The sequence below is a fragment of the Carya illinoinensis genome, chromosome 3 (assembly GCF_018687715.1).
Source record: "Carya illinoinensis cultivar Pawnee chromosome 3, C.illinoinensisPawnee_v1, whole genome shotgun sequence".
Taxonomy (NCBI): Eukaryota; Viridiplantae; Streptophyta; class Magnoliopsida; order Fagales; family Juglandaceae; genus Carya; species Carya illinoinensis.
The window spans coordinates 45676079-45746478 of record NC_056754.1 but is presented as its reverse complement, the minus strand read 5'-3'; the positions used below and the strand labels follow the sequence as shown (position 1 = coordinate 45746478).

General features: G+C 37.1%; 6 protein-coding genes and 2 long non-coding RNA genes across 9 annotated transcripts; 4 read left to right on the top strand and 4 right to left on the bottom strand.

Moving 5' to 3' along the window:
- Positions 1–952: 952 nt before the first annotated feature.
- On the bottom strand, positions 953–1796 carry LOC122302906. Its single transcript, XR_006240542.1, has 2 exons — positions 1443–1796; positions 953–1350 (listed from the first exon to the last, which is right to left on the bottom strand). It is a non-coding gene; the product is annotated as an uncharacterized LOC122302906 (long non-coding RNA).
- A 3955-nt stretch (positions 1797–5751) lies between these two features.
- LOC122305698 (1-aminocyclopropane-1-carboxylate synthase 7-like) lies at positions 5752–7772 on the bottom strand. The gene is made up of 3 exons (XM_043118261.1): positions 7381–7772; positions 6974–7263; positions 5752–6854 (listed from the first exon to the last, which is right to left on the bottom strand). Exons 1-3 carry the CDS (start codon positions 7552–7554, stop codon positions 5972–5974), a joined length of 1347 nt encoding a protein of 448 aa, XP_042974195.1. The 5' UTR covers positions 7555–7772; the 3' UTR covers positions 5752–5971.
- Positions 7773–18384: 10612 nt separating this feature from the next.
- LOC122304392 (probable protein arginine N-methyltransferase 1) lies at positions 18385–29321 on the top strand. The gene is made up of 9 exons (XM_043116647.1): positions 18385–18795; positions 19827–19837; positions 19939–20094; positions 20240–20303; positions 20405–20547; positions 27237–27324; positions 27522–27637; positions 27801–27951; positions 28831–29321. Exons 1-9 carry the CDS (start codon positions 18531–18533, stop codon positions 29034–29036), a joined length of 1200 nt encoding a protein of 399 aa, XP_042972581.1. The 5' UTR covers positions 18385–18530; the 3' UTR covers positions 29037–29321.
- Positions 29322–30132: 811 nt separating this feature from the next.
- On the bottom strand, positions 30133–33372 carry LOC122304391. Its single transcript, XM_043116646.1, has 7 exons — positions 32984–33372; positions 32746–32856; positions 32406–32474; positions 31791–31922; positions 30902–30979; positions 30694–30819; positions 30133–30607 (listed from the first exon to the last, which is right to left on the bottom strand). Exons 1-7 carry the CDS (start codon positions 33188–33190, stop codon positions 30422–30424), a joined length of 909 nt encoding a protein of 302 aa, XP_042972580.1. The 5' UTR covers positions 33191–33372; the 3' UTR covers positions 30133–30421.
- Positions 33373–37938: 4566 nt separating this feature from the next.
- On the top strand, positions 37939–40055 carry LOC122302256. The gene is made up of 3 exons (XR_006240424.1): positions 37939–38189; positions 39619–39660; positions 39885–40055. It is a non-coding gene; the product is annotated as an uncharacterized LOC122302256 (long non-coding RNA).
- Positions 40056–44760: 4705 nt separating this feature from the next.
- LOC122304390 (protein NDL1-like) lies at positions 44761–48812 on the top strand. 2 transcript variants are annotated; one of them, XM_043116644.1, is made up of 11 exons: positions 44761–44945; positions 46010–46109; positions 46345–46442; positions 46571–46659; positions 46883–46943; positions 47170–47256; positions 47343–47420; positions 47512–47571; positions 47714–47769; positions 47887–48022; positions 48214–48812. In XM_043116644.1, the coding sequence occupies exons 1-11, from the start codon at positions 44886–44888 to the stop codon at positions 48433–48435; spliced, it is 1047 nt and encodes a 348-aa protein (XP_042972578.1). In that variant the 5' UTR covers positions 44761–44885; the 3' UTR covers positions 48436–48812. The 2 variants fall into 2 exon arrangements, with proteins under 2 accessions (XP_042972578.1, XP_042972579.1); XM_043116645.1 differs by having other exon boundaries at positions 44762–44945; positions 47515–47571.
- A 2480-nt stretch (positions 48813–51292) lies between these two features.
- On the top strand, positions 51293–56734 carry LOC122304389 (mitochondrial carrier protein CoAc2). Its single transcript, XM_043116643.1, has 8 exons — positions 51293–51676; positions 54279–54364; positions 54455–54662; positions 54793–54919; positions 55031–55215; positions 55294–55416; positions 55491–55580; positions 56263–56734. The coding sequence occupies exons 1-8, from the start codon at positions 51515–51517 to the stop codon at positions 56311–56313; spliced, it is 1032 nt and encodes a 343-aa protein (XP_042972577.1). The 5' UTR covers positions 51293–51514; the 3' UTR covers positions 56314–56734.
- LOC122304388 (pentatricopeptide repeat-containing protein At2g15690, mitochondrial-like) lies at positions 56621–58413 on the bottom strand. The gene has a single exon (XM_043116641.1). The coding sequence runs from the start codon at positions 58285–58287 to the stop codon at positions 56818–56820; it is 1470 nt and encodes a 489-aa protein (XP_042972575.1). The 5' UTR covers positions 58288–58413; the 3' UTR covers positions 56621–56817.
- Between the last annotated feature and the right edge of the window lie 11987 nt (positions 58414–70400).

Here is a 70400-nt window from a genome sequence, read left to right as displayed (position 1 = left end):
TGGAGCTATGCGAAGGCTTTTTGTACTGTGTGATGCATTTTTTGTACCTTGAAGAGACTTGGCTAGGGCGCAAAGGTATGGCATGTTTCCTTGTACTTTTTATAGGAGATGCAGCTTTTGGTTCTCTAATCATAGTTTATGGTTTTTGCTTTCGGTAAATATGGTAGTTATATAGGCATGTGTATGTTGGCATTGGCCTGTGTATATTGGCAGTAATTAATTTATAGTGGAAAAATAATGGAAATTTTCTAGAAAATAATTCCATGTTAGGTTGGTAAGATATACTCCATATTCACCAAGTAGTAGCTATTTTCCAAGTGTTATTTACAAGTTTGTATTTACAAGTTGGTAAGAAAGTAATGAAAATTTTCGTTGTGTATAATGGTTGTAGAAAGTATGAAAAAAACGTTTTACAAGTGTATTTATGTATTCAATGTGGTGGTTGCAGGAAAATTTCAAACGGGTAACAGTAATAACAGTGCAGTTTTCAGACATTTTTTATGAGATCCTGCAGATTTTCCATATGCTAACCAAGATGGTTTGAATCCAGTCACAGTTTGTAGGGTTGAAGATGTCATGGTTGTAATTTATGCACTTTAAATCATATGTACATAATGTAAATCAGATGTAAATAGGCATTACTGATTGACTCACAATCTAATTAGTAAATGGAACATTTATTTTTCGATTGCCATTGTGTTGGATCAGTTGGGAATCAAGCAGGTTGATGTTTCTCATCTTCTAAACAGGAAACATATATTTCGGGACCTATAAAGAAAACAACAATAATGTTTACCAAAAATAAAACAGCATATATTGGATTAGTTGGGTTAAGGCAGGTTGATGTTTACCAATAATGTTTGTTGCCAACTCATGAACCAGCATGCAATCCCCTCATAACCATAAATGTCCACAAAATAGGAAAGGGAAAAATAAATTGGAATAACAAGACTTAACTTAACATCCATTTTGTACATCATGGAAAAACATAGTTGGGGTACAAAACGCTGCACACATCTCAGTTTTTAACATAGTTGGAGTACTCCTTTGCATCAAAAGAGCAATAAACTCAATACAATGTTATGAGATTTATTTACATACACTTTATCCAAACCAAGCCAAAATAATTACAAAAATAACAACCCAATACAGACATAATAATTTATGTTTTTCCCTATGAAGAGTAGTCTCTTGCTCTTGTACTTTATCTTCCAGATTACGAACTTCATTCTCGTACGCCAATACACCATCTCACATCTTTCAAACTTTACTCTCTCTCACACGAATGTTTTCCTCTAGCAAGTAAAGTATATCTGTCTAAACAAAAAATTCACATTTCCTCGTTTCTCCCTGCACACAATAAGAACATTTAATTAAGATGATAAAGCATACAATGAAAAATAAAAGTCAACATGATAAATTAACATGATAAATTCCTTTACCATTTTATAGTTTGGTCAAACGAAAAATTTCCTTCCTGAATTTTTCATTGTGTGCGACGTCTTTAGTGGTGCTTTCGAACCACAACAACAACTTGGTGTTTCAAACACAAAATCATCACGTGCAGACGATGATGATTGTGTAGATGCTATTCGTGATTCTGCAATCACTGCACACAAGTTCAGATTAGTCATTATGAAACAAGGTTGACAAAACAAGGGAAGAAAGGCTAAATGAGATAAAGTCAAATGCGTATCTAATAGTTCAATCAACAGAAAAATTTTCAATATTGCAGTGCCACCAATAGCATCTCTCAAATTGCTAAGATCAAGACTAACTCAGTGCTTTCGTCGATGGTACCATGGAAGACAACCATTCTGAAAATTTACACAATAAAGTTTCTGAGTGAAAATGTAGTTGATTTGAAATTTCAAGTAATAAGGAAATCATGATACAGACTGCTTGAATTAACTCCATTTATTGAAATAGAAAGTCTAAGAGGTAATTAAGAATTAACTCTATTAACTACTTGAATTAAGTAAGAAGTATTCATGCTACCTTTCCTAAGATGTGTAACCAATCTCAAAAATCTAGAAGATGAAAAATATATAGCTATAGTCAATAATTAGACAACAATACATGCCATTCATGTATGTTCACACCAAAAATCCCAGCTTGTATTTCAATTAAATGGGACCCCAGGGGTGGGAAGCATCATGTGACCAAGATACTAAGAGGAGTTTGGGACTCAAATAGCTAAAAAACAAACGCGAAACAATTACTTACTATTTTACTTGGTATTAATGGAAAGATCATGAAACAGAACACCATTTCAGCATCAAGTAGTAGATATGGTTGTTCATATGCAGAATTCATCCTTCTCGATTTCTTGATGGAAATGAAACAGATATTTTACTTGGTCATTAATGGAAAGATCATGAAACAGAATACCATTTCAGTATCAAGCAGTAGATATGATTTTACTTGGTCATTAATGGAAAGATCATGAAACAGAACATCATTTCAGTATCAAGCAGTAGATATGATTGCTCATATGCAGAAGAAACTCATCTTAATTTCTTGATGGAAATGAAACAGAAAAACAAAATATGATTTAATTTGCTGATTTCAGCTCAAACAATAGGTATTTCAAATGCAAATTAATCTTGAAGGGTTGACATAAATATTTTATACATTTATGCACACATGTTAAATATTTTATATATTTTTTATTTCTTTATTGAACAGTATGAATGCATCATCTAGGGTTTCTGCTAGGTAGCATACTAGTCAAACATTTTTCTTACAAATTTCGGTCTATTAGGTTTCCAAATGTAGTTCACTATACAGAGAGAAAAAGAGATTGAGTAAAACAGAGGGAAAAAAAATCCTAAACCCTAGAATACGGATTACCCTCCCGCAAATCTACGGGCTTCAGTGGACTGAGGCATCGGTGGACTAAGGGCCAAGCATCGGTGGAATGACCAAGATCGAAAAATAGTGGTTCTGTGTTGGTGGTTTGAACAGAAGTCAGGAGTTACACTGATGCCGCGATGATCTCCTCGGGAGGGTGAAGGCAGATGTCGGTGGCTATGGGGAATGGAGCATGGGTTTAGAAGACGAAAGGGGGGATGGAATGTTCCATTTTGCGAGGGCTGTAAGGTGTCGGGGGAAGACTTAAGGCTGAGAGAGATGAAGGGCTGAAGGCTTTGAGATGAGAGACTAGTGAGTGAACCGATTCGATGTGTTTTAGTGAACCCGGCCTACACATCATGCGTGCAACGGCTTCAACCAAACAGTGGCTTCTGCGTAGATTATTTCTTTTATTATACCCCATCAAAATGATCATATTTCAAGTTGCACATAAAACTACCAAAATGAACAATTTAGTATTCAAAATTATCAATTATTTGAATTTACTACCTGATCTGTCCATGTTTGCCCCTTGTGAGCCAAGGTGGGTGACTGCAGGGACGTACGTACGGATGTGATTTGCCGATTTGCTTTATTTGGTTGGACATCGAAGTGTCCTTAATTAACCCTTATCCTTTTTTTTTTCCTTTTTTTTCTTTTTTGTATATATTATGAATTATATTTTTCTCAGCTCTTTAATATTAAGACAAAACAAGTGATACCTAAGGTCGTAAAACAAGGTCAATAATGCAAATAAATTAGATTTTTTTGGGGGTGTAAGTGAACCATATAATTAAAATGGCATCATTTTATATAAATCATAGAGATCAGATCGAGGGCTTTAAACGAATATTCCCCAAAAATAATTTTTATTTAATAATAGTTGAAAGTCTGATTTCGACGGCCTTCTTGCATTTAAACCCAAAATTAAGCAATTTGGATTAAGCTAAATGAAAAATTATTGACTTCTACTACCGTACTATATATATACACATAATGGGAAACTAATTAAATTTAATTAAAAAATATATAATTAATATGTTTGACATGGAATTAAGTCTTTTAATTAGGTGATTATAACATACTTAATTGAATTAACACAGATGAGCAAGAACGCTTTCGTGTTGCCAAACGTTGCTTTGAGAGATGATAAAAGCAACTGAATCCTTAAATTAATGTATCAGAAAATGATCGCGCGTTAACAATTATAACTCGTTGAATTTATAAAAAAAAAAACACTACAAGAAAACGGGCAATTGCAACCAATTTATAGCAACGAAAAGAGTATTAGCAACCATATAAAAAAATATGTTCCAAACTCCAAAGTGAGATACCATCAAAGAGACCATCAAAAATATTTTGAAAAATGTTCCATATATATTATTGGTAAGTTTTAATTACCATAATTCTCTTATCATCTCAAATAATGGACGTGTGCATTAGTAAAAATAACAAATAATTATCTCCACATATAAGATATATAAGAATATGATTATGATTAAGCTTATAATTTACAGTACCCTTGGTTGAAGGATTATTAAATATTATGATAAGATCATCTTCATGTTATATATATATTTATATATATATATATATATATACTGAAAACACTATAGATACAAAATGATCATATAAAAGAATCACACACATTGATGTGGTATGCTACTAATATGCTACTTATACTTTTTTCCTCTTTCTTTTTTTTCTCCCTTCTCCTATTTTCTCCTTCTCCTTAACATCTAGCTCTTCCTTTATTTTTTTTTTTTTTTACCCTCCCCCATGTTGCCACCTGTGCCCTCTCTTGTGCCAGCCATAGTGGTCGAGGACCACCTTATGGTGAGTAGAAAACGTCGGCAGTCCAAGTGGCACCGCTGGCATGGAGCGCCGATAAGGAGGTTACCGAGAGAGGGAGGCGCTGCTTGGGGAGAAGGGAGAAAGAGAAGGGCTCCAGTGGCTGGGGGAGAAGCTTACGTCGACGAGGGGCAGGGTGTGGTGGCGTAGTTGGGCTGTGATGACAGGGTTGGCAGTGGTGAGAGGGAGAAACCATGTGAGAAGGAGCTCTATTTTGAGAGGAGGAGAGGGAGGGGCTGCACTGTGGGGGGCTAGGTCCGGTAAGAGGTTATTGGTGAGGAGGAACAGCAGCTGATGGTGGCGGTGATGAGTTGCAACAGTGCTGCTATGGTTGGGAGAGAGAGTCGGGGTGAGGGGAGGGGGCAGACCAAAAGAGGAGAGAGAGAAAGTGGGGGGCTAGGAAAAATGAACATGTGACACATTGATAATATGCCACATCTGTGTATGGGATCCTCTTGTGTCTCTAGTAGCTCCATATATATATGTATGTTCCTTAAGTATTTAATTTTAGCGGCCAAATCTGTTTGCTGCCTCTTGTTTAAGCTTAATCAGATTTGGTTACTGATCATTTCTCATGCATTTTAATTAATTGATCATGATCTGATGCACTAATTTCGAACGATATGATCACGTGGTTGACCATTGTTTGGTGTAAAGCATCATTGTTTAAGGAAAGCAAAGCATGTTATAAATATCTAATCACATCTTAATCGAGCAAGATTAGGTAAGCCTGACATGACCATGACAAGTTGATCATCAGCGCCTGCCTACACATGAATTGTCAAAGCTGGTAAGAATTAGTTAATTCCGATGATCTCCGGCCAGTACTATGTTTAACTGCAAACCTTGAAACAAAATGTATCTGCATAAAGATATCATCATTTGTTGTAGTAGTATTTATTACAGTTGTAAAAATAAAAAAAAATTAAAATTAATAGTATTTTTATTTATACTAATTGATATACCATTGATTTCAAAATATAAAAAATATGTGCGGGATGTATCAAGAAATTCTTCATAAAATACTTGTATTTGAGAGAGAAAAAGTTCAGCATGCAGTGGTACTTTTTACTTCTGATCAATATACAAATGGAACTTCTGGGAACTTGCTTTTGGCAAAGCAAGAAAACAATAATACTTTGGAGTTCATTCTGTTGTACGAGTATAATCGTTAATCACGAGACAATCCCAAATGTTGAAATGGGTTTTATCATCCAAAGAATCAAAATGGGTAGAACCACTTTTTTTTTTTTTAAATAAATGAAGATCACTCAGAAGAGATTACTAGATTTCCATCTCTTTCTCTAATTTGTTCCATGAAATTGTGAATTCTTTCCATTGCAACTTGTAATGTTTGCTCGCTCATGTTGGCAAAGCACACCCTGAACCAACCTGGTTCAGAACAATGGCAAGAAGATCCTGGAGATATATTTAGTTTCACTTCATGCAGCATAGAGTTCCAAAGAGCCAATTCACCTTCCCTAGTTTGGTTCTGCAACAATGGGCTTAGATTCATCCAGCAAAACAACCCTGCATTTCCTTTCAAACACTCAATCCCAGAGCTCCTTAGGCCTTCAATGATCATTTCAAACCTCTTCCTTAGTCTCTCTCGGTTTGTCTTTATGTAATTCTCTGTGAACTTCTTGTCAGACAACATGGAGGCCAGGAGATGTTGTGTTTGAGAAGAAATTAAGGTGAAGCTCGACATCCTCCTTGCTGTAGTCACAACCTTGTCGTTGTAGGAATATATTGTCCCAACTCTAAAACCTGGAAGGCCGAGGTCTTTGGAAAGACTATAAACAATGTGTACTCTCTCTGAATCCTTGTATTGACGGGCTTCAAGGACTTCAGCAACGCTTATGAATTCAGACGACGAGAAAACGGATCCTGAGTAGATTTCATCAGAGACAAGATGGATGTTCTTGCGAGTGACAAAGTCAAGAATCTCTTCAAGAGTTGACCGTTGGATTGTTGCTCCTAATGGGTTTGACGGGTTTGTGATTAGCACCCCTCTCACTTTGATGTTCATGGCTTCTGCATCATTATATGCAGCTTCTAAAGCTTGTGGAGTGATCTGAAAATTGTTTGAGCTGTGGCAGTGGATTGGAACAATTTTTACACCTGTCCTCCACCTTAAATCTCTATCAAACCTGGAATGATAGAATCATAAATTGACATTAGTTCAACAAAATGGACATGATAACACGTGATGATCGGATGAACTTGAAAGTGATCAGAAGTTTCATGAGGCAGGATAACTTTTTCTTACCCTGGATAGTATGGGGTTGGAACAAGCAAAGCATCTCCAGGATCTGCCAGAATGAAGGTCAACAGCTCATTAGCAGCAGTCGCACCTGCAGTCAGGACTACTCTCTCAGGGTCGAATTTTGCTCTCCCCCCTCTTATTTGTTCCATAAAACTTCCCATTGCCTTTCTGAATGATTGAAGTCCATGGTAATCTTGAAACAAAGCATTCTCTCTAAAGCCAGATACACCTTTTCCCAAGCTAGAGGCTTCTGCATACTTTTCTAGGTACTCTTCCAACAAGTCGAATGAAACCTGTTTAAGAAACAACAAAGATAGTTACATGCAAATTCTTTGAAGTGAGGAAGTGAAATCAACAAATTTTCTAATTTTGCTTCTGCACTTTTTATGAAAGCTCTTGCAGATACTTACTTGATTTTCTGCCAGCCCCATCTGTATGACACCCGATGGATTACTGAGTTCGTCATAAGGGTTTTCATCGTATGCTTTCCAGCCGGCAAAATACGGGGAGTCTTCCCCATGAGTGTCAGAAACTGCAACTTTTGATAGCCCCACTGCAGAAGGTTGCTCGATCTGTATAGCCATAACTAGCTAGCTTGTCTTGTAAATAATGAAGCCTCCTTTTCTTCAAAGAAAGCTGCTATGGCTATGTTGAGAGATAAGAGATAAGAGAAGTGCTGAAAGCGCTGCTGAATGAAACTTCAGTCAAAGACACCCTTATATATAGAAAGCCTATGACATAAAAAGGTCCTTCCAGCCCAGAAAAACAAAATATTAAAGAGAGAGAGAGAGAGAGAGAGAGAGAGAGAGAGAGAGAGAGAGAGAGAGAGAATTAATATCAATCATTGATTCTGTAGTGTAAGCAAGATCAAACTTTTTTACAGATATACTTTTTATGTATATATGTGACAACTGTTAGCTTGTGTCATCTTGTCAAGGCTTTCTTTGTCCAATCTCCATGAGATCCATACGAATAATGGTGGTTGATGAGGAGTGGGTGTTATATATTCTGTCTAGTCTCTATTTTTCCTCTCCCGTTTCTTTTGTCAGAAAACACTCGGGTGGTTCCTTTTCTTTTCCTGTATTGTGAACAATTTTCATATAATTACCTTCTTTTTTTTTAAAAAAAAAATATGGTGGTTGTGTTTTCCCTACATATTCCCACGTCCAAACCTATGACTGATGAAACTTTTACCCAAACAAACTGATCTTAAATTCCCTGCTGAAAACAAAATCTTGCATTATGAGAAGATTTTACATACAAATTATTGGAAGAGATCTAAGAGTAGTTAAGTTCTGATCATGACCTGACAAAGATACCAATTAATTTACGCAAGATTAAGATTCCGATTTGCTAACAAAATTGTGACAAAGTATAAGCTTCGGGAAGATCTGATGGCCCCACACATGTATTAATTCCAAACAACAAAATTTATAACCTCAATCGGGTTTTGAGGAATATTGCAGACCGGCCTGCGTTCTCGTGATCTAGAATCGTTTACAAGATTTGCTTTGTTCTTGATCAGTTGCAGTACTTTCTTATAATGTTCTAATCATATACAAGATTATAGATCATCCATAAATATTCCTCGTTAATAAATGAACATTCATGCTATAAACATGGCTTAAATAAGTTACACATAATATATTACGTACATTTTATGTTGAAGATCGACTGTAATGCTGTGTGCATGCAATATATAGCCTATACAAGAGTTTAGATATTTGTCAAGATTGTGTCGTTTTTGTGGATTTCAACTAACTGGCCTTGAGAATATTAAACAACATTCAGAACCCCAAAAAAGAATGCATTGTGATAAACTAATAATGAGGAGAATATGCTGCAATATTAGATCGATCAACGACGTGGGGCTCAAGATATATCATGGATATCCATGTGCAAGTACTCAACGGCATGAGATTTGCATCAATATTGATAGATATTGAATCCAATCCTAGTGCGAGAAAGAGAACGTGAATGGATTGATTATGACGACTGTTCGGCGACTTTCGGCCTGTAAGGGAGGGACAAGTATCAATCAAAGGTCTTCACCAGATATGCGATTTCAATATTATATCATTTTTCTTATGATCACTTTTTTTTTTAAATTTTCAAAACGGCAGCATTGTCATGGGCACGAAATTACAGTACTATATATTTATCTTTTCTTACTGGAAAGCCCTTTTTTAACTCTCGTCAAAATTAAAGAAACCCAAATCATTGGTCAGAAAGCCTGTAGTTGTTGGAATATTAAAATATAACCTCATGATGCTTCTTGAGCTACGGCTTATGACTAACTAAAGCATTATTGTAGACTAATATAGTAATATGTCTCAGAAAACTGGGGGAAGGACTGTTTTGAAGTTGTCTTTCACGAAATATTAAAATAAGACTTGGATTGGCAAAAGGATAATCAAGCAGTTCTATGCACAGTTTCTTTCATCTATAGTCAATCATGATGTGGGGGAGTGGGGGATCACCAAATTAAACTGGCCGGCTTTTTTCAGCCATCAAAAGCTCTAAAATATATATAATCATAAAGAATATGTTAAGTGTGTTAGGTAGATAGGGAAAGCAATCTCATTACGCAAATTAAGCTCATTGCCGAGAAATTCAGGTCATGTTTGTGTCCAAACTCCAAGTGGATTCCAACTGCGTAGCTGCTAGGGAGAATGTCAGGGGAAGCACCCTTGACGTTAAGACTTGCACATATAGATGAATATGACAGGCCAATTGCATGGCTTAATTTATAGGGATCTAGCTGCTAACACGTGTACTTCAGGAATGTGTCTTTTTCCCAACATAAAGTACTATTTTAAACCAAAACCAGAAAAAGAAGTCACGGGGCTTACAAAAGGTTATATAAGATGTGAGCATTTTATTTATTGTCAACACCCAGCTCACCAATGTCAACTTGTTGGAAAGTACTTCCGGCCGGGCCAAGATTTATGTCACTTCCTGTTGTTCAAATGGACTACAAGCAAAAAGAATGTGTTTTTCTTGTCTTAATTTGCATACGCATATATATTGCCAACTGCGTGCAGAATTGCCATGGAAGAATATGCAGTAGTACTGCAATATTTACATGATTTGATCACAAGTACTCATCCATGCAATGAATTAGCTAGGCTCACCATATTCTGGTATATATCCATTTGGATCTTCACAATACAGTTTGAAATTAGTAGCACGTACTAATGTGCATGACTCATGCATGATAAAATGAGGGAAGATAATGTAGTGGGGTAGTACGTACTTCCCTATAATATTTTGCAGGCAAACTGGCATATTGTTTGTTTCCGAATGTGTAACGAGCATGAATCTGGTGGGAAAGATATAATACCAATTGCAAGATGCTACGTGGAAATTAAAGATTATATTGATCATGCTAGGATCATGCCAATGAGATAGAACTTCAGAATATTGGGTAGGTCAGATGTTATTGTACTAGCAGCTTGGTCTAGGGGCCATAGGTATATATGAGGTTTGTAATGCAATTTGCCTTCTCTCCCACCCGCTCCCCATCTTTCATGAGCTTCTTTAATATATTATTCAACGCGGCATACATGCATATACATATACATATATATATTTGCTGAAAGTTGATATATTTATACTGATGATTCTTAGCGTGTTTGTAGAAACACGTTTTGAGAATCCCCCAGTGACCCTTGAGGCAGGCAGTACTGCCTGCTGGTGTTCAAAGATGCCTTAGCAGAAACTCCCCAATAATTGTCTTTATATTAGAAATTTCACGCAGCTCTTCCAAAATGTCATGCACTATGCCCTATACTATGCTTGATCTGCATATATATATACACATATATATACGTGGTACCCAAAATTAAAGATGTGTTTGTCCTTAATTTCTTAATATTGATGCTGCAGTTGTAAAGCATTATATAAGTGTGATCCACCGGCTTCCACATAAGCTTTGACTACCAACTACAGATTGTGACCATTCAAAATCAATTTATATTTCCTTTCTGCATTTATATATTTTGTAGCTTTTTTTCTCATCCACTTGCCCTTTTTGATTCCTTGGTTTTTTAATTGTCAGTGAGCTTTTAAAACCAGTGTTTCTATGTATGCGTCAAGAATCACCTTTTTGTGGAGAAGTGTCTGCTTCTATACCAAACCATGCATGTGCCTCTTCCCCTCCCCGGCCTCACCACCACTCAAAACCTCTCCCTCATAAATATGAGTGTACATATATTTGCATTATTGGTTGAATAAGTTTTCATGACTGATTGATATTTCGCGAAGCCGATGGATCTGGATCATCCAATCGGATCTTCTATTATAAGAAGGGCGATGCTACGTCCACGAGAAGGGTTACTGATCTCTTTTAGTGATAGTCTAGTTTGCACTTTACCTTTTATTTTCAAGACTCTTTTTTTGTTTAATTCATTTAAACATTTTTAAAAAAAATTACAAACTCATTAAAAAACAATATATATTTCCTTAACCAAGTAAAAAAAAAAAAAAAAAAAAAACTAAAAAACACAATTGGGTAGAAATTCTTGGTACACATCCTCGATCAATAGGTTTATCATTTTCCTTATAAGAGTCGTCGTCTTCACTACGTGCTGATCTTATCCAAGGTTGTGAAGTATGAGAATTTCTCGACCGCTACAAGTAGTAGTACTTATTCATAATCTGTACAGCGGGCAGCCATCACTCGCATGTATTAGTAGAAACCTTGGAGAGTCTCTCGGGAGACTGTCAGTTCAAACAGCCATTTGATTTAATTTGTTTGGCATAAAGATGAAATGAAATAAAAGTTAAATAAAATATTATTAAAATATAATTTTTATTTTATAATTTAAAAATATTGAATAAATATTTATTAATGTATTTTTATATGTTAGAGTTTAAAAAATTTAAAATAATAAGATGAGATGAAATTATATACAGAACATATATATATATATATGATCCCGATACTACTGATCTAGTAGTTTTAGTTTATAACTTCTCCCTCCCAATCTTTTCTTTTTACATTAATTTTAGATCATTCAACACTTATATAGGATCTGAATGCGTTTGAGTGATTGAAAGAGAGCCTCAACTCCAATATATATTTATATATATATATATATATATACCTAATTTGTACGTACCTGGAAGATTGTAATAAAGTAATTAATTATTTTCCTTTAGGAAAGATGACCAATTAATTTAACATCATACATAAAATAAGCTTTTTACTCCCTAAATTTCTGATCCAAGAACATCCGCACAGGCCAAGAGATGGGATTAATCCTTAATTTTAATTATGAAAGATAAGGGCGTGGCATGCATGGTTTCAATTTGATCCAAAATCATTCTATTTCTTTACCCATGCATGCAATTTATAATATCATCCTGTTTGGAATTATTTCATTTTCTAATTGACCTTTTTAATTATATATAGATTTTAGTGTAATCCAGCTCCTCGCCAACCAGGCTTATGACATGATAGCTAGCTTGGCACTACGCTAGCTAGCTCAGTTTTCCAATCATTTAAGATAGCTTAAGTACGTGGGAACTCATGAATTACTGTTATATATATATATATATATATATATATATATATATATATTTATATAATATGCAGTACTACCTTGTTTAGCAATAAGACCTCATGAGACAAATTATCAGACCTCGTAAATTCAAACACATGATGCACATGGTGCCTGCATACATCATGTACGTCTTAAAACGAAAAGGAAAATATATACAACAAAAATGATGACTTTTTCTAGTATTGTGCAAGGAAGTACTACTAATTCATGCATGATCTCACCACCATCATCATCTTCCACGGCTGCAAAACCTGATTGGACAAAAGGCCATAGTTCTTCGTAGATCAGCACTTGGATTAATCTTCGAGTGACACCTCAAATTGCTTTGGAGGTAATTAATTGTATAGATTCCTTTCTTGCTTGCTGGGTAGGGAAGCAAAAGACTTAGATGGAGACCCAAAATCAATCAATAACATATATAGAATTAATTCAGAGAACCAACGTCACATTAACATAAAAATTAACTTACACATAGTAATTTTGTTAAGATATTCAAGAACTCATGATTTTTGTATTCAATTTACTCTGCTATTTATTACCCATTACTTAAGTTGCAGTCCTGCAAATGATCAATATATAATCCTGCCCCTAATTACAAAATCTCCTTAATTTAATTGAAGAAATCACTCTATCATTTCCATGTTAACTTAATTACTATCATTTCCATGTTAACTTAATTACTCCATCTACATCTATTTACTTGAATTAAACCTATAACACTATCAATTAAAATATTGTGGTGATCATATGCATGCGTGCTTCTACATGCTTCTACCCAGTTGGGTTTCTTTTTTTCTTTCTATTTTTAACAATTTGTTTTTTATTTTTGCAGTTTGCTTTTTATTTTTGGTTATGGCTTCCACGGGTTAAGGGTTTCATGCACATATAGCAATATGCACTCTAATGTCATGCTTTTGTCTGGCTGAAAAAATTTCACAGACTATTTTAGAATATGTAACAAGATTACTATCACAAATTGACTCCATAATTTTGTTTAATGTTTAGATAGAATTTGTCTTGATCTGTTTACCTCCATTAATCTAATAATTCATATACTCTCTTCTTTTTTCTATACACATTCAATTCTTAATCCAAGGTAAGGTATGGTGCAATTTCAGAGTTCTTTTGGAACTATTTCCTTATATATGCACATACAATTCTAATCCTTCACCAATTCTCTCTTTGGAAAGGAAAAAAAAATTGGCAACTATAAATTGAACATGTGAAAGTATATATTTTTAAAATTTAATTAAAAGATTGCAAGAAAAAGATGTTTTATGGATTATTAATAATATTTTAAAAAAAAAAAAAACATGGGTGATCACTTGCCCATAGTAATGATTACATTTCTTCTTAATTTTCTCTCGTTACTATTCTAGATCGATGCACCAACTCTACCCACTCCTAGCCTTGAAAGCTGAGATTGATCACATTTTTCATGCTCCCACCCATGATCACACCAAATCAGTTAGCAACTTTTGCCGGCCATATAACTCCAACATTCCCATTACAATTCTGTAAAGTCTTGACGACCAAAGTAGTTGAAAGCGAGGTAAAAAGTTAGACCCTCCGGTCATGACTTTCTTTTCTTTTCTAATCTAGAGATTTTACTGCTTCTTTGGAATTTGAATCTCTCTTTTAAAGCCATATTTTCTACAAGCGTAGATTCTCCCATTTTTGCCTTTTTAATTTAGCAATATACAAGTAACAAAGAGAGAGAGAGAGAGAGAGAGAGAGAGAGAGAGAGAGAGAGAGAGAGAGAGGCTGCTGCAAAATCTAGGCCTTTTCACTGGGAGTGAGAGATGGAGCTTGAACATTTGATCCATGAAGTTAAGAAAAAGGATAGCGCTAAGGTTTTTTGTAAAGCCTGCAGGAAATGAATATGGGATTTCCAATTCCATTACAATGTGAGGGGTGCAACTTCTACTTTCATAAATCATGTGCCGAACAATCCCTCAAGTTGAAGCAACCACTACACCCTAAGAATCATTTTAATCTCTTCCCAGTTAAGTGGTTGTTGGGCAAATGTGGTGGCTGCAGTGGAGAGTTATGGGGCTATAATTACTATTGCTCTCTGTGACTTCAAGCTTCATCTTAAGTGTGCTGCTTTGCCACTCAGCATTGAATTTAAAATTCTTGACTATCCATTGAATCTCGTGTAGAGAGAAGTCTTGTTCAATTGCAATGCTTGTCACAAAGAAGGTGTGGGTATATTTTACTTATGTACAGTTTGCTCATTCTTAGTTCATCTCGATTGTGCGTTTTTACCATTGATGGTCAAACATATACGACACAAGCACCTTTTCAGCCTCACCTACTCTGTTCAATTCAATCAGTTTGACCACAATCAAATTTGCCTACTTTGTATTGAAAAGGTCAACACAGATTACAAGGTATATTGTTGCTTGAATTGTGATTTTGTTGCACACCTTAATTGCGCTACTTACGAGTGAAATAGGGATGAAACATTTAAGTGGGAGTTGCAAAATAAGGATCCTTTTGAATCAACGATTATATGCCAAAGTACAAATATGGATGAATACACTGATACATTGCCTTATTTTGTCAAGAAGATAAAGTTGGAGAGGATAAAATAGAAATAGTTGTAGAAACTAAACATTTTAGCCATGAACATGACTTAGAGATTACTGAGGAGTTTGAGACTAACGAAAAATGTGATGCGTGTGTAAGGCATATCTTCTCTCCATTTTATAGTTGTGCTTAATGTAGATTCTTTCTTCACAAATCTTGTATTGAATTATCCTGAAAAAAGTAACACTTACTTCACCAGCACCCTCTCATCCTCCTCCTATAGGCATCTTATAGTGGTGGTTTCTTTCAATGTCTTGCCTACAATACTCATTGCAATGGCTTCACCTATTATTGTAGCAGATGCAGGTTCAACCTTGATGTCAAATGTGGTTCTTTCTCAGACATCTTCATCCATGATGGTCACAAGTACCGACTTATTTTATCTAGTGGATATGCTTATTGTAGTTCCTATGGTTATTGGGGAAACATCTTTCATTGTGCTAATTGTGAACTTGCTCTAGATTAGTCGCTTCAAGAATTCCTAAAATATGGCATGAATCATTGATGTTTTGGGGTGGAGAGGAAAAGGAGGAGGGTAGAATGGTGGACTTGTAGATAGAGAAAGAAGAGAGGAGACGAGACGAGTGAAGACAATAGAGGGAGGGAGGGGAAGGAGAGAGAGAGATGAGAAGTAAGCTGGGAGCTAAGTTTTTTCTATATACTAATTCTTAAGTATAAAATATGCATATATATATATATATATACACACACACACAAGAATTAGTTTATTTATATAATTATATATATAATAATTGGGTTGGATTGAGGCGATAATAGTGAGGGCAGGCCTGGGGTTAGCCCACCCTTCACTCTTGCTGCTTCAAATGTTGCACCCCAAATGGTGCCAGCTGGGTAGTCCACACCACCCAAGCAAGGTCTTGGAGGGCAGAGTGGCAAGGGCCAGTTCCCTACTGCCTAATCCTAGTCCAAAGTTTGAGTGGAAAGAACTTACTTGGCTTATAAAATGTTGAGAGCTTCACAATGTCTTACTCTAGGCCTACAAGAAAAATGGGTATTTGTGACCAATATTTTACAACCAAAAGATTATTTACAATGAAAACAGACTCATTTTAGTTAGAAATAATCATTTTACTAGAAATAACTAATCGCAAATAAATAGTTTTTGATCGAGCGCACACCATTTTTTGAAGTAATTAATTAATGACATCCTGAATTGACAAGGAATATATTGGTTTATACATGTTCATAGTATACCAATTAACAGATAATACCAAGAGATCCTAACATAACTCAAAAGTCTAATTTATAGTGTCATTAAGCTTTAAATAGATTATTGGGTGTTCGTAAAAGAGGAGTTTGGACGCTAGAGAAACTCCAAAAAGGTTGACCATTAACCCATTATTCTAAACGATGCCGATCCTGTCCATCTTCTTGCACCAAAATGCTAGATGAGCCAAGTGAATCACATATATGATTCACATGTCAACTTATGCCACACAATTTTATGCAGCTAATTAGAAAGAGTGAAAAAGTGCCTCTTATTTTTCTTTTTCTTGGTATATCAACTTTGTCAACATCCAATTATCTCAGAGGATAGAATCTGTGAGAAAGAATCAATCATGAGTGACAGGTTTTGCCGTTCTTCACTTAAAATTTTGTCATCCCAAATCACACTTTCTAATGTAGCACATCTCAAAATGGTTAAGAAGCCATTTAAAACCACTAGGAGCGTTTCATGTAGCATAAAATATAATTACAAATGACAAAACTTTATAATAAAGACGGAGAAAATGTACTAAAGAGAATGTGTGAGCACGTACGTGTACAATAAGCTCCTTTCAAAAACAGAATGCACACTTTTGCAGTTCAAGGTTCAAAGGGTATAAAAGAGTTGACATCTCTTAAATCTTAAGACACAAGTTTTAAAACAAGTCACTAATTATTTAAGCATCGATTCAATAGAAGTAGTAGGATCAAGATTCCACCAGTGTAAACCTATTTATACAGCATTCTATCAAAACAAACATTTACAGCCCAATCAACCACTTATTACAACACAGGCCAATCAAGTAAGCAGGCCCATGTACATATAGGATTTTGACCCATAAAAGTCAGAAGACCCAAGCCCTTACACTATCTTATACAAAGGGAATATAGTTGCGCCATGTCAATATTACATTCCCTAAGGTTAGAAACGACTCAACAAGCTAGATTATAAGCGACATAGTAGACACATAATGGTAAAAACATTGCATATTAGTACAAGAGAATTGGTTGTATTTCTAATATTGGATACAATGGCTGCTACAAGAAACCTCTACTTTGTAAGGAAGACATGTTTTGTAAGGAAGTTATACTAAAAAGGAGTCCAAGTCTAATCAACTTTAAACTTTTAGCTAAGGCCGTCTTGGGTTTTTCTTTGAGATCTAGAATATGAGATAGGAAAATATATGATGAGTAAGCAAGAAGAAAGTAATATTGTGTTTCGACGATCATTAACTCATAGTTTTCAACTCTACAAGATTGTAATTATGACACTAAAGTGTTCATATTCCATTTTGTTTGTCAAAAGGGTAATGAAGGGGATATTTGGTACTCACTTACTAATAAGCCCATTAAATGTCGAGAAAGCCCCAAGAATAGGTCTTATGGATATATATATTGTGAATAACAGATAATACTTCTGACAAATCAGAAATGCGATCACTCTAATTAATACGGAGAGTCTTCAAGATATATTTTGAAGGTTAGTCCTTTTTATCTCGTCCCGTCTCTATTAATAATAACTAAAGGTAACACATTTATATGCATTCATCCATATATTTACTGGAGTTTACTTCTCTAACTTAGACATCAGAGCTTTTTTAAGCACCTCGTGCCGTCCTCTTACTTCATTGCAGGTATTCATATAATTGGTAGTATGAATCACGTTCTTAACAGATAACATACTAAATAAAATATTGTATCATATAATAAAAATATCTCTATACAATATCAAGAATTATATACACACGATGATTCTTGGATCCATACATCTCAATCGAAAAGTAATAAATAGAATTGAAAGACAAAAATCAATTATATAATATTTATTGAAGAGTAATGTTAAGTGTAAGCTCCGAGCTTGCAAACCTGGATGCTTTAAAAAAAAACAAATGCTACCAAAAAAAAAAAAAAAATTCTGGTTATTTGTCCATCTATGTGAGGCCATAAAATTCATAGAACAAACTTTGAGATTTCTTCATCAAAAACTACCTTACCCACCCACAGCTGCTTTTTAACCAGAGTTAAGGAACAGAAGCGTTCGAATTGAGAGTGACGTGGTACGCCATGTTTATGTATATTATATATAAATTTGAAGGCTCGGCTGCGGAAGCAAAGCATCCTGTACTGTGAAGTGTAAACCCTACAGAAAAACCCTAATTTTTGGTCGCAATCAAATGGTTCGCCGAAAGGGCAGCAAATCCGACGCGAATCAGAGCTCGAGCAGCTTCGGCAGCTTGCATCAGCTCCACAACACTAAGATTCGCTTCGAAGACCCCGAGGACACCACCGAGAGCTCCAACCTCGACGACTCTATGTCCGACCCCGACGGCCACGATAAATCCATTGATGACCCCGCCTTCGACCCTGACGACGTTTCTATTGTCCAAGACGATGATAAAACCAGTGCCGACTATTACTTCGATTCCTACTCTCACTTCGGTAAGTCTCCAGTACGGTCTTTCGGTTTTGTTTCCTAGAAAACTGGGGAAAAAGAAAACTGAGAAAAATGAAGATTTTGAATCTTTCGTATCACATTTTTTGGTTCGTTTATTCCTGTTTTCTTTGTGTAGGAAGGATTAGGGAAGATAACTGTGATTTTGGGCTGTCTTGCTTCTCTGAGGCAACTCACGGAGACAGTGCTTTTGTTGTATTTGAGTCGAAGCTTTTGTTTTATTCACAACAAGTAGTGAAGCATAACATATGTTTCTCTTTTCTTAACTGACTTTCCCCCCCCAACATTGATGGCTTATCATTTCTTTTAATCTAAAATATGATGAAATTTATTCCATTGCTTGCTTCCATAGTATCTATTGAGATATGCACGAATAAGCCCTTCTTTTAATTAGAATGCATAGAGCCTAACCATATTCCGAGTCTTATGTACGTCTTGGAGGGATGTTTTTTATATCTTTCTAGATCCACCCGACAATGTTGGAAGCAGATTCAGAGTTGTTCTGTCTTGTTTTACCTCTTCTTCCTCTGCTACAGGTATTTTCTCCCCCTTATGCGTAGGGGGACTGCCTTCCTTCGGATTCAAAGTACCCAAGTGGTGCTTCACCTCGGTCAATAGTACTTCAACAGATCTAATATGTACACTCTAATGCGAGTTTGAATGGCTATGCCAGGAGCAGCCCCAAGCAAGTAATGGCTGCAGCCCCTTAAAAAAAAAACTCTTTAAATATGTCTTGCTGTTATGAGCTAAACAAGCTCTAAGTCTCCATGTAAGAGCTGATACAATAGTTGTAGCTCCTTAATGCACTACCCTGACTTGGAAGTTAATAACCTACCTACGTTGGGTTTATCTTAGTTTCTGAATTGTATATGCGAGAGTGGTATTTGTAGTTGCTTGTAGTAATATTGCATATGGATGATTAGGTTCGAGAATGGATTCAGGTTGTCTTTTGTTCTGTTCCCTTCGCATTAGTTTATGTCTTGTAAAAGCTTATTTTGGTTTTTATGTGTTTTTGCAGGTATTCATGAGGTAAGTTCACAGGATCTGGATTCAGGGTGGTGTTAGATTTCATTGTTGTGGCTTCCTACTGCTAATACTCTGATTTTATTTTAACCATCCTTAAATTGCAGGAGATGTTAAAGGATGTTGTGAGAACTAAGACATATCAAAACGTCATTTATCAAAATAAATTTCTATTCAAGAATAAAGTTGTTCTTGATGTGGGAGCTGGGACAGGGATTTTGTCCTTGTTTTGTGCAAAAGCTGGCGCAGAACATGTTTATGCGGTATTTTTTTCAGGGTTTTCTTGCTTAAGTTTATTTGTACATTTTGTTTAATAAATCTGTAAAATATGTTGTCTGTGTTTATTTCATTATGTAATTTGGTCACCTCTGCTAAAATTGTACAACTTTACAATTTTTTCATTTTCAGGTTGAGTGCTCCCAAATGGCTGACATGGCAAAAGAGATTGTTGAAGCTAATGGATATTCTAATGGTGATGTTATTTGTGTTGATTTTTTGGTTTTCTTGATCTCTTTCGGTATTTTTTGGAGTAGCAGCTTTATGCATTTACTCATTCCTCGTTTCTTGTTTCAGTTATAACAGTTTTGAAGGGAAAAGTCGAAGAAATTGAGCTCCCAGTCTCTAAAGTGGATATAATTATTTCAGAATGGATGGGTTACTTTTTACTGTTTGAGAATATGTTAAACACTGTCCTCTATGCTCGTGATAAATGGCTGGTAAGTTGTGGCTATATTTTAAATTCCAAATTTTCTGCATCCAATAGATCTAAAAATAGCTGATATTATGCTAGTGGCTTCATCAATTCCAATCATGTCTGTGTCACACTAAAGATATTTTGTAATTATTCTAATATTTGAATTCAGAAAAATTTCACCAATGATTCTAAATTTTGCTTAGGGTTATAGCATAACTTTCTTCACAAACTCGAGTAATAAAGGGAAAGTTGTTTCCTGCGAACCTTTCAACCTTGCGGTTCACACACACAGCCTATAATATGCATGTTACAATGAAGTATATGTTGTCTGTATGAGGTTTTAGTGACCTTAGACTTTGAAGTTTTGTTGAAACGTGTGGAATTTGGGCTCATATAGATTGACATTATTCATTAAGGTTCTGCTTGGCCACTGAGAATTCTCAGATGAGAATTTTGAGTTTTAAGATTAAATATTAAAATATTATATTTTAATATTATTATTATTTTAGAATTTGAAAAAGTAGGAAAAAAGTTAAATTATTTATTATATTTTGTATGGAGATTTGAGAAAATTGTAATGATGAGATGAGAATTTTATGTTTAAGATAAAAATTTTGTGTGGCCAAACAGTACCGTAGTTGTGGACAGGAAACTATGGTGGTGAGAGTTATGAGAGGCATTATCTCTTGGTTTCATATTCTTACAGGCGAACTTCCAAATACTTCATTCATTTGATAACTAAGGTTTCCAAGATCGCAGACTGTTGCAGATGGAGACAAAGAAGTAAACGGTGCCATGCACCGTTTACTATTTTGGCATGTTAGGCACCGAAGGCACCGTTCGGTGCTTTTGTTAGGCACCTCCCCACCTCCCTAAAATCATGCAGCAAATTGCTGCATAGTACTGATTTGCTCTCCTATAAATAGGAGAGCTTAAGCAAGCAGAGAGTAGCGAAGAGTAGTGTGCAGCGAAAGTGCAGCGTTCAGACAGAGAGTGGGAGAGACAGAAGAGAGAAACAGAGAGTGGGTGAGAGAGAGTTTCTGTAAAAATATTTTCATAGTGAAATTACAGCTTCTGTGGACGTAGGCAGTTGCCGAACCACGTTAAATTTCGTCCTTCCTTTATTTATATTCGTTTCTGGGCCAAAACAGCTCCCAACAACTGGTATCAGAGCACCGGTTCGAGCTGTCCGAAAATTTAAGTTGTTCAAAATCAATTTTTGACAACTCCACGGTGTTCCTCGCGTCGAGACGAATCCGTTGCCGCAAACGGAATTGAAAACGGAGGTCGGACGAGGCTACACGCGCCCCTAGAAGCTAGGCGCGTGCATCTGCTGCAAATCCACGCGCCCCACGCGCTCCAGAGGTTGAAGACGCGTGCTCCACACGCGCTCACGCGCCCCCACGCGCGCCAAAGGTTGAAGACGCGTGAAAGACGCGCCCACGCGCCCCCACGCGCCCTAGAGAGGTTCAGCGCGTGTAACACACGCGCCTCACTCTCCCCACGCGCACAGTACTGTAGGCGCGTGTATATCACGCGCCACGCGCTTGCCCACGCGCACTGTACAGCGCGTGTATCTCACGCGCCAGACAGATCAGAACCGTCGGTTTTTTCAGATCTGTTTTTGGCTAGATCTAAGCCATTCGGAGTCCAATTTTGACGATCAAATAGTGCTTTCCAACTATTCGGATCATTCCGGACTCATCTGTACGGTCGAAATTTTGATATTCGGCGTCAGTATATTGGATCTGAACCATCCACGTGTTTCAGATCATTTTGGGCTAGATCACGCCAGTTGGAGTTCCATCGCGACGATCAAATAGTGCTGACAAACTATTTGGATCATTCCGGACTCGTTTCCAGCTAATTCGAGTGTTTCGGACGCAGCGGTGATCTTTGTTTAAATTTGAACTCATGGCTGGAGAAGAAGCTAAGGGTGCTGGTATCGAGAAATTTGACGGTACAGACTTTGGCTACTGGAGAATGCAGATAGAAGATTATCTCTATGGGAAGAAACTACATCTTCCACTCCTAGGAAGAAAGCCAGATGACATGAGCAATGAAGATTGGAGTCTCCTTGATAGACAAGTGTTGGGAGTCATTAGACTAACACTGTCAAGATCAGTTGCACACAATGTGGGAAAGGAGAAGACCACAGCGGATTTGATGAAAGCTCTATCGGATATGTACGAGCAGCCATCAGCCAATAACAAAGTGCATTTGATGTACAAGCTATTCTACTTGAGAATGGCAGAAGGAACTCCGGTTATTCAGCATCTGAATGAGTTCAACACCATCATCAATCAATTAGCTTCAGTGGGGATTGAATTTGATGATGAAGTACGTGCACTGATTGCTCTGGCTCAATTGCCAAAAAGCTGGGAGGCCATGAGAACAGCTATTAGCAATTCTTATGGCAAAACAAAGATGAAGTATCAAGAAATTCGGGACCATATTCTTAGCGAGGAAGTTCGCAGAAGAGATACAGGAGAAGCATCAACTTCCAGTTCTGCCTTAAACCTCGAGACGAGAGGTAGAGGAGCTAGTAGAAGTTCAAATCGGGGCAGATCGAAATCCCGAAGAGGCAGAAGTAAATCAAGGTCCGGAAAACAAGTACAGTGCTGGAATTGTGGCAAGATTGGCCACTTCAAAAATAATTGCAAAGAAGCAAAGAAGAAGAATGAGCATGATTCTGTTAATGCCACAACAGAAGATCTCCAAGATGCCTTACTTCTTTCAGTCGACAACCAAATTGAATCTTGGGTGTTAGATTCAGGAGCCTCGTTCCACACTACGGCACACCGAGAAATCATGCAGAATTATGTCACTGGTGATTTCGGGAAGGTGTACTTAGCAGATGGAGAAGCGTTGGAAATCGAAGGCATGGGAGATGTACCAATCAATCTGCCCAATGGAAGTGCATGGTTGCTACAGAAGGTGCGACATGTTCCTAAGCTCATGAGGAACCTGATTTCTGTAGGACAACTTGATGCTGATGGGCATTCGGTACTATTTACCGGTGGCACGTGGAAGATAACAAAAGGAGTTATAGTAGTAGCTCGAGGCACAAAAACAGGTACTCTATACATGACTTCAAGTATTAGAGATACTATTGCAATTGCTGATGCAAATGCCAACCTATGGCATCAAAGGCTTGGTCACATGAGTGAGAAAGGAATGAAAATACTATTATCCAAGGGAAAGTTACCAAAGTTGGAATCAACTGATTTCGACATGTGTGAAGGTTGCATTTTTGGGAAACAGAAAAAAGTTAGTTTCCTGAAAAATGGTAGAACTCCAAAATCTACAAAATTGGAGTTGGTGCACACAGATTTGTGGGGGCCATCCCCAGTCGCTTCTCTTGGAGGATCGCGGTACTATGTTTCATTTATTGATGACTCAAGCAGGAAAGTATGGGTTTATTTTTTGAAAAATAAATCTGACACATTTGATACTTTCAAGAAGTGGAAAGCCATGGTTGAAAATGAAACAGACTTGAAGTTAAAATGTTTGAGGTCAGACAATGGAGGAGAGTACATCGACGGAGGGTTCAAAGAATTCTGTGCTGCAAATGGGATTAGATTTCAGAAGACTATTCCCGGGACGCCGCAGCAGAATGGCGTAGCTGAATGCATGAATAGAACTCTCAACGAACGTGCCAGAAGCATGAGGCTGAATTCAGGATTGCCTGAATGTTTTTGGGCTGATGCAGTTAACACTGCAGCCTATTTGATTAATCGGGGACCTTCAGTTCCCTTAAAGTTTGATCTACCAGAGGAAGTCTGGAGCGGAAAGAAGGTAAATCTTTCCCATTTGAAAGTTTTTGGCTGTGTATCATATGTTCACATAGATTCTGCTGATCGTAACAAGTTAGAAGCCAAATCTAGAAAATGTTTTTTCATCGGTTATGGTGATGAAGAATTTGGCTATCGATTTTGGGATGATAAAAATCACAAAATCATCAGAAGTAGAAATGTGATTTTCAATGAGCAGATTCTGTACAAAGCTAGGTCACAAGCTGAACCTGAGGAGCAGCCAAAGAAACCTGAGGTTGTTGACTTTGATGTTACTCGAGTCAACACTGATCAGAACGAGGATCAAGAGAATGATGATCCACAGATCGAACAACGTACACCACTCACTGTTATTCGAAGATCTTCAAGGACAATCAGGCCACCATAGCGGTTCTCACCATCTCTATACTACATCTTGCTAACAGATAGTGGTGAACCGGAAAGTTATGATGAAGCTCTACAAATTGAAGATTCGATCAAGTGGGAGAAAGCCATGCAAGATGAGATGGAGTCACTGATGTCAAATCAGACATGGGAGCTAACTAAGCTTCCAAAAGGCAAGAAGGCTTTGCACAACAAATGGGTGTACAGAATTAAGGAAGAGCACAATGGTAGCAAGCGCTACAAAGCCAGAATGGTGGTAAAGGGGTTTCAACAAAAGGAAGGTGTCGACTACACAGACATTTTCTCCCCAGTTGTAAAATTGACTACGATCAGGCTAGTGTTGGCAATTGTGGCTGCAGAGAATCTACATCTTGAGCAGTTAGATGTGAAGACTGCATTCCTTCATGGTGATTTGGAGGAAGACATTTATATGCACCAGCCACAAGGATTCTCAGTGAAGGGAAAAGAGAATCTAGTTTGCAAACTGAAGAAGAGCTTGTATGGCCTAAAACAAGCTCCACGACAATGGTACCGGAAGTTTGACAACTTCATGTGCAGTAATGGATTTACAAGACTGCAGGCTGACCATTGTTGCTATATGAAGAACTTTGACAACTCTTATATTATCCTACTGTTGTATGTGGATGATATGCTCGTTGCAGGGTCAAGCATCGAGGAGATCAATAAACTGAAGAAGCAGTTGTCAAAGCAATTTGAGATGAAGGATTTGGGTGCTGTAAAACAAATCCTTGGTATGAGAATTATTAGAGACAGGTCTAATGATACTCTCAAGCTCTCGCAGGAGGAGTATGTGAAGAAGGTGCTCAAAAGGTTTAACATGGACAAGGCGAAACCAGTGAGCACACCCTTAGCTAGTCACTTTCGACTAACTAAGGATCAGTCGCCAAAGACGGAGGAAGAGCAAGAATGCATGAACAGAATACCCTATGCATCTGCTATTGGTAGTCTTATGTACGCCATGGTCTGTACAAGGCCAGATATTGCACAAGCAGTGGGAGCTGTGAGCAGGTACATGAGTAATCCAGGAAAGCAGCATTGGGAAGCAGTTAAGTGGATTTTAAGATATCTACAAGGCTCTTCAGATACGTCACTATGCTTTACAAAAGCAGGTTTAAAACTACAGGGATATGTAGATGCTGATTTAGCAGGTGACGTTGACAGCAGAAAAAGTACTACTGGATTTGTGTATACGCTGGGTGGTACAGCTGTATCGTGGGCTTCTAAGTTACAGAAGATTGTTGCTCTCTCAACTACAGAAGCTGAATACGTTGCTATAACTGAAGCAGGGAAGGAAATGGTTTGGTTGCAGTCATTCTTGGAGGAATTGGGAAAGAAGAATGAAAAAGGCATTCTGCACAGTGATAGTCAGAGTGCTATTTTTCTTGCAAAGAATCCAGCCTTTCATTCCAGAACAAAACACATACAGTTGCGATACCATTTTATCCGATCTCTTCTCGATAGTGGACAGCTGATACTTGAGAAGATTCGAGGAGCAGAAAACCCAGCAGACATGTTTACAAAAGTAGTTACTGCTGACAAACTGAAGTTGTGTATAGCTTCAGTTGGCCTCCGTACTTAAAGGCATGATTTGAAGTTGCTGTGATAATTGCTATGAAGATATGTAGACTCATTTGTCTCCAAGTGGGAGATTGTTGCAGATGGAGACAAAGAAGTAAACGGTGCCATGCACCGTTTACTATTTTGGCATGTTAGGCACCGAAGGCACCGTTCGGTGCTTTTGTTAGGCACCTCCCCACCTCCCTAAAATCATGCAGCAAATTGCTGCATAGTACTGATTTGCTCTCTTATAAATAGGAGAGCTTAAGCAAGCAGAGAGTAGCGAAGAGTAGTGTGCAGCGAAAGTGCAGCTTGCAGACAGAGAGTGGGAGAGACAGAAGAGAGAAACAGAGAGTGGGTGAGAGAGAGTTTCTGTAAAAATATTTTCATAGTGAAATTACAGCTTCTGTGGACGTAGGTAGTTGCCGAACCACGTTAAATTTCGTCCTTCCTTTATTTATATTCGTTTCTGGGCCAAAACAGCTCCCAACACAGACTTCATCTTGCATTGTCATGCTTGGCTTGGTGTACTTCGCTGAAACATGTCTTACTAATGCATGCTGTACCATAGTTTCCATTAAGTCTAGGTATAATTTATGAGAACTGATTTAGTTCCCCTTAGTGTGTTGGAAAAATCTTGATGACATTTGCTCATGCCCTCAGTCCTCTTCTGCATGTTCTAGCCGTCACATGGAGGACTGTAAACATACCATAATTAATCAATATCACTTTTACTTATAGAAAAGATTGATTAATATCACTTCAGTTCCTTGTATTGCTGGTATTTGTGTCCACATGCTCACCTCCGTGGTTGTCTTTTGTTATCTGGAAATTATGTATATAAGGATTTTTTTCAATCTTCAAAGTGGGGTGGTTTGTGTTATTCAACCATGCTATAGTTTGTCTATGTTGGTAAGGTGAATTTTATTTATTTTAATTCTTTACATCCATCCAGGTTGAGGACGGAGTTGTGCTACCTGACAAAACTTCTCTGTATCTGACAGCCATTGAGGATGCAGAGTACAAAGATGACAAGATTGAATGTGAGACTATTGGCAGTTTGCAAATATAAAGTGGATAGTATAGGATCCATTTTTTATGTCTGAATAGTACAGGAACCTGTTGATTCTCATCTATGGTGTTGTGAAAAATTTAATGCTGCGTCTTTTACTACCATAACAGATGGTGCAGTGTAATTTCTTTATCCTTAACTTATCCCCTTACCAATTTCATTCTGCAGTTTGGAATAATGTATATGGCTTCGATATGAGCTGCATCAAGAAGCAAGCCTTGATGGAACCCCTTGTTGACACAGTTGATCAAAATCAAATTGTTACTAACTGCCAGCTACTTAAGGTGGGATCACAGGAACATGCTCAGCCACAAACATATAAAACACTATTAGATTTTTTGGGCAGTGTATTTAGTTTGCTTTTTCTTGATGCTTTCTCACTGGGTCCTCTGAAGCGGTTACTTTGTTTTTTGGCTGATGTAAGTTAATTTACTTCCATTTGTTCAGACAATGGATATCTCCAAGATGGCTCCTGGGGATGCATCCTTCTCGGCTCCCTTCAAGCTTGTAGCAGAACGTGATGATTACATCCATGCTCTTGTGGCATATTTTGATGTATCATTTACCAAGTGCCATAAGTTGACAGGCTTCTCTACAGGTTACTTTTATGTTCTTTACCGGTTTTCTTTTGTTAATTTTAGATTCTTTATATATATTTTTAGCATGTGGTGATTATGCTCTTTATGCCTTCAAAATAAAAATCGTTTCTTTATGCCTGAGAGTTGGCATGTTCCATTATGCATTTGCTAATGCCCCTAGTATAATAGGTTTTATAAATTCATCTGACTATGTGTCATACCAAATTTTTATTTTTTGATGAGTTGTGTCATACCAAATTGCTGAAGCATTGAGTAGATCGAATTTGTATTCATGATACCAATAAGACTTTTTTTCTAGATTGTACGGTCAGCAGCACACTTGTGGTGATGTTAGTTTAACGAGCGTGTCTCTGGACTGTGCTGTTGTCATCATATGGCATCTTATAATGCTGCTCTGACAATCTGACCTTCATGCTTGAAAGGCTGAAACCAAGTGACCAAAACTTGTGGTTAACTTATTGGGGCTTCGTGTCTGCATTGCTCGTTTGTGTTTGTTTATTATGTGATTACATATGGTAGGGATTTGGATTAAGCCAAGTCTGTCCAGGTTTCAGTAATACAAGCTTTGGAAACAATTATTTAAGGACAAAGATACACCACCAACCACATTACAACCCATTTACCACTTATGTGCATTTTAAATTTTTTTATTTTTATTTCATTTTCTTTTAAGTATTTTTTTAAAATCCTTAATCATTAAGAAAAAATTTTAAAAAAATATAATTTTATTAATACCCACTTCCTTAATCATTAAGTAAAATAAAAAATTAAAAAAAAAATCAAATACAAAAAAAGTTGTAGATAAGTTGTAATTGAGTAGTAATAATATCATTTTCCATTATTTAATATGTTTCTAATAACTCTGGAATATGACGCAGGGCCAAGATCAAGGGCAACTCATTGGAAGCAAACAGTCCTGTACCTGGACGATGTGCTGACCATCTGTGAAGGTGAAACATTAGTTGGGAACATGACTGTTGCTCAAAACAAGAAAAATCCTCGCGACGTTGACATAATGCTCAAGTATTCCTTGAATGGTCGGCGTTGCGTGGTGTCGAGAATTCAACATTATAAGATGCGCTAGGATTTGGGTTGCCAATTCTTTCCGTTATAGAAGAACTTGAGAAAGTGTTGGGTTAGAGATCGTTGCACTTCCACTACTAACGGTTCAACAGTGGGGCTCGTTTTCATCAGGAAGAGCAACTTCTCTGTAATTTCAGATTCCAAAGGATAATAGTGTGATCCATAACGCTAAAAAGTTTTGGAATTTCAATTGTATTCACTTCTGCTCAATTAATTTGTAACTTTTCCGTGTGATTGAGGAAAGTTATACGGATCTGGAGGTTAATTGGATAAAAAATATTGTGTTTGCACGGTGTTTAAAATCTTTAAATTGAAGTTTTTAAATTCGTTCCGTACCAGTGTGGTTGGAATTTATCATTTCAGTGTTGTGTCCGATATATTGTATCACCTAATTTCGTTTTGTTCTAAATTTTGGTCCTTTTGGTCAAATTTCAATCATTCTGCTGAAATTGGTATTTTGGTTTCTATTTCGTTTTGGATTATTTTTGTAATCTTTTTATATTTGAATGGTATTTTTATAAATTTTAAATCTAGATTGTACTTAATTAATTCTAAAATGTAAAATATATTTATATTATTTTAATTTTTTTGTAAATTTAAATGTACCCTCACTCTTTTTTTTTTTATATATTTTTAAATATCATTATTTTTAATTATTTATCAATTCTTTATATTTTTTTCTTTGTTTTTGTGTTTCAACTCAAGTTTGTATTTTTTTAAAATTTATTTTATAAATTTTCAATTCTTTCATATATATATATATACACACACACACACATACACATACATGATATACACACACATATATATATATTTATTTTATTAGTTGTTAGTTTATATATACATAAATATTTATATATAATATATAATTAATCCTAAAACAGTATATCAAAATGAGATCAATAGTAAAATATTTTATTATAGTACTTTAATCAAAACGGCTACCTGAAGTATTAAAAACTTTGCTTTAAATTCCCCGTCAACAAATTTTTTTTCATTATTTGGTCTAGGAGTGCACTGCATCAATGTGACGCTTCGTCATCATTTATAGGCTGTACAACAGAATTATTTTTCTTAATTTTTTTCAGAAACAGAAAAGCACTTAATTTCGCTCCGGTGATCATTACAATGACATAATTCTGTGTTGTGGTACAAATTAACAAGCCTAATTTCAAAAAGGTTGCCCCTTCAGCGAGAAATTAACTAACAGATTGATGATATAAAGGGAAAGGTTCCATAATATGAGCTTTAATCTGATCTCAAATTCCTACCCAAACGTCACATTTTCTGTATTACTCAAAAAAAAAGAAAAAGAAAAAAAACACTAGACGAACAAAATCGTGCAGATCCTTGCTTTTTCTGTAATGGTGTGTGATTAGGAGGGAGCTAAAGATCTGATTTGCTGGACTTTGAATTCTTTGAACCTGCTGTTTTCATTTCTCTCCACCACTTCCTTACTCGGTTGTTGACTTTGTATGCATGTTTCTTTAATGAGTCCCTTGCGTCTGTGATTCCTTTGGTGATCTTTTGTCTCCAATCAACCTTTGCATTCTTCTCCCTCAGAACTTTTCCCTGTTTAAAAGGATTGTTTTAACTTTTAGTGAAAAGATATAACGTATTCTCACAAACCAGAATCAAAGGTGTGACTTTCATATTACCAATTTTGAGGGGAAGTTTTCGTCATCATCATCGTCCTCGTCCTCGTCATCTTCCCCACCAAAATTTTTCATGTTCATCAACTCATCCCTTGAGTACATTTTCATTCCAGGTGCTCCTGGCATACCCTGAAGCACATAGAAGCAGAATAAAGGCCAAATCCAGCTTATAAAGAAGGCAGATGTTATAGAGCAATGACGAAATGATCACCTCCATAGATTTCATTATCTTTTCCATTTCTGCCTCTTTGGATGACTTGGGCACAAAAGGTTCTCCTGGAGTCCTATCCTGTACAACAGTAAGAAGATAATTTAGTGCTATACTGAATTTAAGCTTTAATCAAATGTATAAAACCAATCTTCTCGCTAACAATCTCACACTTCTTGATAGCCAACTAGTTGAATTATCTAATGATGGGACGTGTTTCTTCACGTCCATTCCAAGACATACTACTTACCAAGTAATAGGAACTTTGGGCAGAATGAACTTGTTCAGACATGATACAAAAATGTTTGGCCGCATGTTAATGCAAAGCTATTCAGGGCTTTATTGCCAATCAGAACGAAGACAAAATGTTCAGAGATTTGACTTCTAAGCAAACGATATGCTCCATCTATGAAGGACTTCATTAGGACTTCCTTACTCTCTGTTTGGAGGTACAAAAGCATCATCTCTGGAAACCATTGTCACTAAAAGGTATTCCTCTTTTTCATAACAGTACTTATGAGGTGCATAGGCCACATATTTAGTGCTAAGGGTGAAAATACATCTAGGAGTTGATAGCAGTGCTGTTGCTACTGCAGTTTATGTGCATGTATATGTAAAGAGTCATGCAGAGCAGCTTGCTTAAGACCGGAATCATCCAGACTTAATTGATGTATACAATCTATTCCAAGACAACCAGTTTTTGTTTTTGGCTCCAAAAGCTCTAAATCATTGCATATTGAGGATGTAAATCATGAAAGCAATCAAATAATCATGGGATTGAAAGGAAAGAAAGCACCAAGATTGAGCCATTTCACATGATTTAGTGAATAAGGGATGAAAGGTGGTCTACATAAACAAGTTGCCTACAAGATCAATTACAGATTGCAGTTACCTTAGGAACTGGAGGTGGCTTGGTACTGCATGCTTTAGTAAGGTCTTTACATAAAAAGTTAACCAACGAATCAAGTTGTGGCTTGGAGCTATATAGATATTCAGCAACATCAGTATCAGAATATTCCATGACCTGGAAAATCCACAAACAGGTGATTTGATCATAATGTGAAGTGTGGCATCCAAAATAATGTAAAAAGAGCCAAAAACCAAACAGAATCTTCTGGACAGTGACACAATCCACATGAATGCCACAATTTAGAAGATTTTAAACATCCCCTTTAGCTTTTACTTGGCAGTATCTTAACCTGCGACCTCACCCAAACACAACATCAAACTCAAGTCCACCTTTGTACCACCTGAGCAAGATTCAGGGGCAGACAACTTGGTACCAAGAATTCCATTAGATTGTAACATGGGACCTCTCTCTCATACCATTCAAAACTCTACCCATTTAAATGGTAAACCAAATAAAAAAAAAAAAAAAAATTAGCCAGTTTTTCCCATATTATAGCTACTTACTTCAAAGAAAAAGAACTTCGTTGCCAATATAGAGTTATATTATAATTAGCAGACCAAGACAAAAAATAATGCATATCAAGTGGCAAAATCTCACCTCTTGGCAAGCCCGCTCAATTGTTTTGCACTCTGAATTGCATTGTCCTTCAGAGTCTTGTTCCACCAGCTGAAAACAGACGAAAATATAACGAGTAGCCAATTCAAGGCATTGAAAGTCAAAATTATGTTTTAGGTTGCCCAGAAAAGTAGAAATACAAAAATACAAACTGGACTTATCATAAAGAAATTGTAAACTCATTTACGATCCTACCAAACACCAACCCCATAACTTCTATGAACAATAATAATAGACAAAACCTAACTAAAAATACAAAATTCCAAATATGCAATTCATCAAACAGCCCCAAAAACAAACCCAGATACTAAATTCTTCTTACCTCCAACTTATTTCCTTGTTCCACAATATCTATCTGTAAAATCCAATCCGCTTCAGCTTTCTTCAGATTACAAACATTCTCCGCTATCTCAATTATTTGATACTCTGAGATCTGATGACAGATACACAAGATACAACAAAACCAGAGTGTGAAATTCAATGAAGGATTACCCACTTCTAGAATAAGCATATCGAAGGGAATACGAGGAAAACCCAGATGACAAAAACAATAAAGGTACCTTCTTGGGAGCGATCTCAGCTTGCTTCTTCTGGACCTGGTGGTACAACTGCGCTGCGAGCTTTTCACAGACCTGGCATCTGATGTAAGGAATGTCTTCCTTCCTAGCAACCGTCGCTGGTTTCTTGGAACAATGAGAGACAGGAATCCATGCTGAGATTAGCAGAACATAGACTCCAACGAAAAGCAGAGACTTCAAATTCGCCATCACAGACGATCTCCCTCTTCAGAATCCGAAGAGAACAAGATACGCAACGAACAGTTAGCGGGAAAATTTTGTCAAATCTGCCAATTTGAGATCTTTAAAGAACAAATTTCACAAGTTTACAAATTTTTTTGTTTCTCTGCCTCCTTCAGTTTCACCGTGTCTCTCTCGCTGTGTGTCCCCCAGCTTACGTTTGGCTACGTGGACTGGAAAACAACACTCGTTTTGCTGTTTACTCGTTTCCCATTGGCTCCCTAGAGCCACGTAAGGTAGCTTCTACCAATAGAGTGCCAGATACACGTGTTCCGTCTTGTTTGATACAGTAGAATTTAAACTTATTTTATAAATTTATTTAATTACTATAACACTTCTAAAAATAATATTAAACTATAAATAAATAAATAAAAAAGGATGAAAACTCAAATTATATGAAAGAGCCTATAAACCGTGCAGCCTAATGGTTATTTAAGCAGGAATTTATAGATCTATATCTAAATAAATAATATTTGAATATTTTTTTTATACCATATACTATTTATATAATTTAATTTAATTTGTAAGATTTAAATTTTTAAAATTTATATTTTAAATTAAAAGACCTTCAACTAGAATTATGGTATTTAAATATAAACTATACATAATTACTATTACACTATTTAAAATTAATAATTATAATAATTAGTCAATATATAAATGTTAAAAAAAAATGCATGTCTATTTAAAATAAAGCATGCATATATTGTATTTAAAGTTTTGAGTGAATAAGCAGGAATGTGAGTAAATTGTTAAACAATGCATAAACACTTTACAACATTTCAGTAGAGAAAATGATAGTTTGATTATTAAATGTATACATCAAATATGTCGATTCATATATTTTTATTTTTATTTTTTTTTAATAATTAAGGAAGTTATTATTAGTGAATTTATATATATTTTTTATTTTTTTCTTAATAGTCAAGGATGTTTAAAAAATACCTAAAAAAGAAAATAAAAATACAAAAACTCATTTGCACTAGTGTGCACATTTAGTAGACACATTTGGTAGGCACCTTAGTATTGTCATTTTAATAGTTATCTACATCTATCATAAAAAGCATTTATCCATTTATGAACAGTTATTTATGTTAGTCAAAATTATGTCGAAGTGTAGAAACTCCATTATTGTCAAACTTGAAAATGAAATAAACCAAATTTAACATTACAATCAATTAGCATGATTAATTTCCCTCAAACCCCATTCTAAGTGACGCACTAATTGATATGTTCTTCTCGGCAAATTCTATATCAAAAAACATGCAAACATTTTGGAAATATTTATTTGAGTTATTTCATCAAATAGATTGTAATCAATTATTCACAATCTATGGAAAGAGCTCATATATATATATATATATCATCACGTTCCACTCATATTGACTAAAGGGGTAGTAAAAATAATTTTATATCTGTTTGACTCATTAATCTAGATCTACCGAAATTTGGACAGTTAAATTTGAAAAAATTATTATATTACGCAACTTATAAATCAAGTAATTTTTGTTAGAAAAAAGATATCTAATTCATTTTAAGATTTTGTTAAGGGTTTATAATTAATAACTAAAAGGGATGTTCCTTTCTTAATTTCTGCATTTTTCTAAATATAAAAAACAACACAAGACATTTATGTACGTGTGTGTATATATATATATGAGTTTATTCTCAATTTCATAACCAATTTAGTACTCCAATATTGCAACCGCACTCTTTTAAAATCTCTATAAGAATGAAGACATTGAAATGTATTAATTCCGAAATGCATACTCCCATGCATGGTGAAGACAAAAGATGCATTTTCCTTTTCAACGGTATTGAAAACCAAATTATCATTAAAACCAAACCATCAATCTAAATAAACAATCTAAACATTATTAAAACATAATTTCCATTTTCGTTTGTATAATTAATAAACAAACAAAACATTGTGTATCTACCCAAGATGATGTTGGTCTTCAATCAATCTTTATCATGGCAACCATACTATTATAATTAAAAACTGATTTTATATTTGAAAAGCCAGAAATTTTTTAAAAAAATGTTGGGGATGCAGCCATCGCGGATTCATAAATTCTAAAACCAAGTACCTCGTACCACAAAATATGACTAAAAATTTGTTTACTTTTATTGAAAATCATAAATAAATATATAAGCGCCAGCTTTTTAAGGCCCACCAAACCCATGCGAATTGAACTAGAAATTTATTTAACAATGACCGATCGAGCAATACCTTTGCTTAATGCTTAGTACTTTAGCCACGATGATTCCATGATCTCCTGCGTTAATCTTTGTGTTGGCGTTAGCTTCAGGGTCAAGCTTTATTTTTTTTAAGAGGGATTTGAATTTGTCCGAGTTCTAAGACGTAAGAGTGAGATAAAGATACACATAAAGGAGATATCAAAACATTTAATACTGTCCAAAATATTTACTCACGTGTAATCGATTTTCTCTCCCGTTAAGAGTTTTATAAAATCCAGATCTAACTGTACATTTGATCCTTTTGGTACCTCAAAATGTTGTTACACAAAACATCATAGATGTTTAACTACTACACATGTGGTCTAGATGTGAAACCCTGTCTTAACAGCAAGCTTTCAAACTGTACACATTGACATAGCCATCTCTCCCTCAACCCCCACTGCTCAAACTTCTTCCTTCCCCTAATAAATATAGTCAACAATCATTCTTATATGCTGAATATTGCATAAATCTCGAGAAATATTATTAAATTAAATAGTATCGTTTTAACTGAATGAATGATGAATGAATGATGCCTTTTTTTTTTTTTTTTATTGGGAGGTGGGGGGAAGATTAAAAAGTTATGATGTCTCGAAATTTGGTATTCATGCATAATATGAAGTGATTCGATTTAAATTATGTGGTCTTTACAGCTATATATATATATATATATATATATACGAAGGTGGTGGGTGAAGTCCTCTTCTTTCAGTATCTCAAGAATTGCTTCACAAGCATTGTCGCAATTAATCTTGCTGCCCAAATGATTCCTCTCTCTCTCTCTCGATCTTGTCGAGAATTCCGCGTATTTTAAGGGAGTTCAACGCTATGCTGGCATATATACTTCACTCGGTAAATCTTATCTCTAGGATTTTCAATTGCAATTAATTCAATTTCCCCAACATGCAAGATTTATTAAAAGTAAAAGATTTAACGTTTGTGCTTTCTTAGGAATTTTTTTTTTCCAAATTGAATAACCTATTTCTTTTTTAAAGGGAAAATGTCAATGTGTCATCGTTAATTTATATGATAAACTTACATCCATAACTAGATATATTTTAAAATGTCCATATATCAAACATGACATCATAAACCAAAATAAAATATTTGGAGCTCTACCAGTACACTATTTACTTTTGTTACCAGTACATTATTTACTTTTGTGACAGGTCTACTCTTAACTATTGCTGATACTCTCTATAGACAAACGTCCAAGAGATACTACTTTCTACCTAAACAGAAACTCAATCTCACACTTTATAAAAAGAGATGACTCAACCTCTACAGACAAACACTCGAGAGACGATTTTTAAATTTTTTTTTTAATTAACAATAAAGAAACTAAAAAGGAAAGCAGTAAGATAGATGAGAAAAAAGATATATTACAATTTGGACCAATTTCGGTAGACTTCGAAATCTGTGATGGCCAGTGAAGGCAACAACTTATCTTTTTTTAGCCAAAATGTCATATCTGAAAAGTCTGGTGATGGTGAATTCGATGATTTTTGACGTGTATGTTAAGAAGAGCTGTTGGAATGAGTGGCATGTGAGAACCACGTGCAGATGTAGGTGACGCGTGAGAACTATGCGCATTGATGTTTGCAAAACCACCACTTTCCTCTTAAAAAATCTTGACCTATGAATCTGCTTATGTCACACGTGTCTTTCAAGAGTTGCTGGAAAGCTATATTTCTATCTTTTTCTATTTTGAAAAAAGTAAAATAAAACTAAGCAAAAGAACTCTTGATAGATAAGATGGGTGAATGCAGGAAGGAGGGAATGAGAGGGAGGAGGAGGCTTTGGCAAAAATTAGATCTAGAACCCTTGATTTTTTGAGAGAGAGAGAGAGAGAGAGAGAGGTACCTAGGTTTTTTCTTTCTCAACATACTACGAAATTGATTGCTATCTAAATAACCTAATTTAGAGATAGAAATGAATGATAGCCTTAAAATTCAGAATATTAAATATAGTAATGAGAAACATAATGATTTTTTTAACCGTGTTTCAAAATTGTGTTTCAAAATACCACTAAGGATTCTATGTTCAAGGCACGTATGTTTGGTTGAAAATGATATTACATTTTATCGAGATGAAATGAACATAAAATTTGAAATTATGGAACACGTAACAAATCAAAATGTTATTACTCATTATATTAAAGTCATGATAGGTCATCATTGCTCCACTTGTTATAAAATCAAGTAGATATGTACAAATTAATAATAGCAATTTTCTTATATATAAAATTAAAATAAATACATTACAAGTAGATTAACCTGAAATACGTTATCATAGAAGATAAAATAGTGGATATGATAAATTAAAAACCAACCATGAATTAATGTCCAAATTGAAATCTGAAAATAAGAATTGTACTTCGTGAAATAATAACTAGGGGTGTGCAGATATATTTACAAACCGATTGATCCAATTGACCCGATCAGATCCACCCGATAAAAGCCGGGTTAAAATTTAAGCGGGTCGTCTGAAGAATTATGCGGGCGAAACCGCAGCTAAAGAACCAACCCGTATCCCATCTATCCCAACTCCCTCCGTCTTCAACCTAGCCCCCTCCCTCTCTCTCTCGAGCTCTCTCTCACCACCGTGGGTCTCTATTTCTCTCGCTCTCTCTCTCTCTCTCTCACACAGACGGTGGCGTGGGTTTCTCTCTCTTCGGCCGCAGCTCCAAGATCAGCTTCGGCGTGGGTCTCGACTCTCCAGGACGGAGGTATGTTCCTTTTCATAAAACCCTTCAGATCAACACATAATTTCTGCACAAGGCCATACCCGTGCATCATGATTCATAACCCCAGTACAGACCTACACAGAAATTAATAATCTCATTCGCTAGCAAATAACCTTCTTTTGTGTGTATTTTTATATTCGGATTTGTTGGGCTGTAATTGCGATGGTGATAAGAAATGCTGAGCCACTGGGGTGGAGAACTGGGCATGTTTCTAGTTTCAGTCGACCTATCTCAATCTTAATCATTTTCTTTGATAATGTTTCGTAAAAATGGAAAATCTGTAACTGAGGAGGCCCAAGTTTTATCGATTTTTCTCTTCAGCCTTTCTATTATGCCCTGAGATATTATTATTAGTATAAGAATTGGTTAAAAAGGATGTTGGGTTTTTTCTTTTTGGAGGGTTGCTGAATTTTCGCCATTATTGGTTAAGATTAATGTGAAGTGTTTTTGGAAAGTATCGTCCTTTTTATTTTTCCGGGGGAATTTTTCCCCATTGATTTGTTTTATACATTCTTTTGGTTAATGGCTGGAATATTCCTGGCAGAGGGAATAATTTAAGGCCAATTTGCAGTATTAAATTTAGAGATCTAAATGGATGTGGGGGGTTTTTTTTCTTATAGGATGTAATTGCACAAAGATTTGGGTGAATGATTTCTTGAATTGAAGGGTTCTTGCTGCTTACTTCATACTCTAGAAATGACATTCTTAGAATCCATACCAGCTCATTTTAGTTTTTGTAGCATGACATGAAGTATAAACAAATTTGAGCTTGCCCTGTATTTACCACCCATTTTGTTTTATGCATCGTTTGTCCTTTGGGATACGTATATATGCATATAAATGCCTATATGGTCCGAACCCAGTAGTAGTGATAGCACTTTCTTTGTATTTTTTCAATTTTTGTAAGTAAATGTTGGTGTGAATTCAGGGAAGTGGGCATAACTTACAGTAAAAGCTTAAAAAGTAGAGGGTCTTTTTCCTAAGGGAAGCAAGGCGAGAAAAGTGATGGGCATTTAGTTGTGAAAGCAAAGGATAATTACCGTACCCATAAAAAGGGTTTTGGAATGTTTGACACTGCTTCCTTAACAAAATAAAAGAGAGAAAGTGTAAGTTTGGGAGGGTCGGCTTTTCTATAGAAGCTGTGACCTCTTCAGAAACTGCAGTTACTCCGAGACACAGAGAGAGAGAGAATACTTGCATTGTTTTTCATCAAAAGCTCAAACTACTACTTTATTTAGTTGCAGTGAAATTTAAACATATTTATGGCCATCAAATGAACAGTAAAAAATTAGTCCTAGAAGGCAAAGAAAGACACGTTAAAATACCAAATCAAATGCATTAAGATGGTGATGGCTTGGCTTGGCTTTCTTTTTACTAATTCTTTTCATTTTTATTTTCTATCTTGGTTCAGGAGTGAAATCCCAATTAGATTACCTTCAGCAGGGCTTGCCAGGTAATTTATTTTCTCGTCTCAGGAGTTAATTATTATAAAACTTATGAACTTAGGTTTATAGTCAAAGAAGTTGGCTTTAAATATTTTTTCTGATAGTAAGGAATAAAGACAGATTTTGTACTTGTATTACTTAGATACATTCATCGCTTGTGTATCTCCTGCATTTATTCTTATATAATGTTTATTTTTATATAATTTAATAATCTTTTTTTCTTTTTTTTTAGAATTTGATCCCCAATCAAGCTTTATTTATGTTGATGATGAGTGACTCAAGGCTTATGGTCTACACATTCTATATTGTTTATTGTTTATGTTATGGATGGCCTATGGGATGTAATGTAGTGGATAGATGAATGGATTTGTGAGAACGGCTGGATGTTATATTCATGTTTATTTTTAGATCATGAATTTCTTTAAAAGCGCTGGATTATTTTCTATGGATCATAATATATATATATGGACATTATATTCATGTTTCTTTTTGAAAACGGGATTTAAAAAAAAAAAAAAAAAAAAACGGGATTTAAAAAAAAAACAAAAAACAAAAACAAAACAAAACAAAAACTAAAACTGCAGATTTAACCCGACCCGAATGGTTCGGGTCGGATCGGGTCATTCTGTGCTGCCCTGGGTTGCGGGCCACAACGGGTCGGGCCAAATTTTGATTGGGCGGGCTGTTGTTCAGGCCTAATAATAACAATATTTGTCCAATGACTATTATTCGTATTTATGAATTATTGTGCAAAATAAGATGAAGATAATTGCTATTTTTTTCAAATAATATTATATAGGAATAATAAAATATTTTTAAATCTAAAAATAAATATAAAAAATATTTTTATAAATTATTGTGTATGAAGTGTTTGCACAAGGGTGAGCAAGATGAATTTGCTAGGACCAAAAAAACATTGTGCTTACAAATCAAGTCTCAAGATAGGCACCTTCAAGAGTAATTGTGGTTGCCTCAAGATGGGCACTGCAGGAGAAGTATAAAGTTTACCCCTAAGTGAGCAGAGAGTAAAGGGAAAGTGTTTGCCCATGAGAGAGAAAAAATATGTCCAAGGCAACCATAGATGTTGGCACCCGAAACGAGCAAAGAAGGCTTGCCCTTGGTGACCAGAGAGTAAAGGAAAAGTACTCTCCTCTAAGAAAGGAGGAATATGCCTAAGACGAGTATAAGTGTTGGCACCCAAAGCGAGCAAATAGTGCACTCCCTTGGTCAAGCAACAACAACTTGCACTGGGCGAACATCTAACACTGGGTAAGCTAATAGTGCTCGTAATTATGGGAGAGCACCTTGAAGAGCAACAATGCTTGGCCAAAGCTAACCACTGTGGGAGGAATGTGAAGCTCACCCTTGGGCAAATAGAGTGGAAACGGAGAGTGCTAGGTTGTGGGAGAGAAGAAATTCACACTTGAGATGAGTATAAGCGGTGGCAATCAGAGTGAGCAAAGAGTGCTTGCCTCGAGGTGAGCAACATCATCTTGCATCTAAGCACGCAAAGAGTGCTCACAACCTTGGGTGAGCACCCTGAAAGGTAAAAGTAGTTGCCCAAAGGTGAACGTTGTGGGAGGAGTGTGAAGCTTGCCCAAGGGGTGAGCATAGTGGAAAGGGAAAGTGCTCGAACTTGGGAGAGCCTAAATTCATGGTTGAGCATAAGTGATGATACCAAAAATGAGCAATAGTAGCTCGCATTAGGGTGAGTAACAACATCTTAAACTGGGGTGGAGAAATAATAGCTTGCACTAGGCAAGCGTGCTCACATCCCGCAGTGAGAACCTTGAAAAGAAGCAATGCTAGACCCAAGGCAAGCACCTGTCAAACACACATGTCAACCCAACCACAATCCAATGATAGAGATTTCAATGGCTTTTTAATCACTGGAGTCACTCATTTGATATTGCCTTGAGTTTTGGAGTTTGAGAAGTAGATGAAATTAGACTTGGTGGTATTCATGTTGGAGATGTAGTGTTATGACCGTCCATGAGGACCAAGAAACTCACACTCATAAAGAAACGAAATGAGAGGAAAAGTAAACGATGACTTTGTTTCGAACAAGAAGATCCCTCTCACAGTGGTCTCTTAGCCATTCAAAAAATAGAAAAACTTGGAGTAAAAGAGCTAGGCTTTGGATTTTTTTGTGTGAGAACAATTTGAGATCATGTGGAGAGGAAGCGTCTCATAGTTGAAAGAGTTGAGATTTTTACGGAACGAAAATAAAAAGGGAAAGAAGAGAACGATGAGAAAGAGAATAGTCGAAGAGATGATTTTGGAAGGAAAAGTAAAAAACAATGTAAAGAAGGCACCAATATCCTTGAACAGAGGGCAAGCAAAAGTACAAAAAAGGGCATCAAAGGGCACATCTCCTGTGCACAATCAGAGATATTTTAGGTAGAAGCCACACGTGTTTTCACATCCGATAGAGATAATCACGCTATTTCAAATAGGCTACTACCGTCAATCATATGGATATCGTCACTCAAAGCAAAACAGACATGCATTAATTATAGGGATACCAACGTTTTTTCCCAAAACACAACCTAAACGCAAATGACAATGATCGAGTTCTAAAGAATGTCGGGGATAATTTAAACTGGACAATCAAATGACGAAAAATATAGCTGAGAGAAATTAATTTCCCATGCCATACAAGCTATACAGCCTAACACATCATAAAGGCCAAGAGTAAAAATGTAATGTAGCTATGGAACACAAATCACAATTTGTAGGCGATAGCCACTTTTATTGTAAAATAGATAAAAGTAAATATATTTTTATACTTATTGTATAAGTTATTAGGTTATCTTATAAGCTATTTCATAAAAAATGCATTTAATTTAAAATATAGTTGTAAAAGAGGATGATGTGTTGATCGGTTTGTTTAACCAACAAGTATTTTCAATCTACTAAAAAAACAGAAAATATCTCTTCAAGCTTAGACAGAAAAATAAGACACATGAAATAAATTTATAATATTTCTTAAGAATTTTTGCATTATATGTATTACTCAAAAATTTTATTAGAAAAAATTCGAGAGAATGTTGATAAATCAAAGAAATAACTAACAAAAAAGTGAAATTATGGTAAGAAATTCGACGTGCACAAGTCAATTTCCAGCCATCCGAGGCCGGACTAATTTAATTAAAGTAGGCCATGTGAACTTTCCGGTTGGCTGTGAATGAATGGAAAACAGAATAAAAGGAATTCGTAGCTGGCATTGTAACAAGTAGGCCAACCCACTCTCTTTGTTTTTATGTTAAAACAGTTTTTTATAAAAATAAATTTTTTAAATTGATGTAATTTTCAATGATATATTAGATTTATTTTTTAATAAAAATAATTTTATAATTTAATATACTATATAAAATTATGTCAATTTATAAATTTATTTTATTGGAGAATCGAAGACAACTCATATATCTCTTCATTATTAGTTTATTTAAAGAAGATTTTCCAGCATCTTATCCATATATGTATGTATTATATAAACCAATTAAGGTCTTTTAAAAATTTTTATATCAAATTTTTAGGGTTTAGAGTCGGGAAAAGATATATAAATCGGATTGGATTTTACGGCGTTTAAAATTTTTCGTATGAAGTGCTCGAGTAATATTAAATATTGAATAAATGTTATAGAGCCCACTTTATGTGTTTATCTCATTCTCACTGTAAGCTCAACTTCATGTTACAGTTGTTATAAATTATAACAACTGTAAGCTTAAATCAATAAAGATGAAGCTAAATAAGTAGAAACGAGTTCTTTAAAAACCACATGATCTTGATATCTCCAATCTCCATAAAACATCCTCTCTTATTCCAAACAGCTCATCGAAGAGGAGGGAGAAGTATGGGCTCCTCGCTCCCTAAGCAGTCTCCAATGTCTTTGTTTCCTTCGAACAAGGATCCGAAGTTAGTGAAATTCACTTGAAAAACTTTAAGAAAAGCACCAAAAGTCATAAACTCCAATGCCCTAAACTGTCTCGTTTTAGTGATCTCCTCAGTTTTTCTAACCAAAAACAGTCCTAACCTTAATTCTTTTACCCGCCTTTTATTTTGTTTTAAATCAGATCATGTTGAGAAAAAAAATCTCTTGTTCAGCTTTTTTATTAAAATTAATTAACGAGATTTGCATATATTAAAATTTTACTACTCAAATTCTAAATGAATTTAATTATATATATGTATATATATTTATACCTAATGCACTGTTTTCAAGTCTGCATGCATCATCAAAAGGACGAAAGAGTTGATTGGTCTCATGGATGCATCACATGAGTCAAGAAATGCACTTGATTTTAGGAGTGAAAATTGGAACAAAGTTGCATAATATTTTCAATAAGAACATGATATTAATTTGGCAGTGAAATTAAGCAAGTATTGCAAGATTTGGTCATATAAATTAGACTCATTAAACACTTGATCTCAAAATCTCCCACATAATAAAGCTAATTTTTCTAGAATTAAAAATAATAATTATTACCCTATAGAATAAATCCAATGAAAATCTTCATTTTTGTACCATAAGGGGAGGGGAGGAGGGGTTACATTGGTAGTTGGTGAAGATGTGAGGGGTGAACACAAAAGAGAAAAGATCCAAAATTGAGATGAACATAATATCTCTTAAGTGATCAGGATGGTATGCACATTTATTATGTTTATTTAAATGTGGTTAATCATTGAGTCAAATCAAAGGCAAGCAACCCACAACTTATAATTTTATATAGCTTGAAAGTCCAAAAATGAAAGATTTTGGGCCCACAAAAAATATTTGAATGAGGTGTACAAAAGGCAAAAAATTAGACACACTCATAGTCAAAAACCATAATGATTGGGCCACGTCACCCCCACCGCTCCCCGTTTGGTCAGGTTGAAAGTCAATAACAGCCTAGCTAGGTGATATTTTTTTTTTTTTGAGATAAAAAAACTGACCATCATCCCGGGGAAAAAAATGAAAAATAAAAAGAAATTCAGTTGGTACGGAAGGTCTAAACGCGTCGGTGGTGGTTAACCGTAGGTTGTTTTTTATTAGAGAGAGAGTGTCGTAAATTCACGAGAATCGCTTGGTATATAAGCCAAGGTGGGCTATATTTCGATAGAGAGCACGAGACAGATATATATAGAGAGAGAGAGAGAGAGAGAGAGAGAGAGAGAGAGATAGAGAGAGAGAGAGTCCTGGAGAGGGAGAAAGGCTGTGCGGGGCTTTGAGACACAGAGAACTGCGGCCATGGCGGATTCCAATGATTCAGTTGCTGTCGATATGGAGGAGATCTATCTCGGCGGGAAGGTTTGTATTTTATTTTATTTTTTTTAAGCTTTGCTGACGGTGGGTCAATTTCCAACTTTTTTCTTCTTTTCTTTGTTCCGATGGCTGGTTTTTAACCTCCGCGAGATTCTTTTTTTTTCCTGGTATTTTGAATGAATCGGCGGTGTTTAATTTATAAAAAAAATATAAAAACTCTATTCATCATAAAGGGTATTCTTTAATCTTTAATTTTATTCACTTTTTCGCCTTCTCTTGTAAACGTATTAAAATTTAAATAAGTGGTAGAATTAGATGGTTTTGGAATAATATTTTCTAAACTTTCCTTCGATTAATTTGGTATTCGATTTGAGTTGGGTTCTGGGGATTTTATATTTTCTCGTTATTCACTGTCATTGTTTGTAGTTCTTTGTTTCTTGGGCGGGCGCGGGGATGAGATTCCTTTTTTCTCGCATGATGCCTTTTAGCATAAGAGTAAACGCTTCCTTTAAGGAGTGATTTCCTTTGATCAAATCGTGTTGCATAGAAGAAAATTGAGCTATATACTCTTATTTTCTTTTTTCTTGTTATTATATGGAAAATTCTAGCTGTTGCTTTGTGTTTCGGTTTCTTTCCCAGTTTTTCATGGTTTGATTGGTCTAAAGTCGATGTCTTCTCTAGGCCTAAGAATATGAGATTCTGTGCCTTTCTTTTAAACTGTCATTCTTTTTTTTTCCTTGAAAAGTAACGAATTAAATGATTGAATCAGAATCGGATGTTTGTTTTACCTATATCTTTTTGGAAAGTTAGATCGATATGATGTGGTCTGAAAAGGTGTAAATACACATGGGGAAGTTTGTTTTGGGAATTGAATTCTCTAGATAAACTGGCGTTTTCCCCTTGACATGTACTCAACAACCGATTCCTATTTCTTAACTGAAGGCCATCTCTTTTCACAAATGCCTACACAGGTCGAGGATTTTATGATGACGAAACTGCTTTACAGTTCATCTCTTTGAATTTTAGTTTTATATGGTTATTTGCTTCTATGTTGTAGTAATGGGCTTATTTCTCTGTTCATAACACATATTATGATTTGTCATCTGCAGGAACATCTTGTACAAACTGGCCGTGGTCCTGTGTCTGTTATAGTCTACGGAGATCAAGACAAGCCAGCGCTACTTACTTACCCGGATTTAGCTTTAAATCGTAAGTGCAGTGAAGTCAGTATGTGGCCTTCTAGTGGCATGGGCCAGGGTGTGCCGGGGTTGGGGACTAGGTTCAACCTCACCAACCAAATCTGGAAAAAAAAATGAATGTGCAATTTGGGTTTTTCTTTTTGTTGCTCTTCTTATTCACCAATAACGTAATATGCTCGAATCTGTCCCCTTTTCTTCTAATACTATCTCACAACGGTGATTCTAATATCAATAATTTTGAGCAGATGTGTCTTGTTTCCAAGGATTATTCTTCGTTCCTGAAGCAGCTTCTTTGTTGCTCCACAATTTCTGTATTTACCATATCAGTCCTCCTGGACATGAGGTCTGTAAACGGTTGACTTGTCTTCTTATTTTGCTATTATTCTATCTGGAAAAATATATTGCATTCAATTGCAACTGAATGTTATTTTTTACATAGTTTTTCTGGACCTTTCATAAGAGTTCTTGCAGTTAGGAGCTGCTGCAATTTTTCCTGAAGATTCTGTGCTGTCTGTCGATGATTTGGCAGATCAGATCATTGAGGTTCTCAACTATTTCAGGTCATGATTATTCTAAAATATTTTTGGTGATTTATTGTCAGTTTTTGTTATCCAAAGCTCATAATTTTAATTATTAAGTAGCATGCTAGATGAGGTTCTTTTTGTGCTTGTTAACGGGACAAAGTAGAAGGATTTATGCATGGATTATCTTCAATGGTGGCTTCTCTGGTGAGAAATTGTCTGTCAATTTGGTTTCTGATTACATTTTTATATCCTTCTTCAGGCTTGGTGCAGTGATGTGCATGGGGGTAACGGCTGGTGCCTACATCCTTACACTATTTGCGGTATGTACCCTTTCAGAGATAGTTTTTCCCCCCTGAAGTAATCCAAGATTTTATTAGTAAATGCAAAAGACGTAGCCCAAGTAGATAGGAAGTAGACAAGAGGAACAACTAAATGGACATAGAAAAAGAGACAAGAAAGTCATGGAAATGCATTCCGGGTCCTATGACCAGTATGTTTTCAAACAATTCTATTATTTGGTCCACTGAGCAAGGTTTCATGTTACAGATGAAATATAGGGAGCGCGTTCTTGGTTTGATACTCGTGTCCCCTTTATGCAAAGCTCCCTCTTGGTCTGAATGGATATATAATAAGGTTCTTTCCTCAGACCTCATTGTTATTCTTACAAGCAAACATGTATAAATCTGAATATTATATCCAAGGTCGTCTATTATCTGTAGGTGATGTCAAATTTTCTATATTTCTATGGCATGTGTGGCTTGGTGAAAGAGTGTTTGCTTCAACGGTACTTCAGCAAGGTACCCTACTTCTTCAATTGTTGTGGTTTGTAATTTCCTTTGCTCATACTACGTGGTTCTATTGGGTTGGTCGAGTGATGGGAAATTGTAGCAGGAAGTTCGTGGTGGTGTGGGAGTTCCAGAAGCAGATATGGTTCAAGCATGCAAAAGAGTCAGTTTCTAAGCTAATTTTTAAATTCATTTTTGAAAAATGCATCCTCTGGAATTGGATTGTCTTTCTTTTTCTCCTCTATATGTTGGACTGGCTAAAAGGCGACGCTTGTTTAATTCCCATGTTATATTTGTTTCCTCAGTTGCTAGATGAGAGGCAGAGCATAAATGTTTTGCGATTTCTTCATGCTATAAACAGGTAAAAACTGTGCCATAGCTGGGTTCGTAGAGTTATTTATTTGTGCGCATTTATATTATTTCTGGATACATTGAGTGTCTATGCTTATGTGCTTCAATTTTCTTTGCCAACTTGCAGGAGACCTGACATTACTGAAGGGTTGAAGAGACTAAGATGTCGTTCACTTATTTTTGTTGGGGATAGTTCTCCTTTCCATTCTGAGGCTCTCCACATGACCTCAAAACTCGATCGGAGATTTAGTGCTCTAGTTGAGGTATGTGGTGCGAAGTGTGTGTAGGAGTATTCTGTTACAGGCCGTGTTCAAAAAAGAAATAGTTGTTTTCTGCATTATTTCAAACTATAGTGCTCACATCACAGGTTACTCTTCTGATTTAATCCAGGATATATATGAAATTGAATAATTGTACATGGGTGTGCATATCAAAGGTCGTGTTGTTTGTGCAGGTCCAGGCTTGTGGATCAGTGGTGACAGAGGAGCAGCCACATGCCATGTTGATACCCATGGAGTTCTTTTTGATGGGGTATGGGTTGTATAGGCCATGCCACTTCAATGACAGCCCAAGGAGTCCACTCAGTCCATCTTGCATCTCCCCAGAACTCCTCTCTCCTGAAAGCATGGGTTTGAAACTAAAACCGATTAAAACTCGTGTTTCACTTGATGTTTAAAGCCTAAGAGAGACTGAATTACACATACTACTCTTTTTCATCTTCCCGAGGTTTCAACTTGAAGGTCGACAGGAACTGCATAGATCATTTTCGTTCTTAGTACTAGAACTACATCAAGTTGATTCAGAAGATGTCCAATTTTTTTTTGTTCTTTTTTCTTTTCAAGTTCAATTGAAAAGATTAGATTTGTTGGAGGGGTTGTAGATAACGAAGGGAAGGATGTTACAGAATGTATACATATAGGGAGCAGAGACCTGCATTCATTCATTTGTAGTCGAGGGAATCATTGACCCCTGTCTGTAAATTATACAACGAACTGATATATATTCATGTACGACAAGCAATCAATAACAGGGTGGAACTATTCAATTGTTTAAGATGTGCTCCCCATGTCTAAGTCCCCCCCACCCCCGCTTCTCTCTCTCTCTCGCTCTCTCTCTCTCTCTCTCTCTCTCTCTCTCTCAAGCAATCAATAGGTGGAACTATTCAATTTTGTGTATCTTAATATACATCTTAATATTCAAAGAGAAACTTTTGCCTGGTGATGATACATATGTGCTAAGTTCTACTTCGACTTGGTCCTTCTTGTTGGCTGCTGCTACCGAGACATGTATTTCCTTCTGTTTTGGTTTTGGAAAAAGGGTTCATTTTATTTTCTAATTAATCTAACTCTCGGGACATTTACAAAGTAGAATAAAAGTGGGGTATGAATGTAGCATATAGCATTCCCAAAACCTCTCGGTGTTTTGGTTTGCAATTAGACTTTCTGAATTTTGTGCCATTTTGGGATGAGATTGTTTGTGCTGCATAGTTTCTGGATGTTGATGATCCAATCACAAAAGAAGGCTAAAATATATTTAAGAATACTATGACTTCCTAGATGGATTTGTCATCAAGCCTTTTCCTTTCGTCTTTGCTTTGAAGAGATAGATCATGTGTTGCAATTTAGAAATGCCTGCAACAACCAAGTCTTTGCCATGCAGCGAAGAAGTCATTTTTTTGTTGATTGAGTGCTTGACTGCACACCCCAAAATATAGAGTTTGAGTATATAGGATTAAGGTCTAGCATTAGAGAGAGTAGTAATTAAGGTAAAAGGGTTTTTTTTTTTTTTTTTTAGGTTTTTTAAGGTAAAGGGTTTTCAGGGCTAAGGTTTAAGCTTGTTCGGTGTGCTTAATTTGGCCAACTAAAAATTAATATAACTTGCCTTGAAATAATAATAATAAAAAAATAATAATAATAATAATTTAATTTGGATAACTATGCCTAGGGCAGTCCAATAACTTTGCTCGTGAGTCACAAAAGTGGCAAGCAAGCATATGGTCGGTTGTTGCAAATTGAGACTCACGTTTTCTTCGCAGGTACTCCACTGATACTGAACCCATATAGCTTATGCTTGCCGACTCGGATTCAATATTTTGTAATTTAAGTTAAAAGGAGTAGAGAAATTCTACGCGGAAGCCTTACACTACACACTTTTATTTAATTAATATGTAATTTATCATTTTTATCATTCTACTTTAAATTTAGGAATTGAGATGAGACGATTTTAAATGAAAATTAAATAAAATATTGTTAGAATATTATTTATTAATATTATTATTATTTTTAGATTTAAAAAAGTTGAATTGTTTATTATATTTTGTGAAAATTTAAAAAAATTGTAATGATGAGATGAGATAAAATATTCTCTGAATCTAAATGAGCACTTAATGCTTAAATAAATATATATATGCGTTTAGAGGAATGCTATACAACCTCTCAACATTCCACACTCCACTTTTTTTTTTCAAATTTTTAATATTTTTTAATATTTTTTTGAATTTATTCTTTTTAAATTAATTTAATTCTTTTATTCATTATTTATATATTAAATATTTGATAAAAGATAAAATAATAAAAATTAAAAAAAAAATATGGAGTGTGGAATATTGGAAGATTGTGAAGATTTTTTCATGCGTTTAAATAAAATGATAAAATTAACAAATGACATGTTGGTTAGATAGAAGTGTCTAGTGTAAAACTTCTTATAGCATTCCTCAAAAGGGTAAAGGTATTCCCGAAATATGGATACATGGTAATTAAAACTTTTATTAACTTTTGCAACGATATTTATTAAATTTTAAGTTTGGACTTGGCAATTAAAAAATATATTTAAAAAAATCTAGATGATGAAAGATTATATATTATTTTTGCAAATTGCGCAAGTTTACAACTAATTTATATAAATTACTCAATATCAATGGCCTCATAATTAGAGGTACATCAAAATGTTAAATAGCGAACCTATTAAAATGTTTATATCTAGAAAAGAAACTTTGAGATATATTTTTATAAACAATATTAGTTATAGTATTAGAGTGTGAAAACTTCGTGCACTCTTTTTTTTTTTTAACATAATAAGGAAGATTTAAGATTCAGATGAAAAAATCAATTTTTTCTTAATAGATCTTATTTTTTTCAAATGGATTGTACAGTCTTTACACATTAAGACTATATATAATATTATTATATTTTTATTGAGATTTCTGGAGTACCTTAAAAAAATTGTTTTGAGTAAAAAATATGAAAATTATTAGAGGAATTTATGAAAATTTTCTCATTCTTATTTATTAAGAAAATTGAGACAATAACTAAAATTATTAGACCTAATTATTTATATTTGGACTAAAAACTAAAGAAAGAAAATAAAAATTTTATATATAATCATTTTCTACGTCTTTTTTTATACATTTGATAAGTTACATTAATTTTTTTAATATAAAATAATTAATTTTGGCAAAGAATATCCCAATTCTCATAAATTCGCCGCGGACTTCCACGCGTTAAGGGCAATGGAATCGCAAGTAAAATAGGAGACGGAGCTGTACAACCAACCCCTTGTCATCTTTCACAAAAAAGGAATCTTGGGGGGCCGTGGGCTGCTCTGACCTCCTTGAAGCCCAGAACGTATAAAATCTTCAAGCTTTTGCACAGACCCGTCTCGATTATCTCTCTTCCCATTCCCTGTTGCCTAACAGTTCCTTGAACAACTCGATACCAGGAAATTCTTCTGTGTCTTTTCCTTAAAAGTGTTGGTGAATGGAGAAGAAGAGAGACGGAGGAGATCAGATGGGTATGTTCTTTGATGGGGTTGTAGAGGCCATGCCAGTGTTTGCCAAGGAACTGGTTGCTGGGGGACTTGCTGGTGGGATTGCAAAGACGGTGGTTGCACCCCTCGAGCGTGTCAAGATTTTGTTTCAGGTACAATTGGGTTGGAGATTCTCTTTGGTAGTATTGGATTCAGTATTGATTCCTAAATTTCTTATCCTGTGCAGACTGTTAGTGATGTTTTATTTTTGGTTTTTGGGGTTTTGTGTTTCTCTTCTTTCTTATTTCTTTCGTTTGTATGTTCCGTCTTTTGTTAAATTGCCATTTGTGCAAAAGTTATGGTATGACGAGAAGAAGTATGTCTAATTATTTCGTTATATTCTAAACACTCGCATCTAGTGGGTCAGACTTTTTCTTAATAAATTGGTCAAGGAATATTTAATTATATGAAATTGAAGTTTGAAGTGAGTGTTAACTATGTAAAATTACACTTGCCCAAATGCTTATGCCGGTAAATTTAATCATTTGGTTTATATTCTAACATCTTAGAGGGTTTATGTTTTTTTTTTTTTTTTAAATGACTAATTTAGGATCTCTTGAATTGACTATAAATGACTACGTTTCGACTGCAAATGAAATGAGATTTACGAGTTCAGAAGATGCTTTGATGGGCGTTTGTTGCAAATTTAGCGTGTAATTGAGGTAGTAATCAATTCTTGAGATAGGTTGCTCCCCATTTCGGATCTTGCTTCAAGTTTCCATTTTCTTAATTCAACACATTGTAAGGATCAATTACGTAGAATCAAGCAGGGGAAAGAAGAAAAAGGATGCGATATCCCAATTGTACACCTGGGCTCCCCACCAAAGGGAGTGGTATTTTCTTTTTGGTTTGAATTACGTGCTTACTTTCTTCATATTCTCTATGCTTGAGCTTCTGAATGAAGTCCACGGGATTGTAATTCAAACCATATAAGTGAAATGTGTTTACTAGTTTTGATAGGAAAATGCATTTATTAGTTTTAGAGGTTAACGGGGGAAATCTACTTGTTTCGCTCTTCTTTCCATGATAGATAAAAGCTTATCACCTTTAAGTTTGAGGTTTTGATATTTTCTTCCTGAGTTCAATGATGCCTTGCATATTTCTTAGTATTATTATATAGTTAGTCAAGGATTAACAACTAATGAGCATATAATTTAATCTATTCCTAGTCAAGTTCTTTTAGGTTCCTTGCAAGATCATGGATGAGTAAAAGTCTATAACCATGATCTCTATAATTTCATATTTTGTTGACAATTATGGATCAACTATTAGAGAGAGGCTTACTCTGGCTTCTACCTGATAGTCCATATAAGATCAGTTTCATTTTCGTTTACCAAAAATATGGTGCTACTTTTTTCTTGCATGGCGTTTTACTCCGTGTCAAGATCTGGGTGCTGTCTAGGCTCCTTCAGTAATTAATTGAGCATAAATTCAGCTCTCTTGGTATAGTAGTGGTTAAAGGGAATCATAGATTGAAGGGATTAAAAAGGTAAGTTGATTTTTTGTGTGATTTAACCTGTGGTGGCCAGTGATGAATTTCAGTTCTTGTTTTTACTGATATAATCATAATATCTGAGGTTGTTAATTGAATTTATGATTGATGCCTATTACTATATATGATTTTGGTTTCTGTGGATTGATTGTCTTCTTTCTTAATGGTTTCCGGATTGGAAAAATAGTTTTAGCTAAAAATTATTTACTCAGCCTTCATGATTTTATGGATCACTGTCATGGCTATCCTATGGCTTAATTATATTGTCTTGACGGATTACTTTCCCATCCTTTGTGGGGTGAGAAAGGGTTGGGGAGGTAGGTCAGGGATGAGTTTCAGAATTTTATATTTTTTATCATGGGATACAGTATTTCGTAACCAGGTCATAGGGATGGATAGGTCCAGATATTAACTAAGAGAGATACTGATAGAGCTGGTAAAACCAATGATAACAATACTGAGATGTCTGAAGTAATTTTACATTGGGGAGGAAATTCACTTTTCATGATTCCATGAACGTAACTTAAGAAATACTTGCCTAATTGTAAGAACATTTAGATTTCCATTTTACAGTGGCACAAAAACCTACCAACCTCTCATTCATCTCCTAGAGTTGCATAGGTTTATGTTGGGTATTTGTGAGCATACCCAACTCGGATAATTCTGGTTAAAAATATGATATATCTTCAATTTGAAAAGTCGGAGCCATTGTCTAGTGCAATGGTAAAGTCTCAGGCAGTCAAGTGCAAGTGCACATGTTAAAGTCTTTGAGAGTGGTCATTTCATGCAAATATGTTGAAGGACCATCTCCTAACCATCCCTTTGAGGAACCTATATAGGATCCATTTGTTGGCATTTATCCAGAAAGTAATTTTATGACTCGAAATCAATTTTAGGCAAAATATTTAATTGGCCAGAGTATTCTTTTCAAATGATAGGATTGGTTACCTGGCAATTTTCTCTTAAGTTGGTAGGTGGCCTCCAAGAAGTGGAAACAAACACCTAACTAAGTGGAATTAGCATTGAAAAATCACCTGTCTCTCTGATTAGGATGGTGAATCAGCAATTTTATCAACAATTCTTCTTTGGGTAATTTGATCCTGTATATTTCCAGCTTTATACTGCTGTTGAAGATCTATCATGGATTTGGATTTGATATATAGTTCAGTAATAAACAGATGTCCTTAAAAGCTGAAAAATATACATTTATAAATCCTTTTCAGACCAGACGAGCAGAATTCCAGAGCATAGGGCTGTTTGGTTCCTTTCAAAAAATTGCAAGGACAGAAGGGGTTATGGGTTTCTACAGGTAGATCCCTGAGTCAGTCTCATTTATACAGAGGTTGTTTCTGAACTATTCTGTTTCTGAGCAATCATTTATTTTGGTACTTTTTCTCAGAGGGAATGGCGCTAGTGTTGCTCGAATTATTCCCTATGCGGCACTGCATTACATGGCTTACGAACAATATCGCAGATGGATAATACTCACTTTTCCTGACATGGGGAGAGGACCCGTGCTTGATCTTGTGGCAGGATCATTTGCTGGAGGAACCGCTGTGCTTTTTACCCATCCTCTTGATTTAGTTCGGACTAAATTGGCTTATCAGGTAAGTGTGCTGGGTTGGATCATTGTTGCAGAGATACCTGCTGGGTTTGGCTCCTCTCATCTGAGCCTTGTTTGAAAGTCTCTTACATTTCCTTGGGCTAATGTCAACTAATTTATATGTGATAGTGCAGATTGTTGGTTCGGCAAAGTTGAATGCAAAAACAGTACTTAAAAATGAAAACATTTATAAAGGAATTATTGATTGTTTCTCGAAGACTTATAAGGAGGCAGGGATTAGAGGTCTCTACCGTGGTGTGGGTATATATTTCTAAACTGCTTGCATCAGTTATAGCTGTTATTCTGCATTTTCTGTGGTTCTTCAACATCCTTGTGAGTTTTTTATATCCGACATGTAAATAACATTGTCAGCCCCATCACTATATGGAATCTTCCCATATGCTGGTTTGAAGTTTTATTTCTACGAGGACATGAAACGTCATGTCCCTGCAGAGCATAAGAATAGTATTGTGGTAAAACTTGTATGTGGATCGGTTGCTGGCTTATTGGGTCAGACCTTCACATACCCTCTTGATGTTGTCCGGAGGCAAATGCAGGTTAATTACTACATTTATATTTTGAATATTATTTTAAAGTGGCGCATCAATAGGAAGATTGATCAACCATCATAACAGGTTCAACGGCATTTGGCATCTAACGGTGCTGAGATAAAAGGAACGATAGAAACTCTTGTAATGATTGCTCAAAAGCAAGGATGGAAGCAGTTATTTTCTGGGCTGAGCATCAACTACTTGAAGGTTGGATACATATTCATTGGGAATTCTTTATCATATCTTTTCTCCATGCATAATTAAGTGTCATTCTTCTTCAGGTTGTACCATCTGTTGCAATCGGGTTTACTGTTTATGATCTTATGAAATCCTGCCTGAGAGTTCCAGCACGAGATGAAGCTGTTATTGAGGTGGTATCCAACAGAAGAACTAGCCAACCATCATCACTTCCTTCTTGATAAAAACTCTTTACTAACATTTATCTTCTAGTGGCCTTCTTACAAGTCTTCACTTGCTTCGTAGGCCATTTTTTTCATCTGCATATTCCATTCTTTTGAGTTGTATAATACCACATGATGTCGATTACATTCATCTAAGTAGACCTCCTTCAAGGTCTAATTTCACAGTTTAGGAGGGGGATGATCCTTAACTTGGTGAACATCATTCACCAGGCATTCAGACTACCTCATGCATTGTTTCCATATAGTCGTGATGTATTTCTCTGACAGGGAGCACCCCAAAATGTACATACCAGTGGAAGATCAATAACAAATCGACTCTGCTGCAGTGACACAAGTGAATAATGATAATATCACCGAATAGTTTAGTCCTTCATAGTAATGTTCTTTTTTCATCCTTTGCTGATTAGTTCATTGGAACAGCTAGCTGGTATTACCTTGAATGACAAAAAATGTCTTTTCTTTTCTTTTCTTTTTTCAATAGCTCTCTCTCTCTCTCTCTCTCTCTGTGCAGTCATTTTCGAGAACCTTGTTATAAATGTGAAAGGTCTGGGCAACTTAGGATTTATATAAAAGAAAGTGCTAACCATCATCTATTGGCAATGCCACAATATTAACCAACTGTTGTTTCCAGGGAGCCGGAAACATAAATGTGAAGGGTTCAACAATTGACGAGGGTAATTGAAATCTAGGAGGATGTATTTATCTTCATGTCAAGGATCAGCAAACACTACCCCTGGTGATTTCACATTTGGAGAACTCGATCGAGAATATTTATTATTTCAGGGCACCCATAATTGATCAGGTATAAGAACTGTCAATATGAGAAGTAGCATCCAACATACTTCATGAAGCATGAGCCATTGAAGAATCATAGAGCTAAAAAACAACATTTGACCAGATGATGGCGAGTGCCATATCTGATTCTTAAGATTTGATATCAAATTTCACAATTATCAGCCTTTTCAAATCATTGAGCAGATATATAAAGCTGGAGCAAAAGGAAGATATATTTCATACCTTGTTACATGTAAATCTTAGCATGCAAACACACGCTGTTTCAAAGTTAATGTACAACATATTGGCAAATTGCTGAACTTTTTTTAGCGTTAAAAGGTAGAGGAATCTCAGTAGAACCATAATGTACGATGAAAGCACTATCTACATTAGCATCAAGGTGTCAACTGCTTTACCAATAATCCCTACAAGAGCACTTTCCATCCTTGAAATGATGGAACCTCTTGTTATCCCTAACAATCAACTCCCTCCCAACAATTTTGGACATGATTTTTATGGCATTATGGCAGTCACCACAGATCCTTAGATTCTTAATGATCCTGAGAGTTGTCCTTGCCGGAGTACTAATCAAACCGTAGGCAATTGCCAAGCGCTCACTATGATACATTAAAGCCTGTTCTTTGGCCTCCTGATCAATGTCATGAAGCACGTATCTTGTATCCGGCACATATCCTGCTTCCCTCAACTGCCCATTCAGACCTTTCAACTTCTCAAACGCCTCTTCCTTGTAAGGACCGGCACACCGATACTCACTCAACCTATTCTTATCCTCGATCATATTAATTGCAGAATGCTTCTTCCTAGGGGGAATTGAGATTCTGTCAGCGACAGCTCTGGAAGGATCAAGACTAACTAATAACTGCTCAACGCGTTCTTCAAGTTCTATATCTCCATGAATTCTTGCATAATACCTAATAGTGTCCCAAACCTCAGGCACAGGCTCAAACGGCATTTTCTCAATGAACTCTTCTGCTTCATTCAAATGACCAGACCCCCCAAGGACATCAATAACCGCTAAACAATGCTCCATTCTCGGAGCAATTTCATAGTCAGTCATCATCGATTTGAAGTGTATTAACCCTTCTGCAACAGCTTCTGCACTAGCACATGCTGATAAAACCGCCAAAAATGTATTCCCATTGGGCTGCAATCCAACCTCCCTCATCTCCTCAAATAACAACAACCCATCATTGCCCTTCCCATTCACTGCATACCCATTTATCATCGAATGCCATGAATTCATATTCCTCTCGCGCATTCTATCAAACACTCTGCGTGCTTCTTTCATACTACCACATCTCCCATACACCTCAATCAATTTGTTATTCAATTCCATGTCTCCACGAAACGGAGACCGTTTCAAGAATTCATCCACCCTCCTCCCAACCTCAACCGACTTAGAATTTGCACATGAGTCCAACAATGCACAGAAAACACTATAATCGGCACAAACACCTTGACCCATAAGGTCCACAACCTCTTCAACCTTACCCTCCCTACACAAACCCATTAAATCAACATTTGGTGTATCACGGCACAATGAGTCTCTGGCACTTTCGCTGTTTAGATTACTGTTCGTTGGTTGGTCATCCGAGCTGCTCTTCTTGTTGCTCTGTGAAAGATCAGGGTGAATTTTGTACCGAGAACTGGACCGAGTGCTAGTGCTTTGGCGGTGAGAGACGCCAACGCGGTGGCTATAGACCCTGGGGTTGTGGGCATTTGGAATTGCGTAGTTGCAAAGAGGTTTGGATGGGGTGGGAGTGAAAGATAGCAGTGCCGGGGGTTGTGGGGTTAATGGAAGTCTGAAGTGAGAGGAGATAAAGGAGTTTCCAGAGCGCTGAAGAGACATTAGAGAAGCCATTGATGGGAACTTGCTACTTGAGAGCAAGTACTTGCCGTAGCAACGCCTGGCTGTTCTGAGATGCAGATGCTCGAACCAGCCCTTCGAATCAGTTCGCCCAATATAATTTCAATTTTCTTTTTTTAAATAATCCAAATTTTTAGATAAGTCACGACTAGGGTGCTACTCGCATGAAACACCCGGGAGAAGGGTTTTTGACCTGAAAAAAATTTAGTTGGAAGTATAATTATATATTAATATATATATCAATATAATGTAATTGATAAAAAAGTAAATTTTATTAAAAATAATATTAATTTAAATTTTGAATATGAAGAAATTAATATTAATACGCAGATTAGTACGCGACATTACTTGTATATAGCAAAATTCTTTTAACTCTACCCCCGCTCCCAGCAGGCAGAGGTAGGGTCAAAAACCTCATTTGCCCTACTTTCCTGCCTAGGCCAATTCATTGGGTCTAAGAAATTATTTTTAAGTTTAAAAAGAAATTTTAGATGCAAATTATAATATAATTTAAATTATAAATTAAAATTTTTCAAAACAAAAAAGAATTTAAACATAGAGTTATATTTTAAATTGTCTTGGCCTCCTAAGTCAACTTTTATTCAGGAGGTTAAGACAATACAATAATCATATTTAAGCAATTTGAGACTTACTATGCAGGAAATTAAGATAATCTAATAACTTGAATACAATTTCAAATATTTAATAAATTGTATATATTTATATAAAATATATTTATTTATATAAATATATATATATATTTTTAATATGGTGGAGCGGAGCGGGGGTGAGGAGGTGGAGCATGAACAAATATTTTGAAGACTCCTTTTAGAGCCCAATATATATATTGAATTTGTTTACTGTGAATTTTTTTTAAAAGAAATACTTTTAAAATAGATCAATTTTCCCCAAGGGAAAATCTTCAAAACTCAAATTTATACATTCTTTTAAACAAAGAATCTTCTTGGTCCTCTTTTGGAGTCATGAACACCTAAGATTCTCCTTGTCTGCTTCTCTTAACAAGGGGATTGATTTTCTTATGTTATTGGCATGTTGTGTGGAGGGACCATCCCAACTAAAGGACCCTAAAATATATGAGGAGGCTCGTAGTACAATAAAAGCCAAGAAGCCCAGAGGATGGGCTCAGGGGCCATAGAGGGATAGTTAAGAAGAGTTTGAAGGAAAATATGCATGGCATCACCTTTAACGGAAGGATAAAAACATTAAGAAGTGATGCGATTACTCAAAATCCTAAGTAGTGATCCGTATCAGTAAATCCTGAATGAGATAGGTACAACAAACGAGCCTATATATACAGGTAACCTTTGATAATTAGGTATAACTGTAATACAATTACTTCTTAACTAACTTAAGCATCGGAGTGTTTGCAGGAGAAGCCCTCTCAAGTTTCATCAACGAATTGCGGCAGCACAGTGGTAGATTGGGAGTGAGACACGTCCTTAACATTTGGCGCCGTTTGTGAGATCTTTGTGATTCAGCGTGGTTCTCATGTGCCAATTGTAATGCGCTCAGTAGCGAGCTGAACGATGGACGCCTTACTGACATCTGTAGAAGCGCGACTAGTGGTAGCAGAGGAAAAATTGAGACAGGCTCTAGAGGCTATGAGAATCTTACAAGAAGAGAACAACGACTTAAGACAAAAGAACGCCAATTCTCATAATGTTGATGTGCTCGCTCACAGTGAGCAAGGTGAAGGAGAGGCATATTGCAATGTCGAAATGGATACTGAATGAATAGAGAAAGAAAGAATGCATGACGAGTTGAAGGAGTTGGCAAGAAGTATGAAGAGATGGCAAAAAAGATGGGCGGTTCTTCCTCGGTGGAAAGTCTACTATACCAAACAGATCTGCCGTACAGTACACGTATTATGGTTGTGCCGCTCTTGCCAAAATTTAAAGTTCCCCAAATAGATATGTACGATGGGTCCAAGGACCCGGTAGATCATCTGGAAAACTTTAAAGCTCATATCACGCTCCACGGTTTCCCAGGGGAGATTGTGTGGACCCGGTAGATCATCTAGAAAACTTTAAAGCTCATATCACGCTCCACGGTTTCCCATGGGAGATTGTGTGTAGGGCTTTCCCTTTGACCCTGAAAGGGACCATTAGGGGGTGGTTCGGGACCCTCAAACCGAAGTTAATAGACAGCTTTGGAGAACTGGCAAAATAGTTCTTAATCCAGTTCATGCCTAGTAGGAGACGTCGGCACCCAGCCGCCTACCTATTAACGGTTAAGCAAAAGAAGGATGAGAATTTAAAGGCCTACTTGGCCCGTTTCAACAAAGAACGCCTAACAATGAATGACCAAGATGAGAATATCACTTTGGCCTCCCTTTTAGGAGGGGTGTGGCCGCGCAATCATTTTATGACAGAGTTGGCTTGGAGGACTCCTTCCACCCTTAAAGAGTTCATGGACAGGGCAGATGATTTTTTCAAAGCAGAAGATACTTTACAAGCTTTGGTGGACCCTTGTAAAGAAGATACCAAGATTGAGCAGAGAAACAGAAAGGCTGATAAGAAGGGTAAGCCAAGTAGGCGAGAAAGAGTGAGAGAAAGGCAGTTAGATCACAACCTCAGACTGGTGCACAATAGTCTAAGCATACGAGAAGAGGAGAGAGAAAGGGAAAGCTGCCACCCTATCAAAACGAGTAGTCGGTATTGCAAGTATCATCAGTCAAAATTGCATTGGACTGAGGACTGCACGACCATGAGAAAGAGGGTCGTTGAGTTAGCAGGAACCAGCGAGTCGGAATGAATGGTCGCTGAGCGGTCAAAACCCAGAAGGCGTCAGGAGACTAGACAAGGAACAAGGCAGAGTTTCAGTCTAGAACGAAGGCGCCATGTTAATGACCACCAGGAAAAGGGGGTGAGGTCGCCCCCAAGGGGTGACAGGAACAGGGCGCCCATAGGAGAGATAAAGACTATAGCAGGAGGTTTTGCTGGAGGTGATGTCTCCGTGTCCGGTTGAAAGGCATATGAACAGAAGGCAAGATATGAAGAGGTATTCATAGCGGATAAGGCGCACAAACAACCAAAGCTTAGTAATGAGTGAATGATGATATCCTCTGAAGAGAAGGACAGGGAAGGAGTCATGTACTCGCATGACGATGCTCTAGTAATTAGCCTTGTAATAGCCAATTAAACAATCAGGCGGGTGCTAGTAGACAATGGGAGCTTTGCTGATATACTGTTCTGGGAAGCGTTTGTCAAAATGGGGATCGATGTGGGCAAACTGAGGCTCTCCCCTACACCGTTAAAGGGTTTCTCAGGGGATACTATCCAGCCCGTAGAAGCAATTATGCTTCTGGTAATTGTAGGAATTGGGGCGCAGACAGCAACCACCATGACCGATTTCTTAGTAGTAAAAGCTCATTCCTCTTACAATTCTATATTGGGAAGATTGACACTCAACCATTTGAGAGCGGTAACATCCACCTACCATCTCAAGATGAAGTTCCTAACCGATAGTGGTGTGGGCGAGGCAAGAGACGAACAGGCCCTGGCCCGAGAATGCTATGTACAATAACTAAGGAAAGTCAAAAAGGAAGTCTGCATTGTAGCAGGACAAGATGGGGCCTTGCCACCCCACCCGCCGCCTGTAGCAGTAACTTGCAAAATAGACATAGAAGTTAGGGATGATTGGGGTCAACAACATGCATAAGTCAACGAACCTCTGGAACTCGTGACATTATATGCTGACCACCTTGGAACTACTACCCGTATCGGGACACAAGTCTCACCAGCAGATAGAGAAGCCTTGATACAGTTGTTGGTAGAACACAGGGATATCTTCGCATGGAGCTATAAAGAGATGCCTGGTATAGACAACAAGGTCATTGAGCACTGCTTAGGTGTAGATCCAATGCACAAGGCAGTATGACAGAAGAGGAGATCGTTCAGTGCAGAAAAGTACGCCGCTATTAATGAAGAAGTTGAATGACTGCTCGTAGCCGGCTTCATTAGAGAATCCCACTACCTGGAGTGGTTATCCAACGTTGTCATGGTGAAAAAGGCAAATGGGAAGTAGAGAATGTGCGTAGACTTCACAGATCTAAACAAAGCTTGTCTGAAAGATAGCTTCCCCTTACAACACATTGACGTCATTGTAAATGCTACAGCAGGACATCATATGTTGAGCTTCATGGATGCGCGTATTCAGGTAACAACCAGATACGGATGAATGCAACAGAATAAGAAAAAACATCGTTCATAATAGATCGAGGGCTATATTGCTACCAGGTCATGCCCTTTAGACTGAAGAATGCAAGGGCGAACTACCAAAGGTTGGTGAATCGAATGTTCAAGAAACAGATTGGGAGATCTATGGAGGTATACGTGGATGACCTACTGGTAAAGAGTAAAGAGCCCGCCCAGCACCTCGTGGATTTGCGAACGGCGTTTAGAGTCTTACGCCATTATAAAATGAAGCTGAACCCAACGAAGTGTGCTTTCGGGGTCTAGTCGGAGAAATTTTTGGGCTTCATTGTGTCCGAAAGAGAAATTGAAGCCTCTCCAAATAAGATAGAGGCCATAATCAATATGAAACCACCAAAAAATCTAAACGAGACTCAACGGCTGGCGAGGAGAATGGCTACCCTGGGAAGTTTCATAGCCAGGTTAACAGATAAGTGCCTCCCCTTTTCCCAAGTACTACGGAAGGTACATCCTTGGAATGAGCAGTGCGATGAAGCATTGAGAGGTTAAAAGGGTATCTGGCCAATCCACCCCTTTTAAAGTGACCAGAGAAGGGTGACGTACTCTATGCGTATCTAGCAGTCTCCCTGCACACTGTATCCGCCATTCTCGTAAAGAAGGAAGGAACCGTCCAGCACCCGATGTATTATGTGAGTCGAGTGCTCAGAGGAGCAGAAGCAAGGTATCCTTGAATTGAATTATTGGATTTGCCTTGGTAGTGGCGGCTAGGAAACTCCATCCTTATTTTCAAGCTCACATAGTAAGGGTGCTAATGGAGGCTCTGTTGGCAAAAATTCTGAGAAAGCCGGATAGCACAAGAAGGCTGATAGGTTGGTCAATCGAGCTGAGTGAATTCGATGTAGAGTATGAGCCAAGAAAAGTAATTAAAGGACAAACAATGACAGATTTTCTAGCAGAATTCTCAAACTTTCCCCAGGAGGAGGCAATAGCACCATTAGGGAAGCTGTGTGTGTTATTTATAGACGGATCGTCTTGCAGGCTAGGTGGAGGCCTGGGGATACATTTACTAAGCCCTGATGGCCAAGAGCGGTATTACATGGCAACACTGGTGTTCAAAGTAACAAACAACGAAGCTAAATATGAAGTGCTTATAGCGGGATTGTCTGTGGCCGCCCAAATAGGGGCAACCGAAGTGGATGCCAGGTCAGATTCACAGGTAGTAGTAAATTAAGTTTTGAGCCTGTATACTACAAAGGGCGATAAGTTAAAAAAGTACCTAGCACGAGTTTGGGAGATACGCGATCTCTTTTCATATTTCGCTATAACTTAGATACCAAGAGCGGACAACAAGGTCGTAGACAGATTGGCACGAGTGGCATCCGGAGGGGAGGAAGTATCCCTACCATGGCAAGTAGAGAGAAGGGTTATCGAGGTCTCAGCTGTTGGCACAGAGGTAGGTGTCCTAGAGTCAAGCATCCTAGATTGGGCTAACAAGGTAGTAGAGTACTTGGATGAAGGAAAATTACTAGAAGCAAGAGAAGAGGCAAGAAGGATAAAGAAAAGGGCGGCTCGATTCCTACTCATCGATGGAATCCTTTATAAAAGAGGTTTCTCCATCCCTTTGCTGCGATGCATCTCCACACAAGGAGCACAGTATGTCCTAGCTGAGATACATGAAAGAGAATGTAGAAATCACTCTGGGGGAAGAACCTTGGCTAGAAAAAGCGGTCTGGGCAGGATATTACTAGCCTAATGCTCTAAGGGATGCGTGGGAATTCACCAAGAAATGTGCAAAATGCCAGACTTACGCGCCCGTACCACATGCCCTCCGGAGGAGTTAACATCGGTGACAACACTATGACCTTTCGCCCAGTGGGGGGTAGATTTGGTGGGACCCTTCCCGCCAGGAAAAAGTGGTGTTAAATTCATGATAGTCACTGTCGATTATTTCACAAAGTGGGCAAAAGCAGAGCTGTTAGCAATAATTACAAGCAAAGTCGTGATGAAATTCTTGTGAAAAAATGTCATTTGCAAGTTCAAAATTCTCCAAAGTATTATAGCTAACAATGGGCGCCAGTTCGACTCAGACCACTACAGGGAATGGTGTGTTGAGTTAAGGATTAGGGCGAAGTACTCCTCCCCAGGCCACCCCCAAGCAAATGGTCAAACTGAGGCAACAAACAAGGCATTACTCTCAATCCTTAAGAAAAAGGTCATGGAGAAGAAAAGAGATTAGGTGGACGAGCTGCTAGACGTAATCTGGGCATATAGAACTACAGCAAAAACCCTAACAGGGGAATCCCTGTTTTACACTGGCAAATGGATGCGAGGCGGTTACGCCAGTGGAAATAGGGTTACCAACCTACAGAACGAGCCATTTTTCAAATGCCTAGAATGACAAGAAGATAGAAGAATATCTCGACTTACTCGAAGAAGAAAGAGAGATGACGGAAGCTCGGATGCTGCAAGAAAAGAAGAAAACCAAGGAGTACTTCAATAAAAGAGTAAGGCCCAAGACTTTTAAAGTGGGCGCCCTGGTTTTGAAGAAAAGCGGGGTGACTACCCAAGGTGAGGGGAAAATGGGACCCCGATGGGAAGGTCCTTACCTATGGTAGCAATAACAGGCTTGGATCATATCAATTGAAAGACAGCCAGGGCAAAGAATTACCGCACCCGTGGAACAAGGAGCACTTAAAGAAATTCTATCAATACTTGTCGTAGTATTTCTAGTTTAGTATTCCTTTTCTTTACTTTTGTCTGATGATTGCATTATCGCTTTTTATGAATATATGTTGTTTTATTCATTAAAAATTCCGTACAAAGGGAGGAGTTCCCAGGGGTGAATTTAGATTCTGTGAAAAGAAAGGCAGGGAAAGTCAGGGACTGTTTGACTAGCAAACACCAAAGACAAGCCTTAGTAGTTTGTAGTGCCATGAAAAGAGGGCGTGTAGGTTTTCAGACCACGCCAACCTTAAACACCAAAGACAAGCCTTAGTAGCTTGTCTTTGGGAAGGTCCTTACCTACCCAAGGCGAGGGGAAAATGGGACCCCGATGGGAAGGTCCTTACCTATGGTAGCAATAACAGGCTTGGATCATATCGGTTGACAGACAGCCAGGGCAAAGAATTACTGCACCCGTGGAACGCGGAGCACTTAAAGAAATTCTATCAATACTTGTCGTAGTATTTCTAGTTTAGTATTCCTTTTCTTTACTTTTGTCTGATGATTGCATTATCGCTTTTTATGAATATATTTTGTTTTATTCATTAAAAATTCCATACAAAGGGAGGAGTTCCTAGGGGTGAATTTAGATTTTGTGAAAAGAAAGGCAGGGAAAGTCAGGGACTGTTTGACTAGTAAACACCAAAGACAAGCCTTAGCAGTTTGTAGTGCCATGAAAAGAGGACATGTAGGTTTTCAGACCACGCCAACCCTAAACACCAAAGACAAGCCTTAGTAGCTTGTGGTGTCATGAAAAAAGGGGTGCGTAGGTCTTCAGACTATGCCAACCCTAAACACAAAAAAAAGCCTTAGCAGCTTGTTGTGCCACGAAAAAAAGGGCGCGTAGATCCTCAAACCATGCTGACCCTAAACACCAAAAACAAGCCTTAGAAGCTTGTGGTGCCACGAAAAAAGTTTGCGTAGGTCCTTAAACCACGCCGACCCTAAACACCAAAGATAAGTTTTAACAACTTGTGGTTGCCATGAAAGAGGGTGCGTAGGTGCTCAGACCACACCGACTCTAAACACCAAAGACAAGCCTTACTAGTTTGGGATGCTATGAAAAGAGGGCGCGTAGGTCCCTAGACCACGCTGACTCTAAACACCAAAGACAAGCCTTACCAGCTTATAGTGCCACGAAAAGAGAGCGCACAGGTCCTTAGACCACACCGATGCTAAACATCAAAGACAAGCCTTAGCAGCGTGTGGTGCTATGAAAAGAGGGCACGTATGTCCTCAGATCACGCCGACCCTAAACACCAAAGACAAGCTTTAGCAGCTTGTGGTGCCACAAAAAAAGGGCACAGAAGTTCTTAGACCACGCCGACTCTAAATACCAAAGGCAAGCCTTGGCGACTTGTAGTGCCATGAAAAAAAGGCCCATAAGTCCTCAGACCACTCCGACCCTAAATGCCAGGCAAGCCTTAGCAGCTTGTGGTGCCGTGTAAAAGATAAAAAATAAAAGGACGCAGTAACCTAAGCATTCGACAGAGCAAATCAAAATCCATTATTACAAATGTACAAAATATAGAAACACAAGGAAACTCTCCACAGTTAAAGGCAGGAGGGGAAAAAATGGTTAAGGGGCATTGTCAATTGGGAACGTTGGGGGCACGTTTATAAGAGCGTCAGACATCTCTTTCCAAACTCGTCAACCTCGCGGTGGGAAATTTCCTCAGGATAAAATAAATCCCAATCAAGAATCCTAAGGTTGGTGGCAGGATCAACTAGGAGACGGTTCCTCAGCCTCAGAATGCCGCAGCCATGCCCATAAGTAAATGCATGTTCCCTTACAGCAGGGACGTGGGCCAACTGGGCGAGGAGCTGTGCGACCTCCTCCTGAGTAGTAGTTAGCTCCCCCATCTTCTCAGATAGACTCTGTTGGCTGACTGTAAGAGCCGAGTTTGCCTCCTGAAGATTCTTCTCGAAGGACCTACAGCTGTCTTGACAACGGGCCAGGTCTCCACGAAGAGAGGATAGTGCCTCATCGCAGGCAGCAAGCTTGGATTTCAAGCGAGAGTTCTCAACCTCAAAGTTCCCCTAGGCCTCCGAAAGTCGTAGCCTGGTTGAGTCCCTCTCAGGGTGGACAATGGACAAGGCGAGGTAGTCTTTAACTTTGGCCACATTTGCTAGACGGTTAGCCTCGCGCAGCTCCAGGACTTCAGCCTCACGCATCTCGAGGTCACCTTGCAAAGAATGAGAATAACCCTCAGATTGCTCTAATAGGATCCTTAACTCCTCCCTCTCCTCGGCTAAGGCTGCCAGTTCAGCCCTGTCAACTCGCCATTTCTCAGAAGCACGTTTGGCTATGTAGCATAGCTGGCAACGCTTTTTAACCTCCTCCTCAAGACTGGAACGGTCAGCAACTATCCACGCAGCCAAATCATTGATGCCCTGCAAGAAGAAGAAGCAACCAATATGAAGGGAGGCTAAGATAAAAAGGAGTATATGCAAAATGGGACAGAAGGCATAATACCTCAGAGAGCCAACTTCTCAAACGGGTAGCCATCTGGGCAATGGCCTCAACCTGGGAATTAACAGCCCTTGAGGTATCACCACTGCTAGCGTCCCCCCTCACAATCTTGCCAGGGTCTGAGAGGGGTGCCTCCCCAGGCCTCACATATGAAGCCATCGTCCTCCCCGATGAATCACCCAAGCGCACAGGGGGCAGAGGAGGTAGCGGGTAGGCCTCACGAAGACGGGTGTCTTTCCTTAAGAAATTCACCCACTCCTCCTCAAGGAAGGAGTCAGTATCCCTGCCAAAAGAGGAGGCGTGGAGAGAAGGAAGAGAGAGTCAGGCCCAGCTACCAATTGGCGAAGGGGTATTTCCCCCAGAGATGGTGTCTGGCAAGCTTTCTAGGGAAGTTTGGCATGAACCAACCTTGCCGCCCACTTTGACCGAGCGTGGAGGGACACTCCTTGTTGCACCTTCCGCCCTATTCAAAGGTGAGGCGTCTGGTGTTTCCATGTGGCCACTTATGGGCAAAACAGTGGCCGCCTCAACATGGGCAATGGTGGAAGGAGGGGGCAATATTAAGGGTTGTGACCACTTCTGCGCCCTGCTCGACCTGACTCACTCAACCCTCTAGCATAGGAAATTCAAACGCAGTGGTAGAAGCCGTTACATGCTCTTGCGTCCTAGGCACAACCTGGAGGGAGGCGGCCAGGTCAAAAAGGGCCATGTCGGCTAAACCCTTCATATCCCTCAGGCTACAAGAACGTGGCGGCGACGGGGAGGGAAAAGGCGAGGAAGGTTTAGTGGTATCAGGTGGGGTAAAACTCTGGTTGTGACCTCCCCCTGAGGATGCGGTGATGACCTCTGGTTGCAGCGACGGAGGCTCGGGCAGGGCTGAGCACCGACAGATCAGAGTCGGTATCTGGGTCCTCCGACTCCGACTTCGACTTTGTCGGAGGCCAAGTTTGACCTCCGACTCCGGCTCTGAAGGCTATATGCTTCACTCTGGCTTCGACTTCGACTTGTCAGAACGGAGTCGGGACAGAGTCAGTGAGACCGTGGGAGGGTAGTGGGCACCGTGCGATGACCCAGATCTGTGACGGCGTGGGGACTTGGGGTGACGGCCGACGGGGATTGCCGAGTGCCGACTGGGGCACCTGAAAACAGAGTTTCAAAAAAACCAAAAAACAAATCAACAACCAAAAGTTCAAAACCATAATAGATAAAAGAGAAATCAAAAATTCAAAACAACTAAAACAGATTTCAAAGTTTCAAACCCAAGAACGAATCGAATGATTTCTGTTAGAGAGAGAGAGAGAGAGAGAGAGAGAGAGAGAGAGAGAGACAGAGAGAGAGGAGATACCAGAGAAAATTGTTGACATCTAACACCTACCCATTTCTCAGCCGCTCCTCATGTCGAGCATGGCTTAAAGCCATCGTCACTAGATGTGTAGACGAATTGCCGCATGATTTTCTCTTAGTAACCTCTCTCTCTTCTCCCTCAAGGCATGGCTTTCTGTTACAGTCGATGGTTTGAGAAGTAAGAAAGGCTGAGTCTTGGAGGATTCGGGAAGGAACAAGACGAAATGGATGAAGAATTTGGTCTGAAGTCTTTTGGTCAAAAATGTTAAAGTGAAGTGCAGTGCCGCATGTGATCTTAGTCGTTGGATCATGCACTGGGAAGTGGTAAAGATGGAAGTCACACGTGGAGGCAGCAACACTAGTCTTATCTTATGTAGTTGAAATTACTATTAAGTCCATTATAGTTTACTACTTTATCAGCATTGATATTTGTAATGTTTATTATATCTTTTTAAATAATGCAAAAGGTTCCGCTCCCATCTACCCACCGTTGGCCTTTTTATTTATTTATTTTAAAATTTTTTTATTTCATGATTAAAGAAACATTTTTTAATAATATTGTGAATATTTAAAAAAAATTTAAAGATGATAAAAAAAATACATATAATAAAAGGACTAAAAAAATACATTAAAACCACTAACGGTAGCTCCTAGTGGCTATAGCGTTGTCTATCATATTAATAGTTGTCATCATCCCATTGGTTGATAGTTATATTTGTATATATTTGTAATACATTTAATACATAGTTATAGACTATAGTAATTTAGTTATAGTGATTTAGTATAACTATATATATTATATAAGTATGAATATATATAGTCTAATGACTCTAATACTATACAGTATATATATAGTTATATAGTATATTATATATATAAACTATCCTATATATATAATATTATAATATATAAAATAAAATAAGATATTTGATATTAAAATAAGGTATAGTAACTTATAGTAAATTAGTAATGTAAATTAACTATATAAGGTATAGTAACTTATAGTGTAACTATATTAACTTATAGTAACTTATAGTAAATTAGTAATGTAAATCAACTATATAAGGTATAGTAACTTATAATGTAACTATATTAACTTATAGTAGCTTATAATAAATTAGTAATGTAAATTAACTTATAGTAACTATATTAACTTATATTATTCATTATAATGTTTATACATTATTATTTATTAGATGTTAATATATTGAAAACACATATTTTTATAAAATATGCATAATATCGGAGTCGGAGTCAGAGGGGAAGTCGGAGTCGGATTCGGTGTGTCGGAGTCGGATCGGATCAGACTCGGAGTCGGAACACCTCCACCTCCGACTCCGACTCTGACTTTCCAGTGGGAAAAAACTCCGACTCCGACTCCGACTTGTCACAGT

What these genes read in the sequence shown, in the direction of transcription:
- LOC122304392 (XM_043116647.1), top strand. Translation starts at nt 18,531, where the DNA reads ATGGTTCGCCGAAAGGGCAGCAAATCCGACGCGAATCAGAGCTCGAGC. An exon ending in GCGCAGAACATGTTTATGCG is followed by an intron (nt 20,095 to 20,239) that starts GTATTTTTTTCA and finishes TTTCATTTTCAG; the next exon opens with GTTGAGTGCTCCCAAATGGC. An exon ending in GTTGACAGGCTTCTCTACAG is followed by an intron (nt 27,952 to 28,830) that starts GTTACTTTTATG and finishes AATATGACGCAG; the next exon opens with GGCCAAGATCAAGGGCAACT.
- LOC122304388 (XM_043116641.1), bottom strand. Translation starts at nt 58,287, where the DNA reads ATGGCTTCTCTAATGTCTCTTCAGCGCTCTGGAAACTCCTTTATCTCC.
- LOC122304389 (XM_043116643.1), top strand. Translation starts at nt 51,515, where the DNA reads ATGGAGAAGAAGAGAGACGGAGGAGATCAGATGGGTATGTTCTTTGAT. An exon ending in GGGGTTATGGGTTTCTACAG is followed by an intron (nt 54,365 to 54,454) that starts GTAGATCCCTGA and finishes ACTTTTTCTCAG; the next exon opens with AGGGAATGGCGCTAGTGTTG. An exon ending in AGGTCTCTACCGTGGTGTGG is followed by an intron (nt 54,920 to 55,030) that starts GTATATATTTCT and finishes TAACATTGTCAG; the next exon opens with CCCCATCACTATATGGAATC.
- LOC122304391 (XM_043116646.1), bottom strand. Translation starts at nt 33,190, where the DNA reads ATGGCGAATTTGAAGTCTCTGCTTTTCGTTGGAGTCTATGTTCTGCTA. An exon ending in AGCCACCTCCAGTTCCTAAG is followed by an intron (nt 30,980 to 31,790) that starts GTAACTGCAATC and finishes ACTGTTGTACAG; the next exon opens with GATAGGACTCCAGGAGAACC. An exon ending in AAAACTTCCCCTCAAAATTG is followed by an intron (nt 30,608 to 30,693) that starts GTAATATGAAAG and finishes CCTTTTAAACAG; the next exon opens with GGAAAAGTTCTGAGGGAGAA.
- LOC122305698 (XM_043118261.1), bottom strand. Translation starts at nt 7,554, where the DNA reads ATGGCTATACAGATCGAGCAACCTTCTGCAGTGGGGCTATCAAAAGTT. An exon ending in TGGGGCTGGCAGAAAATCAA is followed by an intron (nt 7,264 to 7,380) that starts GTAAGTATCTGC and finishes TTTCTTAAACAG; the next exon opens with GTTTCATTCGACTTGTTGGA. An exon ending in CCAACCCCATACTATCCAGG is followed by an intron (nt 6,855 to 6,973) that starts GTAAGAAAAAGT and finishes CTATCATTCCAG; the next exon opens with GTTTGATAGAGATTTAAGGT.
- LOC122304390 (XM_043116644.1), top strand. Translation starts at nt 44,886, where the DNA reads ATGGCGGATTCCAATGATTCAGTTGCTGTCGATATGGAGGAGATCTAT. An exon ending in TCAGTCCTCCTGGACATGAG is followed by an intron (nt 46,443 to 46,570) that starts GTCTGTAAACGG and finishes GAGTTCTTGCAG; the next exon opens with TTAGGAGCTGCTGCAATTTT. An exon ending in ACATCCTTACACTATTTGCG is followed by an intron (nt 46,944 to 47,169) that starts GTATGTACCCTT and finishes TTCATGTTACAG; the next exon opens with ATGAAATATAGGGAGCGCGT.